Here is a 72,089-nt window from a genome sequence, read left to right as displayed (position 1 = left end):
GAATTAGAATTGTTGGAATAATATGCGAACAGGTAATTTCTTCCAGCTCCTTGCTTGCATATATATATAATTAGAATTCATTAAATTTGCATTGATTTTGACAGCTGCCCTTGGGATCATCCTAAGTGCTGCATGGGAATGTCTTCGCTTACAACACGTCAGTGGAACAAATGCTCAAAGTTTGCTTTGTTCAGTCCTGGTATTTAATGGGTTGTGATCAATAAGCATACGGTGCTCACTTACAAGTGAGGAAAATTGCTATAGCAATTCTTGGTCAACATTTCCCACCATTTCCACTTTTGTTTTAGCAGACTTCAGGCCTGGGCAGTCCATAGACTTTTATCCTCCGGACCAGGCACTATACTTGAGTCAGCATGTGGGTTATAAGGCTAATTTGGTTCTCTGAGGGTTAAGGTGGTGTTGAGCCTTCGTTTGCTTTTCTTTCTAATAGATAGGATGGTCAAGTTAATTAAAAAAAAAAATCAAATGGGAATAGACAAGATAGTTTAGTGACAAGTGTTCATGAATGTCCTTGAAAAGAGAAATTGTGCGTCAGTGTATTTAGAGGCTGCTGTTACCTCTGCCAGTTTTAAATAATCAGTTTAGCTTTGTAAGGAACAATCTTGTTTCATTCTTTTCCATCCCCCCTTTCAGCAAAAACAGACATCAAATAAAAAACCAAAACTTTTGTGTCTTACTTCACTTTAATCTCTCACGTAGAAGGATATATCAGAATGCAGATAAACACTGTGTAGAACGTATGTTGATAGCATTTCTGCAATCATATTAATTGGGCAATTAAAAATGCAAAAGATTTAACTTCTCATCACCACTTGACTTGTTAAACTTCTCTATCTTGATAATACCAGTCTGAATGTAGCATGCATTTGACTTTCAAAATGTACGATTAGCATTTTCACATGACAAACTGTAACATATTCCCCCATTGTTATTGTAATTGAGTTTTTCCTTGCACTTAACCTCCTCTGATTCTCTGTTATATTCTTCTGCATCATTGACTATAAGTTCAAAGGGTTAAACTGTTACTTTCATGCACTCCTGCCCACAAATACAAAGCTTCAGCTATCAAATTTGACCCAAACTGCAGTATTTTGGTGCAATGGTACCGAATACAATAATACACATTTTAGAATAGTAGCAAAATCCTCTACTACTAGAAACCAATTTGTATTTATTTATTTACTGTTGGAGTATCCTGAATTTTCTTTTCTTCTCCTTCATAATTGTGTGGTCTACTTAATACTGTTTTACTTGAGTACTTAAGTAGTAGCAAAGGATTCATGTGTAATATGGTATTAATGAAAAGCACACTTACTTGTAAAACGGGGCACCTGGCCTACATGGATGTGGGTGTTAGGTAGAATTAAGGTTACAATTTTCCCCTTAGCATTAGAATGAAGCATAGCTCTAGAAAGAAACAGCCTGTAGAGGAATTGTCTGTAATTGCATTCGAAAAGGTTTTGAAGGCCTCCTAGGCACTTCTTGTTCTCTCTCGCTTGCTTTTTATAAGACTACCTGAGGTGTTTTTCCAGAACAAAAATGCCCAGTTGGATCCTCAGTACATGGATCACACTGTAACAGTGAGGAGATCTTTTTCCTAAATACTCTGAATCCTGAATGACTGAGGCATCTAATTTATTTCAGTGCTCCACTGCTACGCCAGTTTGAGACAGTCAGACAGGCCTCTGTCTGCATAAAGAAAAAGCATACAACTGTAAAGCAGGTTTATAAGGCAGTTAATATGTTCCCATTAATTCTCACAAGAATTCCTTTGAAGGCTTTTCCTGAGCTGTCTGAAATCCTTTTTCTGTGGGGCCCACCCTGTCTCACATTTCCAACTGGTAGAATCTCAACACTTGACTTCCTCAGCCACTAACTGGAGCTGAGGCCAGGTCTAGGCTGAGAGTTTTGCCTTTTCTCACTTGGTGCTTGTATCTTGATACAGTGCTCATGTATTCAGTATTCTCTCTTTTCATTTTAGGAAGAGCATGGCCTTCAATTCAATTGCACTGCCACAGAAGTTTCACTGTTAGGTTTGAGTAGACTGAAATCAAACAATTTGTAGTTCATGTTTTCTGTTGCCATTTTGCACTCAGTTACCCATGCAAAATAACTCTAAATGTCTTTCCATGGTGAACTTGCAGTAAATTATTTGCCAATAGACAAGCACAGAAAGCCTCAGAGTTAAAATAAATTTCCATTTCTCTCCTAATGACATGAGGTGGAGCACATGTTTCTGTTATATCACATCCTGAACCAGTGCAATAAGGTCAAACACAAATAATCTTTCCAGGCTTATGTCTCTCCTCCAGGTCTCTAATTTATCTGCACACGTGCCAAAAGGTCCAGTTACCATTTGGATGGTAGCACTTGGATAGCATGAACATGAAACTTCAACCCTGCTGATCTCTGTGCTATAACTGCCTTGGTCTTAAAATGATATATGGACTTCATTCACACTCCCATGACCAGATGACATTGCTAAGATGGAAAAATATAAGAAAAGATGGGGAGAGTGGAATTACTGAAGATGGTCCAGTGCATGCCAGGGTGCATAGTGTGGTTGCTGCACAGCATAAGGAGTGGCTAACATTTTCCAGTACTCCTAGAAAAGCCAGATTTATTCCACACACAAAGTTTTACACACAGAAGCTCCCTCTCAGGCAGAATGCCTTTGACCACACTTTCTCACTTTTGCCTGCAGGAACAAAGGGGAACCACAACTCTACTTGTTTCCTAAAAAATGAAAATTTTGATTCCTTGTAAACAATGCCATATTGTGTACAGAGCATGTCTTCTATACAGAAGTAGTGAGACAGCAAATTCTGATTTTCACAACTTCTGGGAGAAACAGCAGCACAAACAACACCTAAGGTGTGAGGTAACACACTTCTCAGGCTTGCGATGCCAGAAGGCTGTTCTATTTTTCTTTTGATCAAGACATTGTAGTTTCATTTGTTAGGTGCTCGATTAGTTGTTAAAACTGGTGGTGTCCAGCTGCTATAATTCAGTACCCAATGCAGCTGAACCACAGCTGGAAGTATTCTGGGATTATCTGTACTGACTCTCTCTCACAGAAGCTAGTTAAGCTCAAAATGGTTTATGCCACTAGAGCAGGACAAACTGGTTTCCATGTCATGTGTATCTTTTAACTGTGTATGGGTGATGGTCAGGAAAGGCAATGGAGAATCAAAAGCTCCTCTCCAGGCACAAGAAAGTTCCTGCATTTATTCATAATGGTGACAGATTTGCAACTTTTTTGATATAGTCACAGTTACAGAAAACAATTCTGCAAGATAAATGGTGCTCTACACCGATGGCCTGAGAGGCAAGACTGAGTCTATATTTGTTCTTAGTGTGTTTTTTTTTTTGTCCTGGTTTGTTTTTCTTAAAATGAAGCTGCACTACAACTCGTCCCTGAAACACACACACACGTGTATTTTATTTATATATATATATATATATTTTTAAGTGTAATTATTGATGAAAAATTTTCACTCTTTATTTTGGTCTTATTTTTAAGATCATGAAGAACTCTGTGGCACCAGTTATGGATCTTTTTGTCTAAATGGAGGCATTTGCTATATGATTCCTACTGTACCCAGTCCATTCTGCAGGTCAGTGAAACTAAAATTTGTGTGTTTAAATACTGGACAGTAGCTGTCTCAAAACTGTTTCTCCATTTTGCTGCTTTAAGAATGCACTGTTAAACCACTGAATGAAAGAAAATAACTGTTACTGATGGCTGTCTGAAACTCAGTAGTTCACACTCACATAACTTACCAAGCCCACAGAGATGACAGTAAGGAAAACCAAACGAATATACCTGGGGTATATTTATTTGATGGATGCAACAGCACTCAGTTATGTATGCATTCAGGATGACTTCTCTATTTAGAGCCACGTTTCCTCCCTTCATTACAATACAGAAGGGAACAAAACACCCTTTTCTGAATGGAGAATAAAGTGTAAGTCAAGGTATTTGGAGTGGCAAATTACCTTCCCAGTTTTTCTTCCAGGTGAATTATACTGCAAAAATTCTGATCATGCCAAAATGATCTGACATGAAGAAAAATAGGAGGCAGAAAAAAGAATATTACTTTTTAAGGCAAAAAAACCCCATGAATGTAAGCCAAGCCTTACCATGTTCTCTGAATCACAAGGAGATGCTCAAAGGGCAGATTTGCAGCAACAGCCAAAGACCACTTGGTGAAGAAACATCTAGGCAAATGTAAAACAAAGTAAATATAGATATCTGTTAGTTTATTGGGCCATTCTTCCCTTCAGAGTCCATCTCCTGCTTTTGCATTCGTTGACTGCAGTCCTGCTTTTGGATTCCCTGTGTAAATACAGACCTATCCCTTTATTTTCTTTTTCACCAATACATAAAATGATGCCGTATTAAAATTTAATTGCCATGGTTCTGCATTTACTAATTCTGATTTATTGTTCATGGAGCTAAATTATGGTTAATTTTATAGGTTTACATAACATAACAGACATTCAGACACCTACTGCCCATAGCTGTGGATGCCACCTCTTTCCTCCCTGTGGCAGCTTCTGCTCCCTCTTCAGTCTTGAGTTATAAGTAACAGTAATCGGGTGAAACAGAAGAAGGAAACAAAATGTTTTCTAACGTGCCTAATTCAAGCATTTCTTCTGTTTTGTGGGGGACAGCTCAATCTAAACAAGCTCGGGCATTGCAAGCTCACCTGGTAGACGAGAAGCGAAAAGGAATTCTGTAGTAAATGCTAATTAAAACACAAGCACAGCATATCACTGCCATGTCTACTGTCCAGTGTCATACAATGAATCCAATCCAGAGACAAGGATAAAGCACAAGAGTGATGTAACTATAGCTGATAAGCCTCACCAACTTCTGTGATGTAAAACACATACTGCATGCATACACAAAGTAAAACATGCCTTTCGGGTACCTTGATTGATGCGTGTTTTTTCCTGGAAGGAATCCCTTATTATTGATATTTAAATGCTTATGTGCAAAGAAAGTAGGCTGAACAGCATTAGCTATATGGTTTCAAAGCGCTCAGTCTTGGCTGTTGGTGGACTGCATAATAAGGAAGGCATATTTGATGAAGTAACTGTAGATAAGAAGTAACAAATATTCAGAAGTCATTCTTCAGGAGTGCAAGCACAAGGAGCTTCAGCATAGATAACTTCCACTTTAAAAAAGCTCCAAATGAAGTCATTTGTAATTCACGTGCTAGATTTTGTAATCTGCTGAAGCAGAAAAGTGCCATCTTAAGAACATTTCTATTACACTCAGGCAATCTTATTGCATTTAAATTATCAAGTATTTTTCCTCTGTACCTACTGGTTGATTATGAAGTTATAAGGGTTTAAATAGAAGCATTCTATTTAAGCATGTCCTCATTCTAAGCATGTCCCTTAATCAGTTAGAGAAAGCTAATTATAGATGAGAAAGGTTTTGTTTACACACAGATATCTTAGTAATCAGCAGTGATGTGAATAGAAACGACAGAAAAAAACGCATCGCTATTCAGCAGAATTCAGAAAAATATTCTGCACCCTGGAATTTCAGGACTGTCAGCATCACAGAACCACAGCATCACACAGTTGCTCCGAGTTTCTCTGATACAGATTTCTTGCAGAGCCCGCTGACAGTTCCAGGTGTTCTCAGTTGATCTCTCCCACCAACACAAAAACAGCAGCAGCTTTTTAGACTCAGACTGCTTCGTGGTTAGCACAGTGTTGATTAAAAGAGCCAAATGGAATAAGAACGGACCAGCAAACTGTCAAAATACCTTAAAACACATTTGCCTTGGCAAGTTATTCATCTAGACAAATGCATTGAGCTAAACATAGTCCAGCTTACCTGACGTGATGTCACTGGAAGTAATTTGACAACATAAATGGGAAAACTGCATCGTTCTTTAGAAAGACGTTTCCTTGCATCCTAGCAAACTGTTCACTTTTGGATATTTCAGTTCTTTATGCTGAAATATCCATTCGGAATTAGATATATATACATTGTAGAGATGTCATATAAATAAAACAGTAGTTGACCTTCTTTTCCTCCCACAGCACAACACTGCAGATTTTAAATACAGCTGATTATGTTAAAACATGAGCTTGCTCAGCTGCCATCTTCCTTTGTTCCTTTTCTAACACTGAGTTAATGACCTCAGCATCAAAAGGCACATCTGTCACCATATGCAAGATAAGCTTCAAACCTGGGAATGCTCAGCCATACTAAATAAACAAATACACAGCAGAACAGAGAAGGCTGTGAAAGCAGATGCCTCAGGTGTATCACAAAATGCTGGGCTGAAAGATGTTTGCCTCAGCACCTGATGTGCAGCTGTCCCATCATCATTAATTAAAGCAGTGCAGAATTAAGATTTCATTGTGAGGTGAAGTTCTGCTGTTTCCACGTTGTCTTACACAGGACATCCCTGAGAACTTCTTTCTCATTTCAGAGAAGATACAGGTTGTTGTTGCTGGTTTGTTTGTTTGTTTCCCCCCCCAACTCAACATTTTCAGAGCAGAACACACAGTTAATGTATCCTTTAGGATGTATGACTTTACAAGCCATCAGGATATTTCTGTACACCTCATCCTTGTCTGGTTCTTCCTTAAGTGGGACCTTCATCCACTGTTGAATGTCCCCACGTGTGATATACGTGCTGTGCCACCAATCCTCAGAATTTACACCTTGCTGAAGACTATTGGGCTTTGCTTCTTTCCCTGCCTTCAAAACCATGCTTCTGCATTTTGAAAACAACTGTTTTGAAAAAACTGTCCTGTCAGTATTTTCCAAGCTTGTTTTTTGCTTGCAAGCTACAAACAGAAGTTAGAATACACACCAAAAGTATAACCAAAAAGTTAATTATTACATTTTTAATGAGACATAAAAATAGAAATAACTACATTATCTCATGAGCTTGAGACATATTAGTGATAAGGCTCACCAGATATCATGCAAAGCACATCACATTTGGCATGCTAAGGGAAAATAATCAATTCTTTCCACTTATTTCCAGTAGTAGCATGAGATTTATTTTACTCTCTATGGATACGAATGCAGCTTCGAAATAGCAGTTTGGAAAATCCTGTGGATACAGAATTTTTTTTTTAAAGCCATTTAAAAACTTCCAGGTAACTTTGCCATTGCCTATTGACCCAGGCTTTGAAGTCTTTTTCATATTTACTAGATGCCCTTGTAGTGTATGAATTAGTTAAAGAGCTCTACAGACCAAAGATTACAGTGATTTTGAAGCTGTCAGCTGCACAACTTTGATTACATTGGCACACAGCTCATTTTTCAGATATCTTTTACCACTTAGAGCTTTTTGTACATGCAAGCAATTTTTCTATCAGGTAACACGCAGTTTTTTCCTCACTAAAAGAAGACTAAAGGAAAATTAAAATCAACACTCGTTGCATAATAATAAGCAATGAGAAGTCTGTGAGTGCATCTGAATCAAATCTTACTTCCAATGTTTAATCTGTCAGATATTGCTTGTGCTACCCACCTTAGAGTCTGGAAGGAAACCCTGCCTTCTCACTTAAAACAGGCAGCCAGTGTGTCTGCAAATTAGACTGCAGTAATGCCTCGTGTTACTGGAAACTGCTGTGCTTATTTTCTTATTGATGCTTTCTGATCCGATCTCTAACTGTAATTTAGACCTGCTAGTCATGTCCTGTCATCTAATTCAACGCAGTCTATTTCCTTCCACCTTTTATTGACGCTGCTGTGGGTAGTTCTGACTGGAGTATTTTGTCAGTGTTTCGTCTCCAGCGCAGCTGCTATATTGAGTTCATATATAAGAGCTGCTCATCTGATCTGACGAGAGGTGCAGGCGCGTACGTGGGTGTGTGTTGGCATCAAGGAAAGCAGAAGCCTGGATGCTCTCTGAAAGAGGAGTGTCTAGTCTCGACTGTTCTCAAACATCAGAGGGCTGCCGTCTTTCAAATCTGATTGCATTACAAATTTTCATTTCTTAGAGAAGATTTTTTTTTTCCCCATTTAAAAAAAATCAACTTTGGAATGCTACGCAGGACCATTTAGAGCCAACAGACAAATGTTGTTGTGCAACAGCAACACCCAGCCAGGTAATTGTTCTAACCTCCTCACGTTGTGTATAGCCCAGAAGCAGGCTTCTGTGTCTTTTGTACTCGTTCATTCAAGCACCTGCCATATTTAACAACTCTAAATACGTCACGCTTAACTTTTGGTCTGTTTTTAGGCATCCATTATAAACAAGGTCAACCTGGAGCTGTTACTGACTTTTGAAGTTGTGTCTATTAAACCTGACTGCTTCTAAAAGACACTATATAGATACCCATGAGCCCAGATTTTGTTCCTAAACCACATGCTTGTTAGAGGCTACTTTTCTGTCTTGTTTGCAGCCACTAAGTGTGCTCCATTGCACACTGCCAAGCAGATACTATTGATTTGCCAAGACAAGTGAAATGTTTCTAAAATTTGCATCCAGGAAGAATTAATACAGTTAGCATCCAGGATATTTAAGTTTTGTACCTGCTTTTCTTTAGTGTAGATATTTTTCCCTTTGCTATAATGTTTCTCCTTAGAATCCTAGGCCTCGTGACTCTTTTCCTCTTGAAGACTTAGGGCTGCCTTAAAGATCTGGTTCTGCCTTCTATTTAGGAGAAAGTTGCTACAGTCTCAATGACCTGTTTGCAACTCTGCCACTGCATTCCTTTTTTTCCTTTTCCCCATGTTTATCTTTAAGCAGAGCATGAATATGGTTTCCATGGGTGATTTATCCTTAGCTCCATCTACTGAATCTCAACAGTTCTCCAACCCTGTGATTTTAACCTAATCCTATCTATGCAACTTCCTTTGGCTAGAAGGACCAACTTTATTTCTTCCTGCTTCATTTTTCCTTGGGACCACTGATGTAGCTCCCTTTACACACATTCTCTAGAACTTTTCCATAAGCCTCAGTTTACACCAAAGCCTATTTATTTGTTCTCCATGTATCATTTTAGCCTAGCATTATCTGACAGTTTTCACTGGTATTCAAGAATGCTGCTATGAATATTATATTCCCTTCTCTATTCCTGTTATTTTATTCAGTTCTACAAAGCATTTCTCTCTCACTTGCTACAGAACAATGCCCTACTCAAGCTGCATTTCTATTCTTCAGTTACGCTACAGATTCTCAGGAAAAGGCTCCTGAAATGCTGCTATACTTTCAATAAATACCTGGAGCATCATCTCAAGCAATCAGAGCAGTCTGCCTATCTTTCCTTCTCCCAGCAGCTGAGTGCAATAATTCTGAGAAGTCTCACATTGTCCTTAGTAAATGGTGACTGTTTGATCAGTGGCAAAAGAAATGCTAGTAGTTCTTCATGTAATTGTTTAGACCTGTACTGAAGACCTTTAGTACTGAACTAGTAGTCCATAAGTCACAGAAAATTGGTGCTGGGAGCCATACCAAGTGAGCGTGGTGATATGCTGACAGCAATCTATTTGTTGGATTTAGATATGCTTGACATTTTTCCTTCTTGGCTGTTCCTTCCCCCTTAACCCCTTTTTAATCTCTTATCTGAAATACCTTGCAGCTGCCAGTGGCAATTCAGATCACTAAAGACGTTACGGAGCTCAGCCCGTTTTCCTCAGATAGAGCCTGAAGTTGCCCATGTCACAGATTATTATGACTTCAGTGCCAGAAATAGCAAGAAGCGAGACCTTCAGTAATAGAAGCAGAGAGGAGCACAAACACACACAAAGATACAGACAGAACGTAGTCACTAAATAATACGCTTTCCATTTTCTGTGATGCAGTAAATTCCTTAAGAAAATTTTGCAGAATAAATGCTAAAAACAAGAAAAATGAAGAATAGTTTATCTTCAGCCTACATCATTTTGATCCATATGAATTACTAAGCCACTTAGCAAGTTTGTTTTAATAACAAAATACCATTTTATAATTAGTTTGGTTCTAGATTTTGTAAGTACAGTACAGCATGCAAAGCCTTTCAAAATAAGGTAGGCCTAAGGTCAGCTACCAGTTGGCACCCAACCAGACAAGTTTAAGTTCTACACTGCGGTGTACCAAGGAAGCTGCATGCTGTTTAATCCCTCAGCTTTACAGTAAATCCAGACTGGACTGGAAACAGACTGTAAATTAAATATGTCATGTGGAGTGCAAATCAAATTTCACTTTCATGTTTTCAGAATATTTATTGACGTTACTTGAATTAGGTCGCATGGTATTAAATGGTAGCAGCTTTTAAGTTACCTGCTTTATTTAATGGTTTATTGCAGTTTTAGTCTTGAGACATCTCATAATTTTAGATGCCTTTCCCCCCCCCCACGACATTTCTTTTTTAAACCAAACATAATAAGAAGAAATCAAAATGGAGAATACTGAAGAGCGATAGCAATCTCTTAAACAACACAGCTCTATCAGATACTTCCTTTGCTCTGTTCTTTGACATACCCCTGTACTTGTCCTTGTAATATCTGAGCCATTGCTGCTGCCACCACAGCTCATGGGTTTACAGCACAGCCTGGCCTGGCAGAGGGCTCAGCTGTCATCCAGGGGTAAGCTCAGAGGTAGGTCAGAATCTCCTTTGGGTGACAAATTATTGCTCATTCTCAGAGAGATACAAACATGTTGGAAGCTTCATTAAATCATAATCAGCACCTTGTGGCACCATCTATACTTATCTCCAGTGTTTCCTTTGTAGTCTTCCTTGGTAGATATGCTTACTTTTTGTACATAAAACCCATTTTGGCCGACTTGGCCTACCATGCCCAACATGCAACAAGAACTTGCTTGGTATGCTAATTCTTCCCCTCATAGCTAATGACAAGCAGTAAGGCATCTTCAATGTCTCTGTTGCAGTTCCTGACCTACACTTAGCCATCCCTATATGAATGCCTTTACAGAAGCTGCTGTCTTGTCCTCAGAGCTCTCTTTCAACCTACACACCTGGAAGCATTCACAGCAGCCTAGCTGCTTCAGTTCATTCCCAGTCATCATCTCTCACAGTAGCTCTGGCAATGACTAGCCCAGCTCGTAAAAGCAGTGCAATAAAAAATAAGTGTTATTAAAAATACTATTAATCATATTAACTCTACTAATAACAATGTTATTACTACTACTACTAAAACAGACCATAAGAAACCCCACACAATTCCCCCATGCAACCCATCATGTTTAGCCCTAGACCGTGGTCATATTTTGGTTTGTGTCTCTGGTTATGTTTCTGTTTCTGCTGCTTACAGACATCAGGCTACTGGAGGCACTGATTCTAATTGCTCTGTCAGGAGGCTGTTCTGGGAGCTCTAAGGGTTTTGCTGTTGTGCTTCTTCCAGACATCTTCCAAAAGTGGCAGGCCAAGCTTCAGCCTTGCTTAAGTCAGTCTTCTCTATCTTCATGTTACATACAGACACCACTACCCTCCCAAGCTGCCATCTAATGCCTGCTCGTTTCTATACCCAATGAAAGATAAATACAAGATCCATATTTTAAGGCTATACTTCATTTCTTCATCCCTGCAAACTACCCAAGAACAATCAGATGCAACAGGATTGTCTACAACATTGTTATCACAAAGGAGGCATCCATCTTATGGATGGGATTTCTTTTTTCTCAGATGCATTACTTACCAGCAAGGAAGGAAGCTCTGTTTGAATCTTCTCAATAAACACCAGATTTTCAGATTGGGTGGGGCTGTTCTTCAAACAGAGGAGGTTTGATGTGTTCCTTTCATTCCTAATAATGTCTCAATAACGAGGCAGAAGGAAGTCCCAGAGCACTTGTTCAGGCTGTAGTCATTTCGTTAAGACCAGCCTAATTTCTGCGTAATAAATAGTTTAAGCTAGTTCCTTGCAGCTCTTCAGAAGCCTTGTTCCCTAGAGTGCCTAAGCTAACTGCCTGGGTGTGCAAACAAGCCTTGTCTGAAAGAAACGTAAGTGTTCAAGATGTTTTTCTGCACTGTGCAAAACTTTCTGCTTCTTCTGTAGCTTCTGATGTATTGTGAATCCTCTCTTTGGAAGAAGTTTTCAGAAGGTCACTACGTGAAATAAGCATAGGAGGGAAACCTTCAATTCAGTCTCTCATTCACTGAGCACAAATCATTCTCTGGAACAAATTATTTCACTGAAATAAACTACCTTTGCAATTTAAGTGTCTTAGCTCTTCAGGTGAATTCCCAAGGAGTTCTTCAACAAAGAATAGTAACAAGTTACACAAAAGGAAGAAAAGAAAGCATGATTACTATGTGCAAGATAAGATCTTGTGGGATAACTCAGTTAGCACTAAGAAGCTGGGTTTAATTTAATCTACCTATAAAAGAGGCAGATTTAACTGCGTGATATATTGTTAATCCAATAAACATATTGAGAAATACATAATTTAACAATTTCATGGAACAACTGTATGAATCAGGATAGAAATGTAATGCCCAGCATGCCTAATTCCCTTTATTCCAGAAATACGAGGCAGGTGGAAATGCCCTGAGAAAGTGTGCTATGAAAGGAATATAAACTTCTCCCCACTCTCACCCCACTTAAGACAAAAGACTTTTCATGCTAGATGACACATAGTGCTCTAATTTGTATACAACTTGGCTTCCCAGGTGTATTGAGAATTACACAGGAGCACGCTGTGAAGAAGTTCTGTTGCCCAGCATCAAGTCTCAAACCAAAGGTGACCTGTTTGCAGTTCTCTTGGCTTCACTTCTCCTTCTCGGAGTTCTTTTAATTGGAACATTCTACTTCCTTTGCAGGTAAAAGTGCTGAAGCTATTTAATCAAGTAGAAATTGCTTCTGGTAATCATGTATTAATTATTTGAATATAAAAGTATGTAATGCATTATCCATAAGGTTTGTGTGGTTATTTAGCATAATTAATGTGGATGTCTCAGCTTGCTGCCTATAATGTTTTACTTCTTTCTAAATGTCTTTTCTAAGCTATTACTTCTAGTCGCTTTCTAAAAGCAACTATCAGACCAGTTCTGGAGAGATTGCACATTACACCTGGAGTTACCATTAATATTTTAAAATATTAGTAACCCCTTATGTTGTCCAAAGCTTAAGAAGTAGAGGTGACTTACCAAAGTGTAAAGCCAAAGTAACTGGTGCCTTTATACAGCTCTATTTGTGCAAACAAGTCGATCTCTTACATCCTCCCTTGTTTTTGAGGTACAATATATATTTATGCCTTTACAGGACAACTTAGTAGGCCCTATAATTATTAGCCATCACACACGTGAAGCCTCTTGGTCGCTTCTATGCTGCATTTCTCTCTGGTTATGATGTCCTTCTTGCAGTTCTGTTCCTCACTTTTCCATAATCAGACTGTTCTGATCAGTGCCTTTCAACAAGCAACTTTTGAAGAGCCAGTCTAGTTTCACCTCAGCTGCCATAATAGAAACCTACCAAGTGCCATTTTCCTATACCTGAGTACACTGAGAAAAGATTCAGGGTATTTGATAAAACAGTATTAAAAAAAGTTTCTGTAGAGGATACCCCTCCCTTCCCTTGGACATTTAAATTAAATTATTCCTGTCTTATCAGCAGTGCAGCCCTGTATTAGTAGTTAGCAAAAAAATATTTACAAATTATTACCAAGTAACTAGAATAGAACAGAGCTTTAAATAACTTTAAAAATTCATACAAGTCACAGAATCATTGGAGTTGGAAGAAACCCCCAAAGGTCATCCAGTCCAACTCCCCTGCACAGAACAGCTACACCTACAGCTCGATCAGGTGCTCAGAGCATGCTCCAGCCCGACCTTGCATGTCTCCAAGGGGCATCCACCACCCTCCCTGGGCAGCCTGTGCCAGTGGCTCACCAAATCTGTTTGGGCGAGCAAGCTCATCCTTATCTTCTTTGCTGATACCTGGTCTTTGATGAAAGCAGTGGTTTTCATCCATGAGCTAGGTTTTAGTTTCTTTCTCCTCTCAAGAAAGCCAGAAAGGGAGAACATGGAGCACTTGGTACTCCTTGAACACTGCTTTTCTCACTGTCTCAACAACTTTCTGAGTTAGGTGGGTATTTCAACCTAGAAAAGCAGTCCAGCGTTCCAGAAGCCAAAGATACTGTCAAGTTTCTCTTCTTTGTTAGAATGTTGTCCATCACGTGCCATCAGCAATACAAGAGGCAAGAGGAGCCCAGTAGAGAATGCAGGACAGGGCTCCCTGGGCAGTCCCAAAGCACCCACAGCTGTTCCCAGCTCACTCTGGCAAGCAGAAGCCTTAACCTCACCTCAGGCCCGTGATGGTGCATTGAATAATGAACTGAAAAACAAAGCTGACTGCAGCCATGTGTGCATGTGTTTGGACCACCACCCACAACCAGTGTTCATCAAACATGGTGCTGTTCAAATACCACCACTTATCCACGTGCAGAAGCCAGCAGACCTCTAGCTGGTGTTATCATTCTGGATCCAACTGAGAGCAATTTGCAGTGAGGCACTAATTGCTCCCTGTGTTGGTAGCTGTGGCAAAAGAGGCAGGAGCCCAGCTCTCCTGTGGTGATGCACTGAGGCTGTGTGTGATCTCTGCTAATGTAGCAGTGTTGCTCTTGAGACAGAAAACGCTTGCTGAAAATCTCTGGGAGATGAAAAGCATCTCCATTGAGAAATACCCCCCAGATATGAAGCTCTAAGATAAACTTTCCCTTATGAAGCCAGTATGACATCTCTTCTTTGGTGTGATCTTAGAAGCATGGCTTTATGTAACATAAATAACACACTGTCCCATATAACTCTTTCTACAGAGGCAAAAAAGAAAAATAAAGTCTTCAGAGAGCATAAAATTCAGAAACGAATCCATTATAGAGGCTTTTTCCTCTCGCATACAGTAAAATTAGGGGAGGCTGGAGCCAATTTACTAAGTTTTATGGTCAAAGACCAAATACCAAAGTAAAGAAGCTTCGCATAACAGCAATTACAGGTCTGCACAGCTCCTCTTTCACATAGTTGGAAGTTGAACCTCAAAAACTGCCTTTCTTTACAGAAATCAGTTTACTTAGGCAGAACAAGCAGTAGAGCCTCTCAGAGAAACAACAGCAACTCAGTCTGATGACTTAGTTAGCTGCCCATGGATCTAGCTTTCATACCAGACGTCTTGGGAAATCTCAAAATCATGATTAACTTCTCTACAGAAGGCTGATACAGGACAAGTCTGCAGTTGTGTTCTGAGGAAAACAGGAAAGCATTCAAAATCCCTGCTCTTACGTTGTTCCTCAGGTAACAAAAGGCACGTTTGGCTACAAGCAGTTCACAGGTCAGCAGAGATCCATCTGGCCCTTCCTTCTCCAGAAACATATTGTAGGAGAAATAATCACAGAATTGCAGGGGCTGGAAGGGACCTCTAGAGGTCATCTAGTCCAACCCCCTGGCAAAGCTGGCTCCCTAGACCATGTTGCACAGGTGGGTGTCCAAGCAGATCTGATTACGTAGCTGGTTAGCATGTATTGCACATGAAACAGATCTATAACGAGAAAAATATGCAAAGGCCAGAGTGCCACACTTAGAGGGGTAGAGAAAACCCCATGGAATACTAGAATAACTGTGATTTATTTACATAAGATATTATAAGAACACATTAAAATGCCAAATTAGCTATATGATAAGCTAATATTGATGAATGGGAACTCCGCCAGCCAAAACCACAGGTCTAGGAATAAAGCCATCTGAGCTATCCAAGGCAGCAGATTTTGTGGAGGAGTTGTACCTCCACAGGACACAAACTGGACAGAAAGGAGAACAGCTCATGACTCTTCTGAAGAGAGCAGATGTCTGATTACTATTAAAAGAAAGAGGGAAAGAGAAAGCAAGGAAAAGCTCTATCTAAAGGATGTGCTTCTCCTCAAACGTAGAAAACATCACACCATTGAAATTTCCCTTCCAAATGCTAAGAGAGGTAAAGATAAATTAAACAATTTTGTGTTATCTTCTCACTGTTTAATAAAATCCTGACAAATCAGACTGAAACAGGAACATTAACTTCAGGAGAAAAGCCCCGTAGGTCCAAGTGCTCTGTCCTGCCTCTGATCTCTGTTGCTCTCCCTCAAATACATGCTTCTCAGAAATGTTGGATGTTAATTAGGAAGTAATTGCAGAAGAGCTATGTTGCTCTTTTTTTTTTCTAGTGGAAGTATCACACAATTCATGTTTATTTTCTCTGGTAACTTTTCATTCTGTGTTGTTTTTTCTCCATTTTTTTTCTCCTATGGTCAGGAAAGCCACCATTGCAAGGACAGGTTCCTCAGAGTGTGGTGCCCACCTGGTGGAGACTACAAGCAGCAATGGCTGCAACAGTGAGTGCATTTAAAATGAAGCGATGAAAGCAGGGAAAGAAGATTTATTTAGTGAAAAGCTTCTGCTTTGTTTGCTTTTCAGAAATAATAACGGAGTAAAGCATTAGAGTGGAAGAATGGTGAGAAAATGATGTGCAGAGCAACCCTAACAGCTGCAGAGGTTGATATGGTAAGGGGGTTAAGAAAAGAAAGCACCCTAATAGGAGGCCTGCTTTTATCTTAGAGAAGACTGCAATTAATAAATGAAGAAAATCTGCTGCATTCAGGAGAGTTTCTGTGTATTTTTATAGGTGCATCAGATTATTCAGAAATCACTATAACCTACTTTTGAATTTTGTGAGATTTTCCATGACAAGCTACTGGTTTTAGTAATGCACAGATAAGGTATGAGATAGATAGGTAGATAGATAGGTAAATAGATAGATAGGTAGATTGATTTCTGTATGAGAAGTATAACATAATTATCCTTCTCTGCAAGAGAACATGAGGCAACCATTGGATTTTTCAGCATGAGGTTATGCTGTGAACCTTTGTCCTGGAGAAGCTGAGGACTGCCTCGATTCAGAAGCTTCAAAACTCGTAGCCGTGTTACACGTCCAGGACTTGGCCTGCTTCAGAATACAGAACACTTCACAATACACTTACAGTATTAATTATTACTTTCCTCAAGGCAATAGTTGGGCTTTTATTAACAGAGGGTGAGGTACCACTACTGGTGTATAGGTCAGCTTCCTGATGCAAGATTTTAATTCAAAGAAAATACTGGGAGAACAGATTGGTAATGGTTAGAAGTTTAGTTCATAGAGTATTTACCCTTTGTTTGGTATATGTCTCTAATACTAAGCAAGGCACCTTCCTTGATATTTTTGTGTTGCCTTCTAAAAATCTCACTAACGAGGAATCCCAGCTTCTATTTTACAGAGGACAGTCAGGAATTTTATTCATCGTGTCCATCCCTCAAACAAAGCAATATGCAGCCAGATGTCTTGGTTAGACAAGAGCTGCCCTCTGTAACAACACCTTTGTTTTATCCCCATCACCAATATCTGAATCACTCTCTGGTTCCTTACAGGGTTATGTGGCTCGGGCAAAGAGAAGCCAAGTGACATGGTCTGTCTCTCCCCTGATGACACAAAGAGAATGGCTGGGTACTGAGAGGCATGGAAGACATGAATTGAACAGTCCTACTTTCATCTTGTTTCTAGCGCTGGAGGTTGTGACTAAGACAAAAACCAACATGCATTCATACAGCAGCACATCACCTAGCAGCTCACTACGTGGCATCGACCATGCTGTACTGAAGAAAAAGCTTGAGAACATTTCTGGAAGTGAAAGGGAAGAAAATGCAGAATGCAGATTTCTCATCTCTGAAATAAGGGAAAAAAAGGTGTCTAGAAACGAAGGTGGAAAGGAAGATGTGAATCAGAGTCAATTCCTGGGGTGTCTACTGCATGCTCTGGCATCAGAAAAGATAGCGTATATTTTACACACACGTAGATGCAAACACAGCAAGACAAAGAAGGAAAGACAAAGTGTTACAGTGTATGCAGTAAGAAGTCAAGGAGAAAATAATAATATAACAGCAAATAGTAAACAGAGAAAAATGTATTACTTTCTGAGGACTCATGTGAAAGAAGCTGGAGTACGAGTGAAAGCTCAGCATCTGCAGGAAAACATCCAATCAACCAGAGATCCTGAACCAGAAACGTTCCAGTTGTATAAAGCATAGCTTCCTCCTCAAATTAACCAGCTTACATGCTGGTTTTGGGACCCCAAACCCTTGTCAGTTACCCAGGAGGACACTGTTAATACTGTTTTAAAGACTAGGAAAGAACAAAGTGATTTTTCATCGCATGCGGACACGCCACTGTTAGATTCACAGTTCAGGAGATGTGCAACAATCCTGACAGCTGCATCAGAATCAGAGTTAGCTGAAATACTCTGCACAGTCTCTGTGGAATTGAGTCAGAGAAGACTGCTGTCAGGCAACCTCTGTGCATTACTGATCACAAGACATTCAGACTGACTAACAGTAACATCCAGCACGCTGTTTTCACCGAAGAAGAAAAGGCTTATGGTCATCTGAAATGGAAACTGAGGGAGGAAATCTTGCTACAAGATGTGGAAAACGAATGGACTGAAGTTGTACTCTGTAAACGGTTAAAGCCCTCTCAGCTTTCTAGACAGACGTGGAATAATTCTCCAGTATTACCACTCACATTTGCATTATCTGGGAAACAATTTGTACAAAAAGTGAGAATGAATAAATCAAATGGGTGTTTAAATGCAAACAACTCCATCTATGAAACAATGTTATCTCTGAATGAAATCTTATTAGCGGTCAACACTGCTTCACATCCATTGCAACTGAGAATGTTTCAGCTTCTAAAATTAATTATTTCCATTCATTAGCTTGGTGAATTTGCCTTTCAGGTCACAAGGAGAGGAGGCTATAAATTCATTTTAAGCTGGTCAAACACCACAGGAAGCACATAGCCCACATTACCTCTGATTTAATAAACTTGCACAATGCTGTCAAGCAGTGCTTGTTTAAAAATTAAGTCGTCCTGTGAGCAAGAAAGCTACAGAAAACACTGGTTCCAATCAGATACTGTTCTTGGAGCCAATGGACTGCAGAAAAGGGTTGTGTGGGGTTGTGTGCCCATCTGCAAGGGATGGGCAAGGAGGTCCCTTCTCTGCTTCACTCTGTTTTTGAGAAATATAACATCTCCTATCTTTGAAATTACTCCTCCATCACTTTAAATGTGATCACACTACTGATACAAAAACTGAGAGGAGTGCGGATTAGTTTGGGTAGCACTTTCCCCTGTAGTATGGCCACCTCCAAACACAGCAATATTGATGAAGATATATCTGCTGAGTTTGGAAAAAGCCTTAGAACTGAACTGTGTGAGATTCTCTGGCAGGGTTATTTAGGTAGCTGGGATGCACACATTCACTGTCTGATGATATGGGATAATCGAAGGAATCCCAACATAAACCATCTGCTTTTTCTTTTTTTTTCTCTAAGAAGGGCAATGCAGGTTTTTCGTTACTGTATGTAACATTACCCATCTGTGCTTAGCCAGAGTCTGGTTTGGGTGTTTTGTTTATTTATTGCCCTTTTTAACCTGTTCAGTGTAATCTGTGCTCTGACACCAGGGAGCACTTTAGCAAAGTACCAAATGCACACTCTCTCAGGTACTTAACAGGCTGCAGCTCCGTTCTGTTTGGTACTCCAAAAAGGCTTTCACCAATAATGACTCCTATAGCTAGCCAAGGCTGTGTGAAAGAAGCTTGCAGATGTAAAACCTGCAATAATACCAAGACACTGCTGTTTTCATTCTCCAAACAAACACTAAAACCAGTTTCTAATGCTAAATTCACCTCTATTTCATATACGTGTTTTCAGTGTAATTAGAAGAGAATGCATTTAACTTACCTATTTCTGTACAGGCTTCCTCTGGGCTATATAGCTGTAGCTGACCATCCACTGGCACTTTATTAGCAGGGCTCTGTAATATGAGCTTATGCTGTAGCTCCTATTCTTTTCTCCATCACTGCATTCCCTGCTGTCTCAAACTACTTATAGCCCTTTCTGCCAGCTCTGGAGTTCCTGTTTTGAGGGAATTTGTGTTCACTCTCACTTGTCACACTGACAACAAAGATGAGCTTATTTTAAAAAAGCTGTTGCTAACTCCTGGAGCTGTGAAAAGTTACCCTGAAAAGGTGACATTAATCACTCTGAAACATCTATGTGCTACCTGCTGATCTCAGTGATGCTCTAGCTGTGAAATGTAACAGTGAAAATTTATACATTGGTTTTTTAAACATAAATCCTACAGATTTGGGAATAAAATTTTTGCTCTTAAACTATCAAAGGACTTCAACACCTTTTCCAAGTAGCTGTTAATGATTCTAACGTAAGTATCCAGGTCATATAATTTCCAAATAATCCAAACAGTTTCCAATTTTCTGATGTCTCTGTATGTTACCTGTGTAGAAAAGCACCCTTCCTTGTTATGAACTGCTGCTAGGTGTGCCAGCATCACTACGAGCCACCTGCAATGTCCGAACCTCCATTTTTTAAGCTCTCCATAATATAATCTTGAAAAATAATCGGCTGTCAGGGACAAATAATTATTTTCTTAATGTTTTCAGCGTGCTCAGGTAGACTTTTAATTCAATCAGAATCATATGTAACCACTTGGCTTTATTAAAATGGAGTTTGAGGCTCAATGCTCTCACCAGCCTTCCCTACTCATGCTGAAAGTCAGAGTTTGGCTGTATCGCTTACATCTCTGTGTTTACTGCCGGCTGCCAAGGGGGCATGATTCAGGCTGAGTCATTCCTCTGTTAAAGTAAGGCTCGTTCCAATATTAACCTGGGCCCAAACAAACCTTCTGACACTGCCAGTAACAAGAATCAAGTTCACCCTCTTTGCAGTTTTCTGCAGTTTTTAACCGAAACTGCTTTCCAACAGCACAGTTGGGACAATTTAGCATAATTTGGCTTCTCTCTATCAAGCTATGCTTGCTTCCTTACAACTGTACTACAGAAAAACTACAGAAAAACCCATAGTAAGAGAATTTTTGCAGCAGGAATTTCAAAATAAAAATTCTAGTTCATAGTTTGATGCTTTTTTTGTATTGCTGTTTGGTGGTGCAAATGAGAGGTTATGTATCATGCCACTTGCCTTGTGTCACATTTTTTACACCCTCAGCTCACTTACTTAATTGAAATATGCGTTAAGTGGAAATGAGCAATGCTTCATAGCACATATTCAAAACATGGGGAAAAATAATGCCTTTTACCTTCAGTCAGCAAAATCCCCACTGCTCCCTGCAGACCTTTGGAAGGTTCTCCTTTTTTCTTCACCAAAACAAACTCCTGTTGTAGTCCCGTAAGCTTTACATACTCTTGCAGGAAACTACCACCACCGCTGTAACCGTGCAGGTAATTATCATCAGAGAGGTCCTTCTGTCTTGTCATATGCTGTGTGAGAGGCACTGCTATCCACATGTGACCCAATTACCAAATATTCATGTAACCTTGTCCACTTTTGGGGTGACAGAGGTCTGAATGACTGCACTGCAGCTCTTTGTAGCAGCTCAGAATGTGCCCTGTCCTGGGACTGACGAGCCACACAGGTGGCACACGATACCTGCTAAGCAAATATCATTGGTCTCACTCAGGAGTTTTGTCACGGCTTAAGAGTAAACGACAATTTGGAGGCAAAAGGAATCTGGATACCAAAACACTTTAATCAAATACGTAGCAATATTATGTACCACACCACTGCCCTGGCACACAGGAGAGATGGCACAGTCCAAGGGAGGCAGCGCAGCAATGCCGGCAGGGCAGCGCACAGTTCTGGTGTCCTCTGGGCTCTTCCCCCTTCCCCAGTGGTGGAGATGATCCCAGATCCCCACCAGAGCCTTCTTCACGCTGTGGTTGCCTGCAGCCCTCACAAGCACCTTTAGAGCTGAGACCATCTCCCAGAAATGAGCTCCTTTAAACTGCACTCATTTTGTGCTTCGTCGTGCCTTGGCTGAGGCTCATGAGCTGCTTCTTTGGGCACTTCTGGATGTGCCTGCACTCCTGATCCAGATGTGTGGTTGATTATAATTCCTTTACTTCCATTGCAGCAAGTAGTCGGTTGAAGTTGACAGGCTTACATCAGCAGCTGTGCTGGTGACTACACCAAACTCATGGAGCTCGTGGTAACTACTACAGAAGTCCTGTCTGTATTACAGAAACTGTCAAATATGCGGTGCTAGATGGTGGGAAAGGCCAAGCGTGACGTTCCTGTTATACTGAAAAGATAAAACACATCTCCCTGTCCTCCACTTCAATTCAAGCACACTGATTTGCCAACTTTTTCTTCCAAATGCAGTAACTAAAGCTGTTCCAAGTCACACCCACAGTTACTGATCTCCTGTCCCTGGCAAGAAGGCCACATGGGGTTCACATCTTCTGTCTCTGAGTTAAGAAGCATCACCACCAACAGAGCCATGGGAAAGCACGGCCTGTGCTCTGCACCCAGTGACAGCAGCTCTGCTCTCAGGACAGGCAAACCTCTCTCTGCTCACGAGGCCTCTGCCAGTGCCAAACAGCATGCAGACATTGACTGCAAGTGGCCGAGTGAAGCCTTGGCTCTTACCTGGACAGCAAAAGACACACTGTTGTACAATATACAGCCAAGCATTTTCCTCTTCCTAAACTGAGAACAGGGCAGATGCTCAATGAGGGATTTCAAAGCGTGATGAAACAGTCCAAAACAAATCCTACTTTCTTGTCATTCTGTTGCCAAGTAAAGTAAAAGGGAAGAAGGAATTTATAAGCGAGCAGATGTATTATGAGCTATGCTGAGAATATGATGAAACTACCTATGTGAACTGTGAAACACTACCTTCAGCTGCAGCACCCAAAGTAGATGACTGATGTAAAAGCTTCAGCTCACAAAACATGCAATAGCCCAAGTTGTTGGGCTTGAGACAAAACAAACATCACCAGATCTTGTGTGGCCCAGAATTTCTTATTAAAAACAAAAAATTTCTTAAAGATACCAGGGAGAGTCTTTTTTTTTTTTTTTTTGTACTGTGAATTTAAAAGTTTGTAACAGGGAAGATCGTGCTACAGGAGAATCTAAAACGCTAAGCAGTCCACTCTGATTGTGTAAACGTTTGTACACAAAGGCTAAGAGTGCTGGTAGACACAACGTATCAGGTGTTGTTCTAAATCAAATATTTAAGATGACTGAAACGTAGTTCAAGATAATGAATTGAGTTGAGCTTCACAGCTGAGAGCACCTCACCAGATCGGAGCTTTTTTCTCTGAGAACGGAAGGCCAGGTGCAATTACATAACGTTGTCTTTATTTAATGAGCACTTTCTTGTTTGGTTGGTTTTTTTTCCTAAAGATTTCTTTGAGTTTTACACGGTAAAAGATTCAGTTCTGTAAACAGGCCTCAGGTCTGGGCAGGCTGTGCATCACTCTTAAACCCACGGAACGGTGGATTTCCTGCACCAGTATTTCAGCACACACCAGTAGTTCTTCTGGACTATTTTGCACACATAAATAGAGCACAAAATATTGTTTCTGCACGGTGATTGCTTGGCCTCTGACTGCCACTTGTGCAAACTGTTCTCATTTTAGAAAAAAGAAAGGCTTTCTTCAACTGCAGAACTCCATTCAGTGTCATTTCCCTGCAATTTCAGCACGTGCAGGAGGCTACACAAAAGGCAAGGCTTCCTCATAGCTATTACATTCAACTGTTCCAACTACAGGATTGGATAATGCTAGGAAAATGGTGTTTATGCTCTGGGAAGTGCTCTGACTGCAGGATGCTGGCTCTTCAGGACGAAGCAGCTCACCGATGCACTGCAAACACACTCACGCCTGGTTTGCTTTAGTTGAACCAAGATGAATGAGAGTCATAACAGTAGTGTAACCATGAAGCAGGTCGTCCTTTACATCGTTACATTCTCTCAGTACGAAATTCCCAGTAACTATCCGGTCACATCCTATTTCCCCGTGTCCAAAAAAGCCAAAGAGGGGAACATTTGGAAAAAACTTCCTAAAGGCATCCGCCTCCATGTTCTGTTTGGTTTTGTAATGCCGATACCCTCGGCCAACGCACGCAAACATGAAGCCGATGGTGTTACACTCGGGGATGTTTGCTGCCTTGAGGCGCTGCATGGCGGCTTCCGCTGTCCTCTCATCAGCGACGTCCTGGTCTAACAGAACTGTGGCACTCTGGATCTGGGGCCCGCTGAAAGCCAGCCCCACCACCCCGCAGGCATCGCTGGGCTGGGCGTTATTACTGAAAGGCAACAGGCCTCCGTTAGAGAGCAGCCCAGCGCGACCAGGCCTGAACTGCTCTGCTGCAGCACAAGCGGGCTGCCAAACAGACCAGCATCCTGGGGGTTTTGAAAGCCACCGTAGTTAAAAACTAAACACACTCTTCCAGATTTCCTTTTTCCCCTCTTTTTCCAGCAACCTTTCCTGATGAAAACCTTTCACATCCATCACCCAGGATTAATCATAAGCCTGTCTTTCAAACACTTGCCAAATTCAGCAGTTGGTGCATATCACAGCTCTGCAATTCCAGCTGAACCGTAAGTTAAACTTAACCAAAGATAAGCAGCAGTTCATGTATGAAACCAGGGCAGCAGTCTAGAAGCTGTTCCCGACTTCAGATCCCTGTTGCTATGGGTCTGTGCTCGTTGGTTGGCCAGATTCACATTGGTTTCAGTGGTTACCTATTCTTGTTATCTTAGTAATAGTTTAATAGATACAGCTCTCTGATCTGGAATAATGGTGCAGATGGCACAAATCAGATGCAAAAAAAAAACAAACCCAAAAAACAACTCCTATCACTACGGAGTCCAGACCAACACCGTACGAGAGGAGCCTGCAGCCATGTCTGCAGCACGCTCCCCAGCACAGGATGCTCCTGGATGCACTAGCAAATCAGCAGAGCACTTGGAGCAAGGAAGCCCCTGCAGGGCTCTTGGTGGAAGGATTGGGGCTCAGTGGGTCAGATCCAGCCCAGCCCTTGGAGTGCAACATCCTTGTGGAGCTACTTGTGCTCACAGGGCACAGCTGAGGTTGCATATTCAGCTCTGTAATGTGCCCCAAAACAAGACTGACATAAAACCAGAACAGTCACACAAATGGTCTCTGCTATTTGAGTGATAATTTACCTGAAAGCCAGAGAGCAAGCACATAAATAAACAAATGTAGGGTTTCTGAAGCTGAAAGTTCTCACTTGTTCTCCTAGCTGGGTTTCCAGAACCCAGTGTGTAACACTCATACAAAGCTTCCAGCTTTTCCTGCTGGATCAGTGGAACTGCTGGAACAGTGCAGCAGTTGGGTTTTGTTCTTTTAAACAAAATGTACCACTTTACAACTCTTTGATTGGCATATGGCATAGTTAAAATGTTACAGCTTCTGCAACGTATTTCCCCTGTTAAATCTCTTTCACAATTTACCTTGAAAAATATACCTACTTCTCAGAGATCAGCGATGTAAAGCTCTCCACTTGTCCCCCAGCTAGGATGATACTTTTTTCATTCAAAGGATTGACTATTTGATGAAGAAAACGAGTGGCTCCAGACTTCCAGGAGTTGTAGCCAAACAAAAGAACCACACGAAGATCTGGGTTATTCTTCAGGCCTACAAAAACAAGAACTTCAGTCCCCTTATTTTGACTTCCCCCGAAGCCTAAGAGTTCTACATACACTCTTCACTCCCTCCTTAAATAACACCTAATGCCTCCAGCATGGACTTTCTGTTGCTGCAAGTGAAAAACAAGGCACAAGGCAGCCATGTATTCATGAGTAGATTGTATCTGCTTCCTCCTGCTTTCAGCTTCTTTCCCAGAGCATTTGAGTGGCACAGTCTCAATTATCTTCTTACAGATTCGAACTGAGCACACACGTTATTCAAGAACCACAATGGAGTAAACAGCTTTGCTTGAAAAATTAAGAACTACTAAAATGTGTGCATCAGCCTGTTGCTTATCCCAAGAAAGAAACTTCCAAGTTCCAGGAAGACTCACAGAAAGGCTCACTTGCTCTCAGATGACTCCTCATAAATGCAAGGTGAGGAATGTAAACTGTGTTAAAATAGATGGTTTTCTTTACACCTTTCTTTTTACAACACCTGACTTAGCATCTGAAAACAAAGTTACTTTATAGAAGAAAAGCAGAAGCTCCTTCCCACTCCTTTCTAAACAGAGGTGGCCAGAATAACTCCCAATGGCACAAAACTCATTTACTGTTACTTTTAAACAATTCCTGGCTTGCTTCAAACCTAACAGCTTCCTCTTAGCAGCTCTGCTTGCAACACAAATGAAGAAGTTTGAGACAAACTCAGGTTAACAACCTCAGTACTCCTGATGATGGGTAGAAAGAGATGGGTGGTTACCAGAGCAGCCCTGCAAAGCCTCAATGCTCTGTTAACACACCACAGAAGCTGCTGCTCCCACACGCAGTTTCACACTGGAGTCTCAAAGAGCAGCAAAACACTTGAAAAAGCCCAGGTCAAAGGGAGAACAAGGACGCACCTGCTGCGGCAAATTTGTTTTCGTCAATGACTCTGTTCTTTACTTCTTTAGGAAAATGGAAGGTTTGGATTTTAACCCCATCAATTTTGGGAAACAAAAGAGCAAATCCAGCTTCACCATCTTCAATTTCTTGAGGCTGATTGCTGCTTGAACCCATAGGGGTAACTACAATGACACACAAACACAAAGATTAGTGATTCTGACGCTTTTGTCTGCAACTCAGGCTAAAAGAGGCAGAGCAGCATATGCAGTATAGACAGAATGCATGACAGCTCCTTCCCATCACAACACACCTAATTGATAACCAGTGTGAATTTTTTTTGCTGCTGTTGTGAAAGATGAAACGCATAAGATTTCCACTGTCCAGAAACAATGCTAAAGTCACTTTGCATGAGACACAGATATATACAGAAATCTTCCTTACTCTAAATGCAACGACTCAAACAGCCTTCTGTAGGCACAGAATCAATGTTTATGGCTCTTAGTGCCTGCACACAGGTGTTCATGGAGCCCCATGCTCCTTCATGCTTTAGACCTGCTCTTATTGGTCATGGCTGCAGTGACAGAGACTGGAAGCAAACGCTCAGCAAACACCTGGAAAACGTTATAACATCTAAAAGCTTCTGCTGAGCTGCACGGCACGAGTTATGCCCTGAAATCACAGAAACGAGCAGAAAGGTTTCCTCTTTGTTTACTGTGGGATGAGAACTGAAGGTGAGAGGGAAGGCACAAGCACACCAACAGCAGGGAGCGCAGCACACAAAGGAGGCTCCTACCTACGATCCCCGGGGTGAGCAGTCCAAGGACCTGACATCGCTTTGGCAACAGTTTCTCAATCGCAACGGCTGTTTCTTTACTGTTTCTTTTTCTGGCTATTGAAAAGGAAACAAAAACGGCAAAGAGAAGCGGACCTGACAGACAGAAACCGGCAGCCAATCCCTTCTCACCCCACGGCCGTTACCGACACAAGAGCCCCGCGCCGCCAACAGCTCGGGGTAAAGCGCCTCGCTTCTACGTGCCGCAGCCGTGTTTTTACATTCAGACTCGCAGCGCTCCGCCCAGCGGTCCCTCCCCTGCCCGCAGCCCCGACGGTTCCGCGCCCCGCGGGTACCTTTCTTGTGCTCATGGCACTCCTCGTGCCCGCTGAACGTCTCCGCGTCGGCGATGTAGAGCACGGTCTGGGGCAGGACGTGCACCCTCTGCAAGAAGACGCGAGACGCGGGCGCGCTGGTAACGCCGGCCCGGTACCGGCACCGCCCCGCACCGCGAGGCGCGAACCGGGACCATGGGGGCGAGGGGGGGGGGGGGGGGGGGGGGGGGAAGCGGCCCCGCAGCGCACGCGGACCCACCTCGAGCTCTCGCGCCAAGGCCTGCACCAACGCGTGTCCGCCGGGCGGGCCGGGCTCCAGCGCCGACACCCAAGCGAGGCGCTGCCGCGTGCGCAGTATCCGCCGCGCGCACTCCCTCCACAGCCGGCACACGCTGCAACACAGCCGGCCCGCCCCGCCCACGTTACCTCAGAAACGGCGTCGACGTCCGCCCGCCGCCCCCCCGGCTCCCCTCAGCGCTTACCAGGCGGCGCGCAGCAGCGCCTTCGTGGGCAGGAAGCCGAGCACGCGCTCCACCACCTCGGCCAGGTTGCCGAGAACGAGGCCGCCCTTCCCCGGCGCCTCCATGGCCGCAGAGCCGCGCCCTTCCCCGCCGCCGACACCGCCCGGCGCCGACGCGCTTCCGGTTCCGGCGGCGGCACTTCCGCTCCCGGCACTTCCGCCCGCATCCCTTCCGGCCCCGCCCCGGAAGCGGCACGGCACAGCGATTCTCAAAACGGCCTTTATTCAACTTGATGCAAGTTTACAAATCGCGGCGCGCCCGCCGGGCGAGAGGGGGGGAAGCGGCGGCGGCGGCGGCCTCGGGCCCGGGGCGGCGGCTGCAGGCACAGCCGGGCCGCGGGGGCACAGCCGGAAGGGCTCAGCGAGGCCCTCGGCCCCGCGCCGGGATTGCCGCGGGAGGCGCCGTCCGTCCTCCGCTGCGGCGCTGCTCGGCCTCGGGCTGCCCGCGGAGCTTCTACGGAAAAGAATTCACTCCCGGAGTCCGCCTCGCTTTGTGCCAATCGCTCGCTGTATCAGTTCGTTAGTTTACAAATGATTGCAACAACCCGTTAATAAAATGGAACGCCTATAAAGGTTTTGTTGTGGTTTTTTTTTAGTAATTTAAATATCTTCGAGCCTCAGCAGAGGGAGCCGCCGGCAGCAGCGGAGCACGGCGGAGCTGACGGGCTGCAGCGGCACCGCCTGCACTGCTCAGAGAGGAGGAGGGCAAAACCATCTGACCGTGAGCATCTCTTCCAAAAAATAGTTCGTATTCTCATCCAGCCATGAAAATGTTTAATGACTTAACATACATGTGCTTTTCCTATATCATTAATTTGGAAATACTACAAACGCTGTCATTTTAGACCAGAAAAACTACCGTGATTTGCAAGGTCTGACATTTCCTATAACAGTATTAAACAACATATTAAACCTCCTGACTTCAAATGAAACGACACAACTCAAGTCTTGGCGCTCTGCATCCTGCGAAAGGTGAGAAGTGTGACCAACTCCTGCTGAACGCTCCTGGGGAACGCAGCAGCCCACTGCAGCATTACACTTCCAAATTAAAAAAGAGAGAAGGGAGGGAGTGGCCCAAATATGCTTAATCCATGAAGAACAAATACAGCAAAGGCCCAGACTGCTCAGTCCAAGATGCCTAAGAAGAGCGGAATGGTAAGGCTGCAACTTATACTCGACGTGTCAGTTGACAGATTATCCACTAACTTATCTAATAGCTAAAGTCTTCAGTACGGCTGTTATAGGGGCACTCATAGCTCGAGTCTCTGTGTTGGAAAACGTTAAAAAGAGCTCTTTTGTTGGCATTGGTCCAGATATACAACAGTCCTCGGTATTAACCGTCTTCTTTTGGAGGAGTGTACCAGCCTATGGAGAACAGAGAAACGCATTAGGCACTGCCCTGGCTCTGCTCAGAGGAGCTTACCAGCTGCCTTCTGAATGGGTGGCAGAAATGTCAGGTGAGTAACTCTGGCTCCTGACAGCATTTGGCATGTTGAATCATATCGGATCAAGTGTACATGGCCTTTTCTGACCGCCTCCAGATCTCCAACCTCAAGTCTCCCAGCCACTACAGAAAAAAATTCCTCTTGGTTTTAGTACAGTGAGCAGAGGCCCTGCTTATACTGTCCTAGAGAACTGGTAGCAGCAGTAAGCTAACAAAGATACCTTTTGCAGCAGCAATAAATGCTGTGAACATTTTGTGTACAGTTCCTGTTGCAGCAGCAAACACTGCAGTTGTGGCCAGCATGCAGCTAGAAGTCAACAGCCATGCTGGCTTTTGTTGCAAACTAAAAAAGCAAGGGATTCAGTTAATGGCAAGATCAACACATCATGGAGTTGGAAAGCATCTTAAAATCTTCTGTGATCTTCTTCCTAGCAGTCCAGAAGGCACTGTTTGTTTTAGAAGTGGGAAAACCGAGGTGCTCATCACACCAAAATACACTCACGTCATGTTCACAGCAACACCAGTTCCCAAAGGACACTAATCTCTGAAGGCAGAGCTGGGACTAATTCCCTCATCAGGAGAGCAGGTCACCAACTCTGCTGACTGCTTTTGTACAGCACATTACTCACTCAAACCATCTAAAACCTCAGGTCATCTCTGGCCTGCCGTAACAAATGCAATTATACCTCAAGCACGTTAATATTTGCTTTAAGCAGCCACGAGAACATAACTGGCTTTAAACAGAAGAAAAAAAAATCCATCTCCCATTCCCCAGCCAGCGCACCTCACTTGGACTTCTATTTTTTGAAGTGGAAAGACAAGCCAGCAACCATCTTCACTGGTTACTATTTCTCAGCGCTTGCCACATGAAAACAAAGAGGCAAACAACCTGCCATCCAACCTTCACTAACACATACACTCCAATAGCTACAGTAACAACAAAGCTACTAGGACAGCTAGTTGAAAAGGAAGCTCAACTCCTTTTTGAAAAGCAATAGGAACATACAGAACATGTAAGCTGGAGAAGTTGCAAAGATGATTGGTCAAGTTACTTTAATTAGAAAGACTACAAGCCCTTAAAGATGAGAAGCAGAAACACCATCTCGCACCTTCCCAACCCAACCTAAGGCATTCCAGCACCTAGGTTTGGCAGTTTGATTGCTGCCAAATACCAAAATCCTAGGATGCTCTGCATACAAGAACAGAAATGCAAGGCATACATACCATTTTTCTCATGTATTTGTACTAGTGACTTATAGGACTGCTGTGCTCTTGCTAGGTTATATTGATTCTGAAAGGAAAAAAATCCAAACAACCCTTGAATCAGCACTTAAAACGCCAGCAAGCGAGTCAATTTCACTGACATATTTACACCTCTTCTGAAAACAGCATTTAGAACTCCAGAGCAAGTTGCAATCTGTTAGCAACATGCACACTTGAACTGAATAATGATTTAGATCAGTTTTGAAGGGCTCAAGTTCAGGAGTATTTGCATGGCAGTATTTTTCATCCTCTCAGGAAAACTGGCAGGCACTTAATCCAACGAAGGAGAACTTCTTAACATCAGCATACACAAACCTGGCAGCAAGGCTATCTGTAGCCCTTCTCACAGCCAGGATTCCCAAATCTTTCTGGTTTCCAATTCTGAATCCACCCTTCTCTTCCCCAGGTATACATCTACTTAAATGCCCTGCCCAGCCAACGCTTGCCCTCCTCAAATGTTTATCTTTCTTTAAAATCATAGTTAACAGCCAAGAAAATGATCACACATGCACCAGACACGTGTGACAGACAAATCAAAATGCAGATGTATTTGCAATGACAATTCTGTCATGAAACATCTCCTACACAAGTCAGCAAAGCAATGGAAGAAGCCTAACAACGATCTGTGCAATTGATACATGCAGTGCATTTACCTTATTGGCTCCAAACTGAACTCTGGCTTTTCCTTTGACTAAAGTGGCATTGATCTGCATGATGACTGATTCTATTGAATAGGCACTGCTCCAGCCCTGCAGGAGGAAGAAAATAAATGACATATACTTGCTTCTTGTGCTCATTTTGCAAATCTGCTTTGGAAGGCATGTTTTGTATGGAAATTATTCCACACAGGGAATCAAAGCTACTACCCTCAAGTGCCCTTCTACTGAAAAGTGCACCCTTCACTGTTAGTTGTGGCACTTCTGTAGTGAGAAGAAGAGTTGGCATTCACCTGTTTAGTAAGAAGTTCCATGCATAATGCACCTCCACCTAGGACGTATCTGGAAATAAACGTGAGAAGAAAATGATATTTGATATCAATTGGTAAGATACAAAACCATTCACAGCACAAATTCTCTCAGGCCAATTGGATTTTTCCACATACAACTGAGATGCCCTTCAGCCATAACCTACTATGGCAGCTAGTTAGCCATAGCGTAGGGAAGGTCAATTAGTGCAACGAGACAAAAGAAACTGCTTTCCTCGGCCACATACACAGTTAAAATCAGCAATGCAGCTATTCTGCACAATTGCTTACATAGTAGCCAGACCATGAAAGAGGAATGCTGCGTTTTGTCACCACACTATGGATGTGCTGATGCAGTTAAAATCCACACCACTTCTGTTAGGGATATCGACACAATTTCAAACAATGTCAGTGCAACTATTAACCAAGATTTAGTTGCAAACAAGCTAAAGCTAATCTTCACTTGCTCTTTTCCCTCTAAAACATATTTCAATTTCAATAACACTTCATCATGTCATGTGCTTATAGAATTCAGCAGTCATTCATATAGCATTCAGCATATAGTATTCAGCACAGAGTGCCTGGCTGTAACAAAACCTGACTGAGGAGGCTGAATTTACCACTCCTAAAAGGTGGTCTCTGCTATGATCAGTGCATTTGAACAATGTCCATTTATATGTAATTTATAAGGAAATAAAAAGAAGAGCAATTAAAACCAAATCAAAACCACCACCAGCTGTGAGAGTAGAGGCTGCACTGCAGGAGACACTGCACACAATGTTTCAACCAAGGTTTAGATAACTTGGAGCAAGTGCCAATTAAATACTTTAATACTTTCAGTTTAGCATTTGAGGAGTTTTTAGCCATAAGTTTACAGCAGTGTTACCAAAACAGACAAGAAAGACCCCTTCAAAGCAACAATGCAAAACCACTGCTATGTGGAACAACAGGAGAAGTAAGATTGTGTTAAAAATTTCAGAGATCAGCTCTCAAATACTACAGCTGATGGAGACTTCCAATGCTGGACCCAACTTCAGCAATTCTAAGCTTAAAATTCAAATTAAGGAATTGCATCAAGCTGGAAAAAGCACTCAGCTGTTTGCCCACTGTTTATGCTACTTGAGCAGCACATCTCCTTATCATGCTGAGCCTTTCACCAAACTCAAGGTCTATAGCAGTTCATGGCTGCTATTTTGGGAAAATATCTCTAAGTCCACCTGCTGGTCTCAAAATGTTCCCTGCAAACCCAGGCAACCAATCTCAAGTAATAATGTTTTGTCACAAAGTAAGAATTCTATAAAGCAACTGCAACTTACCCTCCTGTGAGCACAGGAGATACTACTCTCACAAAGGGAGGATCAAAAGGGAAGTTATCCTGAAATACATAAACAAAGAACAGGTTAAGAACTATGCTGTAACACTGTTTTTTTCCTAACCAGGAACTATTTCTGTAGCCTTATTTGGCAAATCAGATTTAAAGCAGTAACATTTTTCACTTCTGTAAAAAACACCTTTCCACAGTGCTGGCTCACAAGAAGCCTGTGGGAAGTTTTAGTGCCACACTGATAGCTACATATTTTTTTTTTTCCTCCTTAAATGTTACACTTTACTTTATTCTATCTTCACCCACGTAACAGCTGAGGGTACCTTAGTCAGTTTCTACAGTTGGCTACAAATCTAACCCCTGCATTTCTTCCCACAGACACATACCTTAAAAGAGAAGTTGAGTAAAATGTATTCCACGCCTTCTTTTTCTTTCAAGACCTGAAGATCACTATGCAGGGGGCTGTCAGGATCAACCCTATAAAAGGAGCAGGATGAATCCTGGATTAAGTTAGTATTTTCACTACCTGTAAACAGTAATCACTCTTAGCTCCTTCATGCATTTATAGATTACAAATGGTAATTTGAAATTAAACACAAGAAAACGTTTGCTCTCTTGAGCAAGAAACACTTTCCCATGAGATCTCCATGAAAGCTTGTTGCAGTTACACTCCCACCACTATCAAATGTTATTTGAACACGGATAGCAAATAAGCTTTTATTTGAAAATCAGTCATTTTAACTCTCTTCAGCTCACTGAAGATCTATGTCCCGTTAGAAGAAATGCGTTAAGAGAAAGGCTGCACTGATCTGCCTTCAGCACAGCTAGTGAGCCCTTCATGAGTACACGACTGCAGCGCTGTTAGATGTTACATGTAGATTAACCAGATGTTAAACGTGATCCGCATCTGCGAAAGCACTGAAGTCAGCAGTGTCTGCTCTCAGCAGAATTCCATCACTTGTTGCAAAATACTGGTGGCAAGCACTCTGGGTGTTAATTCAGACACTGCGGGATTAATCCAACCCGAGCACTGCCACCCCAGAAGTTTTGAAAGAGACTTGTCAAAAAAAAGGCTGTAAACAAGACAACAGATGTTGTTAAAGGGACTATGAGAGTCCAACCCTCTAATTCATATGAAGCCACAAACTCGAGAACCCATTTCAAATTACCTGAGCCCTACGTCTCTATCTCACAAATCAAAAGCTATTTCAGAGAAAAAAATATAAATCTTTCAGTGCTGAGCAACCCAGCAATTCCAGCCATAACCAGCACCAGACCAGTTCAGAATTACTTGTTCCAGTAACAATAACATTCTGCCTGCAAAAGAGTTCATCTCTGTGACATTTACACACAGGCCATTTGATTACCAACACTTTTTGCTGGAATGAATAAACACAATTCTTTATGCCTTCACAGAATGGATTGCCTTGGAAGAGAGAGCCCTTAAAGTCCACCCAGTTCCACCCCCAGCTATGGGCAGGGACACCTTCCACCACTATCACGTTAAGCAAAGCCCCATCCAGCCTGGCCTTCAGCACCTCCAGGGATGGGACACACAAAGCTTTCCTGCACAGCCTGTGTCAGGGCCTCATCTCCCTCTCCGTAAAGAATCCCTTCTCCACATCTAATCTGCATCTCCTCTCTTTCAGTTTAAAGCCATGCCCCGGATCTCTTTTCCTAGTCATTCTGGAAGTCATCTCTTGCATCCATTCCATTGCTTCTCCCTCCTCAGAAAACCAAACCTGCTCACAGTACTTGAGAAGAAATTTCATGCACTGCACATTATTTGGCTGTCTAAGCACTCCATCAAGAGGTCCTTCTGTAACAAGGGAATGATTTCTTTTCCTGCTAGTTTCAGCTTCAAAATGTTCATATGCTTTTGATGACACTAAGATGGAAATAAAACTCAGCAGCTGGTGACAAAGTCATAGAGATTTTACCACCAAGACAAGGCAACAATTCCTAGAGACACATCAGCTATTCTGCTGACCAAACTTAAGTCTTTGTATCTGTGCACCATGATGTAGCTGAACTAGAGGAGTTTTTCCCATCTCTTCTTCTTTTGCAGCCACCAAACCTGGTTTTCATAGGCTTTTCCTTCCTACAGGTAACCTTGTAGGATGATGGCAGATAATCCTGTTACTGGAACTAAATTCAATATAATGCCTTTAGAATTAAAGTATTACACTTTGGACACAGCAATATATGAGCAGTCACTTTCTTCTAAATTGGTTTGGAGATCATCCATACCCAGTATGAACAAGTGAAAAGCAGCATATTAGAAAAAACAATCATGTAATAAGTCATCATTATGTTACGCCTCAAGATTTCAGTCCTACGAGCCTGCTCAACTAATCCCACTAAAACAGTTCCTTCTTATCTCTTAAAGGAAACCAGCATTTGTATTTTCTTGAAATTAAAAACAAGTTCACCCAGACAAAACTTCTGGACAACTGATTTCACCATTTGACATTTCATATTTTGGAGCAGCTTTGGAAGAAAGGTGGAAAAGTAATAAAAGTTGTGGTAATACAGAGAGTTGGCTGTGCAAGGACTGAGGGGTTTTTTTTGCATTTTTTTGTTACCTACTTTTTTACTATAGTTCAATATCTGTATGCATTGCTATCTGGCCAAGCTGTAGCCACACACTATTTTACAGGTTCTGACTAGAGTTTCTCATTCCAAAGCAGATTTTGTGCAGCAATTTTAGTAGATTCTTCAGAAAAATGAAAGAAGTTTAAGAACTTACTTCAGAAGCTTAACATGCCATTCATACAAGCTGTCATTTACCAGTTCCACTGAATATATCCCTGTGGAAATATTAGATAGAATTAGCTATGCACTACAATTTTTAAAAGGCAAAATGTAGTATAAGCTCATTCTTTAAGTACAAATACTGTCAGTAGATGTAAGCAATGAGTAAGATACTGAGTCACATCTTTTCCTCAATAGTAGAAGCACTACTGAGCAGCCACAAAGGAAGAGTTCTTTCATTTCTATATGGAAAAGAAAAAAAAAAAAACACCTGCTCAAGTAAACATACTTCTCTGGCTCCAAAACCATTTCCCCTCAATCCGGTTTCCTTTCAAACTTTCCATAGCTGTAGGACTCCAGCTTGTTTAGAACCCAGTATATTTTAATCCTAGTACACGACCAACACGCTTTTTAAAAACACTTATCACACAGTTCAAGCATGCAGCATTATATTTCACAGGTTCTCTTAACAGCATTGGCAAATAGGGACAGCACCCCAGCCAGTGTATGGAGTGGAAACCCAAGAAGATGACATTGCACTGGATGAAGCACACTCCCAACAGCTGAACAGAGCAGTGAGAAAACATGAAAGATGCATCAAAAGAATGGCTGCCCTACTGCCACCCACAACTCATGTGCTGCTCCTCCAACTCTGCTGGTTACCATGGACTGGAACCACCCTGAAGGAGTAACCTGTGCTGGTCGTAAAGAGCTGCACTGTACCAAATCAGCAGCTGTAAAAGGGTTCTTTAAAGACGTGCACAGCTCAGGACAGATGTGAAGATGGTACTAAGAGAAAGATAAGCTACTTGGCCAACCTTTTAATCATCCAGATTAGGAGCTGAGTAGTATTTGTGTGTGCTCATGAACAGCAACAGTGACACAGTTGCTCACTGCTTTGATATAGGGGATTTTAAACAGCACTACCTACAGTTGAGTTTTGTTGTCATTATTTTGTTCTTAAATAGTCAAGATCTGTTATTTGCAACCAGCTCAGATACATTTTTTTTTTTTTTTTTTTTTTTTTTTCAGTTGAGGCAGTAAGAGGGAAAAAAATTACTCAAGATCAATTCATCTAACCTGATTAACTTCTACATACTGGTTTCTGATAGTTCCTCAAATAGAAGAAGGAAACAAGATGGATTCCCCTCACTTAGAGATGTTTGTTTATTCCACTAAGAGGCTATCCATATCCATAGAGGCAATCAAGTAAAAAAGCAAGCACAAAGACCCATGAAGCAAGCCAGAAGTGAGGAGACCAGAAAGTAATAAGAAGAACAGCCTCTCTGAAAGCAGGCCATTTCTTGCTTACAGCAACCTGACTAACTACAGATAAATCCCACACAATCTCTGGATAAAAGCAATTATATGAACAACAAAACCACTAAAGACATCAACAGAAATTATTTCACTTAATTATAAACAAAGTGTGCTTCCTTCTCCCTTCCCCATCCTCTCAAAATTATTTGATACCTTTAAGAGCTTTTTCTCTGTGAACTCACCAAATCCCCAATTTTGCATTTAGAAACAAGAGAATTCTTAGTTTGGAGGACTTATGACTCCTGTTATCCAAAAGATTAATGACACTGTCTGAAATACAGCTGAGTGTTTTAATTTGCTGGATTTATTTATTTGTTTTGCTAGCATTAGCTTATGAAAGCAGGGTTTTCTATTTGTCTTTAAGAGTAGTTTTCAACTAGACTTTCCAGGCAGGTCAGCAACTCTTGTTGACAGCAAGTCTGTAGTTCTATTTTCTTTTTCCCCTCTCCTCTACTGTCAGTCCTGAAAGCACATAATGTCAGAGACACTAAAGTGACATGTAAAGTAACTCCATGCAACTTAAAAGCAATCTTTGATTTTCTGGCTTACATTGAAAAAAACAGAAAAACAAAAAAGAAAATGGTGTGACGTTTCCTCACAATAGTCCCCTGAACCTGTAAGCATCACAGTGATAACTTTTATATGCACATAGCAAAGCAGTTTAAATTATGGGGAAAATGACCACAAAAACAAGCACTCAGAACCAAGATCACATCATCTAATCATGGCCCTGCTAAGATGGTGACAGCTATCTCACAACAGAACACAGAACAAGGCTATAAAAACAGGAGTTATGCACAAAAGAAGAAACTGACACTTAAATTCACAGGAGCCCCGCAACTAAGAGAAGCCATAAGGAAGGAATCCAGGTGTGCTTTAAAACAAATAGCATCATTTACTGAAAAAATTAATAAATGGATTAAGTAGGACGGTGATTGTGCTTTGAAACACCATCAGCTTTATAGTATCAACCTCCACTTCAGTTAGTTATTTCCAGTTTGCTCAGGGAAACAAATATTCTTATCAGGCACTTATTTATACAGGGAGATTTGAAGAGCAGGAGGAGTTGCACAACTTCAGGCAAACAAGACAGCTCCTTGACTGGGACACAGTGCAGTTACAAGATATTCTTACTTGGTTCTGTTCAGACTGCTAGAGAAGTGGTATGGAATTACACTGTTAGAGAAAAGAGTATGTCATTTAGCTACACAGATTTCTGCCAGAGAGGGCAGTAATGCCTCTTGCCATAAATAACGTCACAACCTCCTATAGAATAGAATATTAGAATTAAAGAAATAGTTGAAGTAGTGATTCAGAAACACCATGCAGGGTGTTTGAAGGATCCCTTGTACTGGTAATGTGTCAGTTTAGAAAGCTTCGGTAATTTCTTGAACCTGGGAATTCTCCCACTGGACTTCTACAGCTTCTAGAGATTCACACAGTGTTCAGTTGCAATCTTTGTAGACATTCCTAAGTCATGAACCAATGAGCTACTGAACTCATCATTCGGTGCATCAACTTTCTTTTCTTGCACTCATTCACAGCCAGGCTAGATGGGGCCCTGAGCAACTTGATATGTTGGGAGGCAACCCCATCCACAGCACAGGGGCTGGAACTAGATGATCTTTAGAGGCCCTGTCCAAACAAAGCCATTCTGTGACTACAGGGGCTCCTGGCTGCCCCTCCAGCAGTATCTATGCTATTAAGGGCCATACAGTTTTTCCACAGTCAGACTTCTTATACACCATCCTTCTTGTGCCCCTAAAAGCAACCTCTGAAGACCACACACAGGCAGTAAAGTATCCCCCATGATTTAGCGAAGAACCATTTCTAGGCTCTTCCTAACCCTTTTAATCCATTCTCTACTGGATAGACAGTGATTAGGTTTACTGGCAAGCTGTTGTGATCAAACCTGACAGTATTAGGCTACATTAGATCAACAGGAGGTTACTACTGTGTTTAGAGCTCGGACATTTTACCACCATGGTACCTTAGCGCCTAAAGCTGTTTATATAAGAAGTGAACATCACTGATCAAAACAGAGGCCTACTACCTCTTCAAATCTGTCCTTACATGTACACATTAAAGAACTACGTACACATTTGGTGGCATTTTAATGGTTAGGGAAGCAAATCAGACAAATAGAAGATAAAGGATTCAAGTTTAGGCTGACTTTCTAATCTAGCATTCCTCCTGTTCTCATCCTGCTCTGCACCAGATGCCTCTCATTCTTGGCTGCAGTGATGGAGCTGGCTATTGAACTGACCTACAGGATCACAACTTGATTGAAATGCATCTAAGTTCTGCTTACTGTACAATAATATGCAGATAATTCAATATGCAGTTTCCTTTGCTGAGCTAATTTAGACAAAGCCCGTATGTGGAGCAAAGAGAACAGCCAACCACCTACCTAAAAGCTAATCAATGCTTCTTATCCAAACAAACTTAAAAAGACAAAATTTTCTCTTCATTTGTATCCCTACTTCAAAGAACATATGGAGGTCAGGATCAGATAAACACCATCACAAAATAACAGAACTAACAGGAGCATAATTAAAATTAAACACTGTGTAATAACAAAGCCTTTTGATACTGAACACAAATTCCTACTCCTCAAAGCATACTGTGTGAGTGTCACCCGTTGGGACATGCTCACAGCTTTTGCCCTATACACCCGGAGAGCTGAATTTCAGATAGTTCTGAAAACTCCCCAACTCCCCCAGTAGACATCTTAAGATGTGCCTTGTAGCCATCTCACCCTAAGAGTACTCCCACAGTTACAGTCCTGTTGTTAATTGTGGTGTGAAGGTTTGCATAACAAAAAAGAACATATTAGAGGATATACATCCTGACTTCCTTTTACTTTATAAATGCATTGTTTTATACAGTAAGAATACATATAATGTATCTATGTAATTTTTTAATATCTATAGATATACACATACAAATACGGAACAAAAAAGATTAATAGGAAGTATTTGCTAGGGGAAATCGTTCAAAGAATCTGAAGTATTTTACCTGTTTTATAACTCTGTGATCTATATATATCCCTGAGTTCCTTCATAAGTCGATCTGAAGCCTGAACTGACCCAGAGACTGCCCCCTGAAACAAACAAGAGACTCATATGAGCAAAAAATAATATTGGCAAACAGCTTTATTTGCATAAGACATTGCTTTACTTCAGTGTTAATAACAATACATTGATTTCTTTACTAGTATTTGATTTTTAGAAGCTGAGTACTCTAGTCAGCAAAGAAACAAGACGCTCCCCTCAGAGCAGCACTTTCATAGAAATACAAACCATTACATGGTAGAGGTACTATAGTAAAAGCTTTTCATCAAGGTAAAATGACAGGTATATTTTTCCATAAAGAATTTAACCTCCTTGGCATTTTGATTTCCAAGACAGATCTACAATACACACAGAGTTTACTTCTGGCTTCATCTCATACACACTGAAGGAAGGCTAAAGTTAATCCTAATTAAAGCTTCTGCATTCCAGGTTTTACTGTTTTCTCAGAATTTTACTTTCATTTGGCATGAGAACAAGGTACAGGAGTTGGGAATTACCTACTACAGAACACCAGCTTTTGTAAGAAGTGTGAGAAGCTCAGAAAACGTACAATATTATTATTGCAGTAAAGAGAAAAGAAATCAACAGCTGTGCAGAGAAAAAGCAAAGCAAATTTTAACATACCAAATATTTTGTCATGACATGTCACATTTATGCAACCAGAGCAGAAATGCCCTCTGCTCTTTTAGAGCTCAGTTTAGAATTACTTGACATCCCACTGAGAATTAAGCATACGCCTTCTTTCCTCAGTCTTGCAACAGAAGATATGCCACTAAAGTAAAACCACCTTTCAGTGACCTGCATGCAAAACACAACAGGCTCTAAAATACGCCAGTAATTCCCAAATTAACAAACATCAGCTATCAGGTAACTCATGTCCTCTCATATCAACAACTGCTGGATTGCATACATTCTGCATGCATGCTGAACACTGAACTTCTGCGACCTCAGCATTAACCATTCTGTCTCAATTCCATCAGCTCTAAAGGGAGATTGTACTTCTTCCTCTCAAGAAATTCATGTGTTTATTTAGAAGAACACAGTGATCAGAAATACCTACGTTACTCTTTCTGTTTCAATTCCAAAGCTAATGGGAAAGCCTTTGACACTGAATCTTACATGCTACATAATTACTCTGCTTCTACATTTCGCCTAAATGACCACATCCAAGACTTCTGACATAAACGCCAAGGAAAAAAATAGCATTACAAGATTTAAAACATGGAAAAAGCCTCCAAACAAGGTAAAAAAAAAAGATATCAAACCCAACTCTATTGAGTTTTAAAGTTGCTTGTAAAGTGGCTTTCACTAGAAGTCAGTTTTCCAAAGGAACATTATTCCATGAGATCCATGCAATTCTCTGCTGCTGCCTGGACTTCAGGCACTTCCACTGGAAGACAGATTAATACATATGGATCATCAGCACTGTTTCATGTTTAAGGAAAAAAAAAAAAAAAAAACCAACAACAACAGAATAAAGTTCAGTTCAGTTTCTATATAAAGCCCTGAGTGACTAGTCTGTTTTCCTACTCCGAGTCCATTAAAAGAAATAAAGAGTTCCTAGCATTTTCTTTTGGATACAATGAACATCCACAGACAAATTATTTTTGGACAGAAGTTAGAATTATTTGTGGAAGAATCTGATCCTGCTAGAACCATTGGCCTTACATCTGAAATGTCATCCCTGTTTGCCCGGAATCAACAACTGTATGTACACCTTGCTTGTAGGATCAAATTATTTCTTAGTAAGGATTAATCATCAAGTACTCCTAATGGTAAAGCCAGTTAATTGGTACTAAGACCTCCATGTACTCCTTTGTTTTCGCTGCTCAGTAACATCAGATAATACGATCAGGTTCATACTGTAATCTGCAGACTGCTCTTTCAGGCTATTCATTTTCATGTTACACTCTAATTATGTAGACTGCCTCAATTCCACTAGTTTTTCTTAACGGGTAAGCATGAAGAATGTGTTTTGTAATTAAATATGCAAATAAAGCCAACTCCTTTCAACTGACTTCACAAAATCTGCATGAAGACAGGACTCGAGAGAAGCTCAGTTTGCTGAAGGCCCTGCATACACTGTAGAATCAGACAGAGAAGGAAGGGATTACTCTTCTTTAACTGGAAATGAATACAGTTCCATGATAAAACAGTGGATGTTTACATACAGGCTATTACTTGCAACTGCAGCCTTAGTGGATATGGTTACAGTCTGCACATATGTATTAGAGAGCCTCTCCTATACAGCAAATGAACACTGTTTATACACTTTATTTGCTGAAAAAGGAAGAATTACATTTAAAGAGATAATACAATGCAGCATTAACTACCACTTTACATAAAACGTCTGTGCTCTTTCACGCTCGTGTTATGGTACTGTCATGAACACGTCGAGTTCAAAGGAGCGCAACACAGGACTGCCAAGATTTGGGCTTTTCTCAGTGCAGAGCTGAGCAGTACCTTTGCCTCATCTGCTCTATTACTTTCTGAAAGAGAGAATTTGCTTAATCTCTTCACAGAATAACAGCTCCTAAACAAAAATAATGTAAAAGCAACTTAGATTGTCAAACACAACCTCTGAAATACTACTTTCCTCCCAGCATTTTTATTTCCATCAAATCAAGCTACTGAATTTCTGTATATAATGTTGGCAGTTCATGTAACCACATGAAACCTGTAAGCATCTTCTGTGCTGTAGTGATTTACAAAGCAAAACATAGCACACCTACGCACTCCTGAACTCCCACTGTAACTGCTGATAAACAGAACTGCTATTTAAAAAGAAGTTAAGTAGTCTCAGCAGACTGTCTCTAGCCACTGTGACCCTTTTTCCTAGGAGTGGCTTCCCACTGTGCTGCCCACTGCTTATACAGCAACATTGAAGTTAGTCTGGATCCTCTCAGGAATCCGTAGACCACAGATCAGCAATCCGTGACCAAGAGAAGGGAGTCTAACAAGCTTAACTGAAGAAGTTTAGCGTAAGAGCTTAATTTACATCCTCTGAACTGCCTTTGGAGGACACTGAAGAGGAAGCATAGGGAGATTCAGCGTTACACCTGATGGCAGCTAAATGCCACTGCTTTGAAACAAAGCCTTCGTTATCAGCGATGGAAAGCTTTGGCCCAAGCCAATACAGGTGTTATGTTTCACAGAAGCACTTCCAACCTTCATTGATATTTCAGTGACAACACACGCACTCATGAATAAAAATCATTCTAAAATAGATAAACAACTTCAGGAAAGCTGCAAATTCAGAACTGAGCACTCAGAAGCCAGCAGAGCTCACCTAACCGTGCAGAGATCACAGCAAACGCCACAGCTTTAGCTGCCTGCTGCACTACGTCTCTAATGATCGCTCCTGCAGCCTCAGCTTTCCTCCTTTGCACATTCTTTTATGGCCTTCCCACTCCTCCATAACACAACTACAGGCTGTCGCTTGAGTTATCCAAGGCAGCAGGCAGAAGTCACTGCAGTTTTAAAATACAGATACCAGATTGTCTGTCATCCCTCTGATCCAAGGGACATCGCCACACCTCACTACAGTACAGTAAACTGCCCCACCAAAACACTTCCAATAACTCGGCTGCAGTACCAAAAATTATTCGGTAAAACAGCAACAAAAGAAGGAAATTCACACAAAATAGTGAGATGAAGTCTAAAGTGACTCCAAAAGCACTGCAGAAGACGAGTTTCCTCCACCATCATTTGGTGCTCTCAGTATTTGCGGAGAAGTGTACACTGCATGGAGAGAGACCTCTGAAAAGCAAGCAGCAGCAAGTCATTACAGATGTGAGTTAATGACTCTAGTTCAGGGATTTCTTTTCATTCCCAGTAAGCAAGTAGTTTGTTCTTAGAGCTATCACAATGTTCAGAGAAGGATTAATTCTTGCTTCATCTTATATATATTTAGGGCTACTTCCTGATACAAACAAGAATAGGATTATAGATACTACCAAGGGAAAAAAGTCATTTGTAAAATAGACAGATAGACATTCTGAACTTGTATAAAAACCACAAACCCTAAAAACTTCTAAAACTGAGCTGTGAGCCACAGAATCCTGTTTTTAACCTGCTAGGAGCATGCAGAACTGGAACTGCATGCATTACTTTCCTATGGGAATCTTTAGTACAGTCACTGTCTGCAACCTTCACATCAGCCAAGGAGAGAGGAAAACCTACGGACTTGGGCCAAAAAAATATATGAAGAAATTTACAAGCCTTCTGGTTGCATTTGGCATTAGTCAGAGCTGTCCGTTAAGCTTTAATCATTCCCTCTTCCAAAAAAAGCACATAAATGGGATGGGTTTTGGTTTATTTCCCTCTACTGAGGAAATGAAGTATATCAAAAGAGCTGTAGTCAGTGTGGGAAAACAGACAATGTTCAGGCAGTTTATTTCTGTTGCAGAAAGTCATGCTAAGAAAACCCTTTAAGAAAGCTCATGGAAGAACTATGCAGATTTAAACTGCTTTACCTCAGGATGCTAAGCAAGATGCTGCTGCCTTACAGATTGGGTTCTATTAGAAGTTCCATGTTTCTGCAGTGCGAAAAGCACATCTTAGTGCTACTGGGTTAGTTCTTTCCTGGGTCAGCGGTGTAACTACACTTGTCAGCTCTTAAGCACTAAGAGTAAAGCTTCAGAAGTCCATTGAGAAATAATTTAACCAGAGCAGCTATTTCTGGTGACCCACAAAAATATCACGGTTCCCCAGCAGCAGTTTAATACACTGCTCCCTGTTCTCAGCTGACCTTATTTATGCACCACCATCAGCAAGAGTGTGCTGGCACGAGAATCAACTATTATGTAAGTAGAATCTGCTGTTGTCAAACAAAAGAAATCACTGGCATTCATTTCAGTCCTATTAGATGAGGAGGGGGAAAAAACTGAAAAGGAAAGGCAATGGTTGCTAAATGGGAAAGAGGAGACAGCAAAAGGAAACCTGCAGCTTTAGGGGGCTTTCCACACCAAGGAAGAATGCTAACACTAAAAATCTTTCTCAGTTTCACTGAAATTTAGGCAACATAAGCAGACAATGCCATTCAGGCTGCAAGTGGTCTCATTTCTTCATTTGTAAAGACAAATACGTCCAAGTAATAAATACAGAAAAATAGAAAATTTCAAAAGGTATTTGCTCAAAGTTTAATAAAACATATTAAGTTTAAACAGAAACAGTACGTGACCATATTGCTTATGGTTAGTTGTGTCTTAAAATCCTTCTGTATGGCAAGATCAGTTTGGTGTCATGCAAAGCAGCTCTTAAATACTGAATGTTCTGCAGAACATAGAATTATGTGCTGCTTGGGTTGGGGTTTTTTTTTTCAGTTCAGCAGTGGGACAGGAACAGAAGATCCACATTTGACTAACTCCAAAAGGAATATTGCTGTTTTATTTTCTCTGCAAAGCTGCAAACTGAATCTCTTCTCCAAGTTAAAGCATCAGTAGCATAGGAAAGATTTCTTCCTCTCTTATGTGGAGTTATTTAGTGCCAGTAGTTCACAGGAAAAAACAGACAAGATTCTGCTAACTCAGAGAGATCTAGTAGACTGGCTCAGCTGCCACTGAACACTTAGAATGTGTATAGTTTCTGCTACAAATGAAAAGAACTTTACAACAGTAGTTCCCTTGAGTCTAATTTTTGAGAACAGTTTTAGATAAAATTTACTGGAAAAATAACAAAGTTTAAGAAGCAGAACTGACAAAGCTAGTTACTCAGGAGAAAAAAAAAAATAATAATCAGGCGTTCCCTACGTACCAATCCTAAATCCTATTCCTTCCCTAAACACATACAGGCCCACAGCTTACACCTGACTGCTACTCACATTCTCAACTATTACTTGAAGAGAAACAGCACATCCAGTGCCTGGACAAGATCTACACATCTCCTAACTTGCCAAATAGCATTAAAAAAGATACATATGGAAGAGCTCAAACAGCGGAGGGCACCACTTCAAGCATATTCATTAAAGTGACTTCAAAAAAACCCTACAGAACCCTTACCTTTAGTTGAAATTGGTCATGAGCAGAAGTATTGAGTTTCATGTCTTTTATACATAATAAGCCTCTGTGAAACACAATTTTCACTTTTTGGAAGCCAGCCTAAGTAACAAATGTTGTATGACATCACTCTTTCTTATGTGCATCTTTGAGCTCAAAGCTTCCCTTGAGCTCAGCGTTAACGAGCTGGTGTTAATGGTGTTTCTCAGCCTATCGACAGTAACTTAAAATCCATACAAGTCACTGTTCACAGTTCTATGTCCTCAGGATCACTGCCATGATAAAGCTTGCTTTATTTATGATAAAAGAACTTTCAGCACTTTCCCAGAAACTTTCAAGATCTCATCTGCAAGGAGAATTACTGTTCATAACAATAAGCACCAAGCAAGAAACATAAGGGCAGCCAAATAGATGCCTCTGGAAATTGGATGTGCAGTTAAATACCGTTAACAAGTGTGAAATAGGGATTCATATATAATAGCTGACACTCCTGAAAAGACAGAAGCTGCTTCTTTCTCCAAAAGGCCAATGCCACCCTAATCCAGTTTGACATCAGAAGTTACACTAGCATTCTCACAGACTGGACAAGAGTGCTTTGAAGCAGTTTTTCTACCTTTGTGGAATGCTTAACTAACTTCATACGTCAAAGATTTTGATAAAAGATGAGTCCAGATTTTTGTCCTATGTGTGCTAGAAGTTGTCTGTATGTTAATTTATCTTTAAGTGTGTAGCAGCAGGCTTTATTTCCTGAAAATCATTTCTGTTTTAAGGCCAGGAAGACAGAAAAGAAAAAAATACTTAATTAACTCACATTTAAGTGATCTTGCCTTTGATTTTTTCTGATTTTTTCTAAGATTGCAAGGTTCTCTTTTTCAATGCCTTCATCCTCGGATTTCTTCCCATCAACTGGTTCCTCCTCCTTCATATCATAGTGATCCAGATCTTCAATGTCCTACAGGGCAGAGAAAGGTTCCTTGTTAACAGCTATGCTCCTCTTTAAGGGCACTTACGGGTTCAGTCAGTACACTGCACAGCACTACATATCAGTGACTGCAGCGATTGCTGGATGCCATTTCTGTTTTGCTTTGACCCAATTCATTCAGCCAACAGTATTCAAGGGAAGCATAAGGAACCCTTACAATACAAATGAGAGCCAGATTCACAACCTGCCTGTGATTATAAAAACAAGCACAATTAAACCTCTATGAGAAATGAAGATTTCCCACAGAAATAGTAAATTAGCCTATTGAAGTGGATAGGTAGGTAGAAACTAAGTCCATTCCAAAAGCATACAAACTTAGCTATCTCCAAGATGCTTACAAAAACAGACTGTTTTTCATTTTAGAATCCTAGCTATTTTACGCTTCTGGCACAGGGTGATGAACACACCTGGCAGGGCTACAGCAGCCCTCCAAGAAAGCTAAATAGCAGAAAACAACTTGTTTTTTATTCGAAGTGAACATTCTGGCTGATGATTAGATGGAGCAGCTTGGGAAATGCAAGACAAGACAATTTCATACCTCCAAGTATCCTGAGCACATGATCCAACATTTCAGTTCTGAAACAGTCCTAAATTTTTTAATAATCTTTTCTGTTGAAGTTTAGGGAGACAATATTTCACAGTTCTGGCTTAATAATTAGCCAGTCACCGCAGAGCACAATGCCAGTATTCCACTAGATTAGGATAACAATCTCATATGCATACATACTTCACCCATATCTTCCTCCTCCTCCTCCTCCGACGTAACTTCTTCTGTCGTTCCATTCTGCAATGTAACAGGGAGGTTACTGCATTAAATGCACACATTCCTTTCTTTCAAAAAATCAGGAAGTCTTCTAGCAAACAGTAAATATGAAAGTTACATTTATCAAGGTCTACGGAAGATTGAAGTTTAAATGGAAGGATACACAAAGATGCTTTCCTGGAACATGACAACGAAGAAATACTTGAATGAAACAAAAATAAATAGAACGCCACAAATTCACATTAAGTTCTAAATGGAAACTTAAAATTCAGGTAAAGACATCCTAGTTTTGAGACAGCAGTGACATACAATAAACAAGTGGATTATAACTCATGATGTCTTAAACCATGAAAATGAGATCACAGCTCTGACTGGAAAGCACACATACGCTAGAGCTCTATAAATTCATGGTTCTTGGCCACACTACCTGGAACTACTGCTACACCCACCAACATTATATAGCCACTGTTATTACATTATCTGATGACATACTAAAGCAGTACACTGGGTTGCTTTTTCAGAGCTTTCCATTTCAGGATACCACTTCAAGCTCAGGAAGTTTGAGCTGCAGAAATAGTTGGAAGCATTATATCCTTCTCCTCTATTTACCCTTTTTTTGACAAGTAAGGAATGCCCCTACTGTACACAATGCAAGGTACTGGATGGATCTTCTGTCTGACTTATCAAAGCCTCTTACTTAACTTGAAAATTATCCAAAATTTCCAGCTGTGAAACTCTTTCATTATTTAATTTTAGAGTTTCAGAGCATAAACAAGACTCTTCAATGAAGCTGCTTCCTAATGTTACAGACCTTGGAGTTGCACAGCCATGTGGGTGGCCAAGAGAGAAGAACTATAGCATTACTGTTTGGCAGAAAACCAAAAATCAAGCAAGTTATTTGCCATTATTATAGTATGGTCACCACAGGAAAACCATCTGTTACACTAAAAGAGTCTTTAGAAATTGTCATCTTAACACGTACAAGCAAAAGCAGACAAAAATCCTATTAAAAATACAAAAACAACATGCTCACTGTCAGCTACCAGTTCTGTTTTCAGCACAAAACATTTTAGTCAACCAGAACATTTAGCAGCCTTTCACAACTCTCAATTTGTCAAGTGCACAAGAAGTAAACAAGACACCTCAAGCAGATACTTTCTGCCCAAAGCAGCACACGGTCCTGATATCCTACATCTCTGCAAGAGGCTGAAAAGGCAGGAAAGCATCAGTAGCAAATCAATTCAAGTGCACGTTGTAAAATGTATACTCTTCATAAAGCAGCATACAGTGCTTTGTTGTATGAGGCTTCAAGGCAAGGCTGTATGTGGCACTGGGCAGCCTGGTCTTGTGGTTGGCAACCTGCTACATTGCATCACATCTAAGTTCTGGCTCACACAAAAGTTTTCAGCATGCCACTGTAATCTTTCTTAGAGTTGAAAAAATAATTCTTTGATTTCCATAAGGTGTCCTCAGGTTTAACTTGCCTGTCCAGCTGGTAACGGCTGATCTAACATTTCAACATCTGGATGCTGAGGAAGATTATACAATCTGCAGAGGTCACATATTAATCGCTTCAGCTGCTGGAGAAGCTATAAAAAAAAAGAAAACATGAAAGCATCTATTTAAACCAAGCCACAGAAGAACATATTTTGAAGTACTTTTGCAAGTTGGTATTAACTTTCAGTCAACCTACAGCATTTAAGTCTGCAAGTACTAGAATAAAGACACCTCTTTTTGTCTGCAGTTGTCATAATAAAAGCCACCACAATGGGATACCAAAGACACAGCAAGTTAAAGATGGCTTCTCTCTTTCTTCTCGCATCACGCTGAAAAAAAAAAAAAAGTGAGCAAAAGAAGTATCTGCTCTGGCAGTGTAGTTCATTGCAGGCACAGATCTCAGAGCCACAAATCACTTGGGAACAATCACAAGGCTGTATTCCTCAGGACATGCTGGTGCATTCCACTTTCCTAGTTTAAAGAGCAACGTTTTAAAAACAAAATCCAGCTAAACCCACACACCACATCCTGGATCCCTCTTCAGGGCACAGCAAGGCAGCTCCAGAAGCAAACCTAGAAACACTGGCACACAGTAATCACACAGCACTGCAGCAACTTGCAAGCTTCCAGACAGACCAATTCCTAATGCACTGCTACACAAAAGCACGAATTTCATCATAAACAGGGAGGCAGGAACGTGCAGCTGAGAGGAGGGATCCCCTTCCTTGGCAGAGGTCTGCAATTCAGGGTTAGCTCAATGCAACTGAAAAACTGCAGTTTAATTTCTAAAGCAAAATACTTGATACCAGTCTTCCTTCCTGCTACATTTTTCCCCTCAAAGGAATTCATTTCACACCCTTGCTCCTTCGGCCATGGATCACCGTAATCGTTATCCTTTATGCTTCGTTCATATGTATGAAAGAATTATAGAACAATTTGGGCCAGAAGGCACATCTGGGAGTCAACCCCATGCTCTAAGCAGTGCCTAGCATGATTTTGTATGCGTTAGTGGTAAACAAAGAGACATATCAAAAGGGGCAGCAGATTTCTGTCTCGTATTAATAATTTAAATGCATTTCCTGGCTAACTTAACATGCTTGGCTAACATGCAAGTATCGTAGGAGAGTTTTTACCACATCAAAATTTACCATGTCAAGTGAAAAGCTTCAACATGCACAGCCTGTCTAATGTCCATCTGAAGAGCATGCTTTTCAGTTTCCCAAACAGCTGATAATCAGAAGTCGTAAAGCAAACAGAAAGGGCAGAATAATATCAATGGACTTCAGAGATCTGATGAAATGCATTCAGCACATTTGCTCTGCTGAGCTCCTGGAAAGCTTAATGCCATTTCTCATTCAGCATTTTAACTGTTTTAACAGTAACCTTTATTATGAGTTTGAAGCAACATGAAACAACACACCTTTAGCTGAAGTTAAGTGAAAACTGGTTTATAGCTTTAAAAAGAAAAAAAAAAAAAGCAAAACACTAAGTTGATATAAATTAGCTTTGGCATTCATTTCTGCAGGCAGTTCCTTATCCTTTCTACCCTAGCACAGGAAGGGTGTGTGCAAGCTCCTCAAACTTCCTTGATGAGGGTGTAAAGGGTAAAGTTGGAAGGGAGAAAAAACACTCTATACCCACAAACTCAAGCCTTTTGACCCCAAAGTCTGATTTTGTAAAGTAACCTTCTCTATTTTGTCTTCATTTTGATATTACACGCTGTGGGGCTGATTCCTGAGAAGCCAGTGGGCCATCCACAGGTGCTACATCAACTCACCACTTTTTAAATGGGCAAGTACAATTCTGGTATCGGAAGCTGCTTTGTTACAACAAACATCAGTGGTCTGTGCCTGCATGCAATTCAGGGCAGCAAGTCCCACATATTTGTGACAAACATTTTCCACGTGCAATCTTGTATACAGGTAAGCTTTAGTCTGAAGCTAACAGTCACATCAGCTTCACATTGATCCCCTTCTGTAGAAAGGAGTTTCTGAAGAAAGGTGATTTGGCTGAGCTTTCCACTATTAAACCGCCCTGTGTCTCCTTAGGCAGAGGTCACCGACCAAAAACCTGTATTTAGCATTTCCTTAGCTCTTTTCTTGCTTCTATAGCTGATGTAGTTTCCACACAAAGAAAACACTACAAGTGCTATTTTCCCTCATTGAGTTCTGATGCATTTCTCTACTTATTCTCAGAAAGCCTGAAACTTTTTGGGGCTGAGACGTGACTACAGTGAAAAGCATTAAGTCATCTTCCTCTTTTTGTTTTAAGTCTTTTGGATTGCTTTTTACGTGCACTCTTCTAGAAGAGGAAACTCATGCTTGCAAAGACCCCAAAATAAACTCTAAACTGAACCCATTAATGTGAAAAAACTTGAACCAAAAAAAAAAAAAACCACCATGTAAAGCAACCAGAACTCACCAGAGTATTGCTCTTCTTAATATCTTCTAGACGTTCCAAGACTGAAGTCAGGTTTGGGTCATCTGATTCTACAAACCATATTGGTGATGAAGAGGGGTAAGATTCCTGTTTTTAAAAAATAACAACGAATGAACAAAAAAGTTCAAAGCTTTTAAAGCTCATTCACATCCAAACTTTGGCAGTGCAGTAACATCTCATCTTACCCTAAGCTGGGTAACATGGAAGAAAAGTAACACAGTAACTTGAGGCAACTCAAGAGAAGTCAAAGGAATTCCAGATAACTGGTTCTTCTAGTATTACACTGTTCTCATCTGGATCAAACAGTGGACTTTCAGAAAAGTTTAAAGTCCAGAGGGCAAGTAGAGCAGAAAGAAATAGCATAGAAATTCAGTAGAGATGATGATTATATATAAAAAAATATAGAATTACAACTAGAACATATCAGAGCATGGATATAGTTTTATTCTATTTTGTCACAAGAATACAGATTCCTCCAAGCAGTATCTATGACAGCAACAACACATGGAGGCTTAAGATCTCCTCTGGATTACTCAAACTGTTCAGCTCAAATAGCATCGACTCTCAGACCAGAGCAACACAGTTCAAACTTCCTGCCTTCAAGGCAGGCAAAAGACAATGCCAAAAATGCCTTTTTTTCCTTTGCACCATCAGGTAGCAAAGCACCATACCTTGCCATTGTTGAAGGTCATCTCAAACCACCATACGTACTACGCACACCAGTAGGTACTACACACACCAATGGATCCCTGCAGTTGTTTGGCAAGCACCAAAACGCGTCCTACTGACAGTGAGCGCAAGTGGGTTCATAGGACTAGCAATCCATCTCATTTTACACAAGCAGCCATGGTCAGAGCACACACAGCACAGAACAGATGTGGCCCACAACCACCTGCAATCCATGACAAGCAGCTTTTCTGTCACTAAACTGGCACAGCAGACAGCCTTTCAAGAAGTGCTAGCAAGACCCTCGTTGCTCCTTTCTCCGCCGGCAGGAGACCAGGGGCAAACCTAGAATAAGATGGTTGTTGTCTGCAGACCTTATCTGTCCCTAGTCTGGAGGGCCTATCAAATAATCTTCAAAAACTCTTACAGCAAATCTTTCCTCAGACAAGGACATGACTTGCAGCTCAGGTCTGACGAGCAAGAAACCCCACTGTGTGTTTTATCACACCACAGAGGCTACTTGAACACACTGATGCCTTCTCAATGAATGACAATCCTCCTCATTCCAAGTCCTGACACATGCAAGGAAACATAGCAGGACTTGATGCTGCCTGCCTTATGAATGTACGGCATATATAAATTACTGTAAGTCCCCAAAACACATTAAACATTCATTTTTAGCCTGCTTTAGCTTTTGAAACACAAACAGAAACCATGGTTTAATCTGACAGGCTTCTCTTAAGCACTCAAATATATCAGTACTCATATATATCAGAAAAGTCATAAGTCTAACTTCCAGCTCACTGCAACACTTTTTAACTCTGCAGATTTGCCATAGAGTATGTTCTTTTACCCTAATGTAAATGGCACCGAATTCTTCCTTCTTTAAGTAACACATATTTATGGAAAAGCTGAGCCTCGTGCAGCTCTGAGTCACTGTATTTTGAAATAGAGAATTCACACACAAACTTCAAACAAACATCCTGACCCTGAGATACAAACAGGCTGATGAGTTTGTAATACCAGCGTGCAACAAGAAATGGAGCTTGTGGTTTGTGAGGTCAAAGAACTGAGCTGCACTATAGCCAGTTTTGTTGAGAGTTAACTCAGCTGTTTCCTGTGTCTGCATCCTATAGAAAGGAGAGATGGATTTCATACTTATCATGTAAGAAACACAAGCTTCCCAAACATGAAGACATAACTCATGAGAACTAACCTAGAAAAACAATTCTTTTCTACTAGATACCTGCTGTTCAAAATACTAATTATTAATATTTCCCAGTGACTAAAAACAAGATTACTTTGGTCCTATGACTGCACAGCTGACCTTCAGCATCACTGCGTGTCAAGCTTAGCTGCACAAGCATCAACCACATTATTATCCATATTAAGTTGTTAAGCTCTTCTAGGCCACTGCTGTAACACGGCATTTTCCTGCTCTCTACAATTAAATGCAAAAATTCGTCACAACAGAGAAAGGCTAAACATTCAGATCTGGGCAGTTTTCTCAAGCTAATGCACGCTGTACAGCTTGCAAAGCTAATGCAATTGCTCAGGAAGCCATGACATGCTGGGATGACATCACACCTAGCGTGCACTGAGGCCTGAGGACAAAGGCTGGATGTTTACAGCCAAGCCAGATAGAATTACAATTCATGGGCTCATCACTTCTACAGAGTCTTTGTATCAACACCAGGACAGACTGGGAGCTTTGTCAACACCAACACTTCTGGTGCTTCTGTTGCAGAATACAGCAAAAGGATTGAGTCTCATAATAAATGCACCAAAAAACAAAAACAAAGAAAGAAAAGCTCCACATTCCTGCCACTGGAACAACTGGCATTACCATTAATTACCCAACAAGGCTGTTTTACTTGCACTGCTCGATAATCTTCACCTAGTTTCACAAACCCCCAGCAATACTGTCCTGACGTCAGCATGAGACTTCAGCTGCTTCTCTATTTCTACAACACTGCTTCGAGTGTGAAGTTACTAAATTAAAAAGCAAACCCCCAGCCCACAACCCTCCCCTGGCCAACCCAACCCCACAACACCTTGCTCACATCCCTGACACTGCCACAACCTGTGCACAACAGCTGCTACACCTAACACAGGAACACAACATGCCCACACATTTTATTACGATGAATGGTCAGAAAATTCACTTAAACCTACATCTTCAGCATCACGGCTTAAAATAACTGTTACTCACAGCCACTTCTTAATTTTCTTTGATTTTTTGATAACCTTTGATTGAGTGCTATTTTTTTTTCCTTCTTTGAAATCTCCTTAGTAAACTGACTAAATAAAAGCCAGCCAACTGGATTCCATTTCCTAAGCTTTGGCAAAATCTCTATCATTGACAGAAATCAGTACCATTCTTTTTACATCTTTTTAGAACTTAATTACAATTTTTCCCTGTGTTTTAATTAAGAGTTCTCTGGGAATCTCTTTTCTTACCAAGACATTCAGAAATCACCATTTATGAAGCAGCCCACAGGACACTGAACACACTGTGGTATTCTGACACTTCATTTTCACATTCAGGGAAAAAAATTGCACTTCTACATATGAAAGAATTCTAATTTCCTTAATAAACTAACAGAGCAGCAATGCTGTTTTACATAAAATAAGTATATGCAGTGGGAGGTTTAAAAGTCAAATTTAAGGAGGGTGTGGAGGGGCATGGTGAAGGGAGTAAAGCCCTTACCCACCTGCCTTTGATCAGCAGAACACCTGCACTTTGCTTTCTTTGTGGATTTGAAGACTGCACAGGACATACCATTACCTGCTGCATGGCTAAATGCACATCAACAGCAAGACACACTTTATTCACTGGAGTTCAGCCACAGAGAGATCCTTACCTACCCCAGAGCCACAGAAAGCAAGCTTCTGTTAGCTTTAATTTTCTTACAGTCTTCCTGAAGTCACAGACCAACATCTGTACCAAAGCATGAACTTTGAAAGGAACCTACATCAACTGACTAAAAAGCACACATCTTTTAAACACAGAAAATCACTGCAATACCACCTTGAAGTTCAGTGACTGCAGCCTATGCTGCCAGACAATCCCAGACAATACTGAGTGCTCTGCTCAGAGCTCCAGACACTGCGAAAGCTCAAACATCTTCACAGAGGCAGGTGACAGAATGCCACAGCCCTTATCCTATGCAGGTTCTGCTCACACGTTCATCACTCCATCACTGAATACCTTCAGAAGCACATCATAACACACTCATGGCTTTCCTCTCCAAAACATTCTCCAGAGAAGGACGCAAATGTAGCAGAGTGTGCTGCTTCAGAATTGTTTATGTTATTAAATACAGCCACAGCAGAGAAGTCAGCGTCGAAGGCACGTGCCTGGCAGAAGGGAAAGGCCATCACAAATTGCATCTCTGTGGAGGTACCTGTAACAATCACAAATTGTTCCAAGCAAAAATAAGCACAGCTTTCTGCACACACAAGTCCTGTTGACTGCAGAAGGCTACCAAAGAAAAACAGAGGAAGGGAGAAGGCAGTGAAGATCCCCAGGAAAGACTTCACTAAATGCTGCCTTCCGTCCAGCACATACAACAATCACTAAGCTTGTGACACAACCTAAGCTATGTCTGTGTTACATCCATGGCTCTATCTAGGCACACACACAGCTCACGCATACATCACTACCTTAGAAGAAGCCATAACACACACAAGCAAAGCAGCAAAGACAAAACTTTACTTTAAATGGTTACAAACATGAATGCAGATGTGGCATCACAGCTCATATGCTTCTTAGGAACAAGTCTTCGCACTTAGTCAGTTCTTCAAACTATTTTGTCTACTCAAGATGTCCCACCTGCTGATTCTCACATGTGGAACTGCACAATACCTTTGGAAAATGAGCCTTAGTGGACTGCTTTATCAGCTGCTTAACAACTCACCCCATAAAGGCAGCAGGCTGTATGCTGCCCAGCACGCCACATCCACACACAATTAAAATATCAACTGAAAGCATAAATGCAAAACGGTCATTTTTCTGATAAAAGCACAGTTACTTATCTTTATTTTGAATAAACATTTTACTCTTCAGGTCATCACCATAAGGCAATATGCCATCAATTCATCCACACAAATTCACAGCAAATGCTCTTAACGCTTCTGTAGGGACCCAAAGTCAAACGCAGCAGGTCTCTGCTCAGCCCTGAAGCTACACTACACGTGGTTTTGCTGACTGCACTGCACATGACAGCTGCTGAGGAGCAGTGTGAGATCTCCACAGATGGAAACTGCTGTTCAGGATCAACACAGAGAGTGAGCTAAGTAACATTCTTTTGCCAGTATCATTGACAGATGTATCCCTGTGTGCCTGTATTCTCACCTAACAGCTGCCAGGGAACGGGTGTTTGAGAGCTCACAGTCCCAGTGCATTATACAAGCATTCAAGCTGGTAATGGTTAACCCAATAAGAAGCTGGACACATGCACTGATGAGAAAGATGCTCTGACAATCTGATTCTGCAGTACTTTGCTTTCACCACTAGCAGAGTACCTTAAGTACCAAATTTCTGAAGGAATTTCAGTTACTGGTAACTATCAACTTAAAATCAAGAGTTGTTAATCACCTGTTTTTGAAACGATACCTCTTCTGAATGTATTTATAGGCACTATCAAGCCCAGTATGGCTTCTAATGAGGTTAGAAGCAGCATTTATAGCTAAGTTCCAACATGCCATGCTCTGCCCCTGCCTGACTCTTCCCAGCAGATGTGCTCTTGCCTTTAGCACTTTGGACATGCAAAGCCCAATGACACTTCTGCTGCCACCCAAAAACCCAGGCTTACCCTTCCTCCTCTCCAGTCTCTTTATCTTCAGAAGTGCAGGTCTTTCAAGCATTCAGTCAACCCACTCCGTACCACTGAAGGCATGGTGCCCTTTCCCCCTCACAACCAAGAGCCTTCCTCTTTCCTGCAGCCCCACACCAGGCTCCAACCTCTCACACCCGCTGGGACTGCTGCTAAGCCACCTACCTTCAGGTTACTTCATTTACAGTCACTTGTTCTCTTCTTTGAATGTGGATTTCCAGTATTGTGGAGTTCCACCAACATTAACCATTAAGAAGCTAAACAATTCACTCTTACCACAGACACTTCCTAGCTCAAAATTCAAGGAAACCCCTGACACCTTGAATATCACTGCAAAGGAACACTTCAATTTTCTTCCAACGCCACTATGCAAGTTCCAACAGAGCATATCTTCCCCCCTCTTTCTGAATACTCACCAAAGAAGCTATCAGAAAATCTGCAGTTGTGAAACACTCTCTCTCAGAGGGGTTAAAACTCAGAGCTCTGGGATGAAGGAGAATGCTAAACTTCAAGAAATTCTGTGCTTATTTCTCTGCAGTTACTTCAAACACCATTCAGAATGTCTTGCATGCATGAGATAATGAGAAAGGTAAAGCATGTAGAATCATGACTTTAATACCACGCTCAAAGACTACCGCTGGAAACAGGAAGCTGGCACCACATAGGCTAACAAGAACGCTTATTTCCAGCAAGGATCAGCTGGGAGCTGCTCTGTTCCCAGTAATTCCAACCACACTGAATGCTGGCTGACATGACATCTGAATGGTACACAGCATCTCCTTACTGTAAGCAGCCATTTAGTTTTCCAGCTGTCTTCTGGGAGCAGGTGACAGTCATTTCCACTTCTGCAGAGCTTACAGCTGGAGAAATACAGAACGTTTCTTAAATCGTAAACTATCAAGTCTATTAGAGATGATCTATTACCATTCATAATCCAAAATAAACAAACGAACTTGAGCCAGGAACTCAGGGTTTCATAACCTTTCAATATAGAGGCTATACAGAGGCAAACAACCTGACACTGCCCAGCAGCGGTTCACTCTGAAGCAAACCTGAAATAGCAGTTATTTCTGTTTATCAGCCTCTACAAACATCTGTTCCTATTCAGAAGTTTTGACCTTCTTTGTTGCTGCTTTTCAAATGATTCAAATACTATCCAGAGAATTTCTCCGCATTTCTATCTTCCATCCTCCCGATAGGAACTGATGTTACAAATGAGCTTTCACTCCAGTTAGACTGCTGGAGTCTGCTTCTCTCAGTTTAGTTGTCACTGTAGCAGATCAGACACTGGCATAAGCCCACTGGATCAATGCTGGCTCAGGAATTCCACACACAAGCATCCCTGAGCAGCAATGAAAGCCCAGACAGTGCTTGGCAAGCAGCTCCCCATCAGCAGTGCTGGCTTCAGCAGTCTTCCCCAGCATTCACTCATTCCTTTGCCCTCTGTTATGCTGTTACAGCTGTCTGTGCAGCCACACAGTGAACCAGACTGGGAAATTATCCAGATCAACAATGACCCAGTAAAGAATTTCCATGTGCCAGCCAGGTCCTTCACCCAGTAAAGTCAGTTCTGGCCACCTCACAATTTACATAGCCTTTGCTGTCTGCTGCCAGCAGGATTACCAAGCACACAGGACACAATCATACTTTGTTCTTCCTATCAGCTCTAATTTTTAACACTAATTTTTTTATATCGAGGGTACCAAACTATCAGTGAGCAGTATCCATGGTAGAATATAGACCAAATGCCCACAAATTTATTCTCATCCATGTCTCACGGGAAGAAGTTCCATTATGTGAGCACAAAAGATCAGCTCCATCGATAACTCCTGATGTCACAGCGTTCCACTGCAGACAGATTGCCATAAAGGATCTGGAACTGCAACTTTATTTTGAGAACAGGGCACACTTTACACACTGCTCCCTTTCTCACACTGCACTGACAGAAAGCTTTGACAGAAGAGTTGGAATTTTATCCCTTCCTCAATAAAAAAAAAGTAATGAGAAAAAACTAAAAAATAAATCAATCAATTCTAACAGCGCATCCTCTTCCTTCTTTCTGGTGGCATAAGAAGATTAACAGGTAATGCCAATTGTTAACACTTCAATTTTGACACTATCCACTAAGAAAAATCATAAAGCCACGACAGATGCCAACTGAAAATTGGTGGCAACACAAATCAAACAACCAACACAAACCATGAGATGACTCTTAAGAAGTGAATGAGTAACCCCAGTCAAAGTTGCAGCTTCTTTAAAGTTACAGAAAATCAGAAAACTCATGAAAATTACCAGGTATCTTTCTGTCTTGGACAAAAGCCTCTGAAACAGTGAACAAAGAAGCGTGCTGAGTAAAGAGAATATAATTCTTTTCCATAAAACTTCTTCCAATTATTGAAAGGCAGAGAGAGCTCCTGTGAGGACAACAAACAGTCCCAGTTCTGAAACAATTACATAAGTAATTCATGTAAGTAGCCTATTTGGAGTAAGTGCTATTTCTTAAAGCCTCAACATATGCTAGCACTGATATGTGAAGCCCACCACTGTGGCATTCTAGGATATTTTAGGCACACTTCACACCTTATACAGGGAAGAGTGCAACCGGCCTGCAAAGTCTGCAGTGCTGGCTGCAGCTTTTCACACATAGCACAGCTAAGCTGTAGCATCAGAGAGTTAAGTCCTACGTCTTCTAGAGATAAACCATTCCTCCTCCTCACAGTATTTCTTTTCCAATTACAGCCTTGGTACAGAAAGAGAAGAACACTCAGTCTTTGCATTTTGTTTTGATAAATAAGACTGGACAATTTCTAGTGTACAAGCATTATCTTTCCTAAGTTACTGGAGTGCCTTCCTTAGAACTCAAAGTATATCTAATTAATTCTAGTTAGAGAAATATGTGTTATCCAGGTAGAGTTGTGTATGCTTTTATTTAGTCCTTGTATCCACACGCTGCAAGACAAAGGTTTCAGCCGTGCCATGGAGTGCCTAGTCACGTTTAAAAACATAGCTGTGGTTTGAATTGGAAGCCTCGTTCATTATGCGGTTAGTTCTGCATACAAATAAATAACCTCCTTAAAAGTCTGTCAGCTGCCCAGGCATTAGCTAGGAGTGTGTTTAATATTGAAACCTCGTGCCTTTTAAGAATTATACGATGTTCTAGTATACTCACTTTCAGTACATAACTTGCCAAAAGCTTCAAAGGTGACATCTTTCCATCCATTCTTGATTAGAAGGGAAAATAAAGTTTTCTCCCCGCAATTGCAGTTATCTACACACAGGAACCTTTCCAAGTATCTTCCAACTCTGATTTTGCAGCAGGGTATTTTTCATTAAAGCAGGAGATTTTTCTTTCCAGCAGGGAAGCAAGTGTATAGCAGAGTCAGCCTGCTCACATGGACTGAAACTGCTGATGTGTGAAGGATATCATTACATGTCACAGCCCTGGATCTGTTTGGGTGCAAAATCCAATCCCACAGAGAGCTGGCACAAACCCTATTCCTACCTACAAGAGGTACTTTAAGGACTCAGAATTCCAGTGGAAGTTTTGTGTGCAACTGGAATGATACTATTGTTGAGGTTCTTCACAGCATATATTTAAAAAACAATATTCTTTTTCCGGGGGAAAAAAACCAAAAGTGTACTCCTTTGTTTTTTAGAGTCCAAAGCAACCTTGCTATTGAGCAGGGGGGAGAAAAAGCTAAAGATTGAACTGTACCACACCTTGGAATACTGTGACTTAAGTTTCATAAGGTACCAAACTGACACTGCAAATAGTAAAAACACTTACCTAAATGATCAGTAAGTAACACACTACTGTGAGTAAGGCCACTGATTTGATACTACCTCAAAAAATACAAGAATATATACTCTTGGCAAGGACACTAGCTTATTGAATTCAAATGGGATACTACTGCTATGTGAAAAGAGCCTGAAAAGGAAGAAGGAATAAAAAAAAAAAAAAAAAGGAAAAAAAACAACCAGAAATCAGACTCCAGAACAGAGACACCACTGCTGGCACAACAGAAAGGGAATGTGAAGGTGCACAGCCTGAACAAGTTCAATAATCAGACAGTTCTGAGGCACAAGAAGCAATGTTTCTGACAGATGACTCCACCCTACAGTGTCTCTTAAAATAATCAAATTAACCATTTAAATTCCAACACAGGTAGCAAACAGAAAGGAGGCAGATTTAGAAAATGTTTGTTTGTCACTTCATTAAGTAGCAGAGCTATGAAGCAAAACACATCTCCCTACACAGTCAAGCACTGCTCAGTAGCACAGGTAGAGCAGTCCCAGGGCGCTGCAGCAAATGCAACCGTGGCAGTTCCACAAACTCATACTGCAGACACTCAGAATATCATCTTAGAAATTCCAGGGCTGATTCCTAGTTGAGCTGTGGAATTCAGTCTAGGGCACTGGTGAAGGAGATCTATGCAGTTCCTAAGCAGATTCTCCCTCACCTCTCCAGGAGACTGTTTGCTCTGTCCTCTGCCTTCTCTCTCTAGATCCAAGAAAATAAAGGGATCCGTTGTGAGAACTGGAGCAACTGAGTAACCAAGTCTCTCTTCAGCCATGGTGCAGAAGCTGCTGGAAGCTCCCTTCCCTACCAGATTATTCTCTATCCACCAACTTCAGTGCCTGTACACACTGCTAGACAGCTTTCACTTCAGCTGAAATACTGACGTGCCTGAATAAAACCAACCAAAAAAAAGTAATTATTGAGTCTTGTGCTTCTCTCCCCCTTAACAGCATCCCTAACTGCCCGGATGCTCCAACCCATGTAAGCTCTTGGTGAGTACAAGAAATAGCCTCAAGAATTTCACCATTATTGTAGAGGTTAAACTTCTAGGAAGCAACAAACAACCAAAGTTACCTATGTGCACTGCGAAAGTAAACTGTCAAGGTAGCAGCATCTACTGCAGAGGGTGAGTGCCCTCCCCCAAGAAAACATTCACCAGTATCTTTATAGCCTTACCAGCTTTTTTTAGCACCATAATTTCAAGTTATAGCTCCCATGGTAACTTGATTCAGCTCTCCAGAAGCTCTGCAGATCAGTTGAAGCACAGCAAACTAGAGCTACACCTTTCCAGTTTACAGTACCTACAGAAATAAACCGGAGGCCAGCAGGAGCCTGGGCCAACAGATTCATTGGCTGGGGAGGAGGAGGAAGGAAAAACTTCATAGTGAGCTCTAACACCTCAGTCCAAAGCACAGGACACAAGTCCAGCAGTTATCGTTCTTTTTGACTCTCCCAGGAGCTTCTCACTTGCCTCCTGAGAGCCACCCCCTGCATCTGAAGCTGCCCTCTCCCACTTATTTTTAGCAGGTAAGTAAATAGCCACCCACCTCAAAGAGCCAAAAATTAATCAACACTGGAACAACCAAGCGGCTTGCAGGCAACTGTGAAACACAAGCTTCAAGAAGTTCAGGCACAACTTCTTTTTAAAGCAGAAGTCTTGCGTCTGTAGTTTGAAAAAATCTTTTCCTGATCTTTTTTGGAAGCAGATATCACAGTTCTGACAGCACACACAAAGTCTCCTGATTTCTAGGGCAAGTGACTGCAGTAGCCAACTGCAGTTGCAATTTCCTCAATAAGACACGACAAGGCCAGGAGTGACCTCAGCCTGTATCTCGCTGTATGGCTGGGGCACACCTCAAACCAAGGCTGTAAGCAAGAGGGCAGAGTTCTATGCGGAGCAAGAGAATTGCCTCTGAAAATACTTCGGGCAGAGAAGCGTCAGAAGCAGAAATGCACCACAGCACAAATCCAAGGCACCAAGCTCTTCAGGCCTCCCTCCTAGGCTTCCCTGTCAGCTGTCACCTGACAAGGAATAAGGCACTGAACTCGGCTGCCAGCTGAGGACACAGTTATCAGACCTTCCCCTTAGTTCTTAAGGAAGAGAGTTAGGAGAGTTGTGATCATGCTGTGGGGAAAAAACAGACAGGCTGCTCCCTAATGAAACACCTTCTATTACATAAATAATACTTGAGGAAAGCTGCACAATCACTTGTCTGATGCACTGTATCTAAACACAAGAACACTGACGTATTTGGCTGATTTTACTATTAAACGACATCTCAGGCTTTGCAAGCGTATGGGGTAAAGCAGGCAGATCACAGAACTGACTTCCCAGGCTGTCAGCTGTGAAACTATAACTCTCTTAACACGTCTCTTTCTATTTAATAAAGTAACTTCAAGACAAGCAAACATCCTGCCAAGACAGCCAGCCCCGCCTGGTCTGCACACACGTTTCTATCTTTTGAGCACTCAGATATTTGGACTAGCGCACAAGTTTCCACCCCACACTGCTTGGAAATTGCATACTTTTATAGGCAAAGGACAGAAGAGCTGTGGAGCTCACCTCCCTCAAACACACAGCGCGACTGCATGCTCACCCAGCCAAAACTTTTCAGTGTTTTGCTCCTAAGCTGAACGCTGATAGGGCGTTTAGGTCCGCTCACAGCTGCGACACGGAGACCTTCAGCACTTGTGCACGAGTCGGACACCGATCCACGCAAACCCTTCGGCAGATTTAGGCCCTATCCGTGAACTTTTAAAGACTTAGCGCACGGAACGTTTTATCTCGCATCCCTCCTGCTCGTTAAAAACAAACACCGAAGAAAAAGGAGAGAACGACAGAGCCCCTCACGTCTGACAGCGCTGCCGGCACAACTTAAACGCCGCCAGCGCAGCGAGGAGCCCCGACAGGGGACGGCCGCCGCGCCGCCAGCCCCCAACACACGGCAACGAAGACCCGCGGCCCCCGCCCGGCCCGGCAGCGACCGGCGCACCCGGCACGGCCCCGGCCGGCCGGCTCCCCCGCGCCCTTTGTTCCGGCCCGAGGCGGACCGCCCGCTCCCGAACTTTTGTTTGCGGGCCAGGGCAGCGCGCAGCCCGAGCGGCCCCGAGGCGGCGGAGGCCGGAACCCCCCACCCGACCCCCGCTCGTCCCGCGCCCCCCGGGACGGCGCCGAGCCCCCGGCCCGCACCGTGATGTTGCAGTGGATGGTGAGCGGCGGCGGCGGCGGAGGGCCGGAGCCCGGCGGCGGCGGCAGGAGCACGAACTGGCAGTGCAGCTCGTCCAGCTTCCAGGAGACGATGCGGAAGCGCTCGTGGTCCTTGTCGAAGATGGACTCGAGGAACTTCAGCTCGGCCTTGAGCCCTGACACCGACATCCTGGCCTCATCTCCGGGCCCGGGCCCGCGCCGCCTCGCCTCGGCCCGGCCCGGCCCCGGCCGCGCCTGCGGGGCGGAAGATGGCGGAGGGCGGGGGCCCGGGGCAGCCCCAGCGGCGGGGGACGGCGAGCGGCGGCCCTTCGCGCGGCCTCCCGCACCCCGCGCTCTCTCCGAAGGACGACGGCGCGGCTCGCTCCCCTGCCCGTTCCCCCTTCCCTTTCCTCCCGGCGGGCTGGGCCAGGCCGGGCCCGCCCCGCCCTGCCCCGCCCTCCCCGCGCTAGGCCGGCCCCGCGGCCCGGGCCGCACGCAGCAGGGCTGGCCGGGCCCGTCCCCGCTCCGCCCCGCCGCCGCCCCCGGGCTGTGCTCCGCCCCGCCCCCCGCTCCCCGCCATCACGTACCTGCGCTCCGCACCACGCGCGGTCCCACCGCCGCTGCGAGAAGTCAGCCCGTGTCCCGATGGATTGGTACGAACAGAACTCCGCGTCCAGCTGAAATGAGGCGATAAAGGCCAATTAAAAAAAACACAAACACGAGCGTTTCATTGAAGTTCCTCTGTAACAGTTCATATATTTCTATCTCTCCCCTCCCCCGAAGTCTGAGGGCAAAGTGGATGCTCACAACACTGAGGGACAGAGGCTGCTCCTAGCTCTGCTTCTTCAGGTCAAATCCGCTCTGTATCCTCCCTCCCTCCTCCAACACTTTCCATCACTGCTTTATCCATTGATAGTTGTGTGTTTGGGGATGAGGACTATCTCTCAAATGGCACAAAGGGATGGCTGCAATGAAGTCACACCACGGCAGAGAATTTTTGCTGTTTCCCAAGCAGCTTTTAGTTAATGTACTGCACACACACATGCACACACCTGATGTTTTTTCCTTTTCCTTTGCAAAAATTGATGTTTTATATAAAACTCCTTAACTCCAGAGGAACTGGCAGCACTACACAAACCGCAACCTGGATCTTTTCAAGTGGTGAGAGCTCCAATCTCAATCCAGAAAAACAGTCAAGCGCAGGCCCAGCTCCAAGCACCTGCATCTGTGGGCTTGACAGCTCCTGTCCTTCCCCATGGAGAACATGCTTTGCTACCACAGAGGCCAGGAAGGAGTGAGAGTAGCTAAAAGCTCTGCATGAAAAAGGCCAGGAAAACCGAGGAGAGTAGAAAGATACAGTTTTATTATTTCTTTTTCCCTCAAGTATCATTTGAAAGATGCCTATTGTAAAGTGAGTGCGACTCAGCTTTCCTAGAAGGGCTCAACTGCATTGGCTCTGACTGTGGAGCCTGCAAAGTGACAATGGAGCAAATAGGACAGCTGTCTGTCGAGGTAGCATCACAAAGAAGATTTAAATGTAAGGGCAAATAAGCCATAAATAAACAGCAGAAAATTACAAGTCTACCTATTGGAAAGGGAGAACCTGGAAGAGCCTTTCTGTGGGAACACTGGAGACAAAACCAAACCAACCAGCCCTTGTTATGTGTTACATGATGTGATGCATGAAACAGCACAGGAATGAATCTGGTGACTCAGCCCTATTTCACTCACACAATGGGATTTTGGCCTAGAATGCCTCACTACAGCAGAGAGGTAGGTAGGCTCAGCAAGTTCAAACGACTGTTTTGTCACACCCTTCCCAGAACTGTCTCTATTCCTACCTCCGGTCTCCCGTTCTCCCCGTCCACCTGCAAGGTTCCCACCCACCTGCCCTCCCTGTGTCTCTTGCTGCCTGTGACATCCAGGTTCTGGGCAGCTGCAGGGTGAGGACATGCCGGCTGGCTGGGAGGTGCCATGCCTGTGCTGGCTGCCCAGCTGGTGGAAGGCACCCAGCCATGCAAGCAGCATGGCGTCTCCCGGCCATCTGGCAGGCCAAACAAACTGCTACATTGGCCAAGCACAGCCTGCAAGCCATATGCTGTTTAAGTCTGGCAAAACATTCCCCTGTTCCTTCAGTCTGCCTTTTCATTGCAGGCTTCAAGAAGCAACATGCAGCTGCACAGCCACCACTCCCCGACATTCTGTTGCACTCCTCCATATTTAGTAGGCATTGTGCAATGCTGTGACACTGCATCTCTGCCTGTGAATTCATTTTGTTAAAGTCCTTGAGAACATGCACTGGGGATGCCTTGTTCTCTGCAACACAGAAACTGCTTCAGAGGTGTAGAGAGCTGTTCATCGTGTCTGACTCAGTCCTTCCTTTGGGGACTTGCCCAGGGCTTTGACATGAATGCTATGCTGGTCACAGGATGACTTAGGAAATCCTGACTTTCCCCGAAACCAAAATGAATGCACATGGGAAAAGACCTGACATTTCTAGGTAATAAAGGAAATAAATCTTGATAAAGAGCCTCGGGAGCACTGCATTAAATTCCAGTGATTACAGACACTCTCAAGTTCCCCTGATCGATACTGCCTGAAAGCACCATCATCTTCTGCCTTCTTTCCTATCTGTACATCTTTGACATCATGGGGACCTCCCTCTATTTATTACAGAACTAGATTTCCCCTTCCATGGGTCTGCAGTTCAACCAAACCTCTCTGTTAGGAAGAGGACATGCCTTCATAGTCCTCTGTTTCTTTTATTTCTTTATCTAGAACAAGTTTCTTAAGAGCCCTCAATTGAAACTGTCAGAAAACAGAAGATTCCTCATTGCTTTCTCAAACAGAACTGGCAAGAAAAAAAAGTTCAGACCAAAATGATTTTTTCCATTAGTATTTACTGCTAGTTCTGTCTCCAGCATATCAGCTAGTCACGTCCCTGGTGGGACAGAGAGCCAAGCAGCAATGGATGAAGAGGAGTCCAGGATGAGCTAATAAGAAGGAAACAAATGATGATGTAGGATGGATGAGCTTTGATGGAAGCATCAGAAGCTGTCTAGGACTGATAGAAAGGACCTTAAAAGAGCACAGATGGATCTCAGTGTATTTTAGTCCTATTGTTCTTGTGAATGCCTCTTTCAGGTGTGCTGTGATTCCAACTTAACCTCTGACTGAAGCATTTGCACACTCAGGTGAGTGTTTGTGCCTATCAGAGGCCTCTCTAAGAACAGCTTATGGTTCTGTGCTTGTGGGTTGGTTTTTTGTTTGTTTTATTTCTGTCTCTTACAGCTTAGCCCTTAGAAAGGGCCTTTATTTAATTCTGATCTCACTTATCTGAGATAAATAGCAAGCACCAAAGAAGGAAGTGGCATTTTAGAAGTAAGATCCTGATCTTTTGTAACCCCAAACCTTAGCAGAAGAAAGAAAAAAACAAAGTTAATGAGATGGGAGGGAAGTCTAAATTGTTTTTTAGTGATGGACAATCATAGAATGGCCTGATTGAAAAGGACCACAACGATCATCTAGCTTCAACCCCCTGCTACTGCAGGGTCACCAGCCACCAGACCAGGCTGCCCAGAGCCACATCCAGCCTGGGCATACAGTACGATTATATTAGGCAATTTGATAATAGTTGATCTTGGTGTTGAATAAGCAATTTTTTTCACAGGCAGCAGAAGAATGCAGGCCCAGAAAAGGTAAATAATAGTGGATGTCCTCATATGGAGAAAAATGAAGCAGGAAAGCTCAGCTGGAACTTCAGACAAGGCAGAAACAGTGAGTCAACAAGATCCGGCTTTTCCAAGATACAGTCCAAGCTGCCTCAGTTACTAAAGCCACACCTTCGTGTCAACTCCTGAGCTCTGAGCAACCAAGTCATAGCTTCAATAACAAAGTTGCTTTCAAAGTATTTTAGGAAAACAGTATGTCAGTGCATGAAAGTTAAAAACACTGCTGTACAATACGGCTTCAAGAAACACAGTAAGCAATGGAGCCAAGACTGCTTAGTTCCTCAAATACCTCCTTGAATTTTAAAGGCTGCAACAGCTGAAGAATATCCTTTTGAAACCAACCCACCCTAAAGCAACTTCAGGCAAACAGAGCCCAAATTTTGACAGGGGTAGGTGGCAAAGCGTGTCAGCAGACACTTATTTTACAGCCACAAGCTTTAATATTAAACAGACCCTAGCAATGTAACACAGCTTTACCCAGAATGGTCTCAGACTGCTGAAGTAATTTCCAGTCCCAATTCTGAGTCCATCCCTGTGGTTTTGACAGCTGAGTCCAATAGGTTCCTCCCCAGTGTGCTGCTTAGCCAGCAAAAAGCATTTGCAAACCTGTACAGAAAACAACAATAATCTTTCTGCAGATTTCTTCACTGTTTGCAGATTTGTCATTCTAGCTGTATTCATACACATACACAGCTAAGCAGTATGTATTTCAGAACATTCAAAAGTTAAATAACGTCTGCAAAACAAGTATGATTTTGTTCCATGTGAAAGTTTCAGGAATTGATTTATTGGCAAAAAGTACCTGAGGAAAGCAAAGCCATGTTAATCACAGTCTTGCAGTGCTGCAAATGGGCATTAGAACCCACTGTACAAGTATATCCAAAACCAAACTCTTGGCATGCAAGTATTTCAAAATGCACTGTGAGGGAATACAACTTGTGCTCTTTATGGCCCATGCAGCCTCTTAAAAGCAGGTTAAAAACACATTTATGAAGGCAGTAAGGAATCATGCAGCTATATCTGAAGCTTGCCATTTAATAAGAAAGCAGAATGAGCCATGAAAAAAAAAAAAAAAAAAAAAAAAAACAACTTGTTATCATGATTCCAAAACCTCATCTGGTTGAGAGGAGAGGTGGCTGCATGCAGCATCATTCAGAGTATAAGAACAGAACAACTTCCCTGGACTCCTTGGGACTCACAACCCTTCTCTGCAGTCCACACAGAGACATAAGCATTAAGGGGCTCAGCAAGCTTATCTTCCCTTGTCAGCACAGCAGCTTAAAAGGGATGGACAGAAGCAGAGGTCAGATGCCAGTCTCAGTCCTGCTGAATGCCTTTGGGAGGAGGGCAAGGCAGGTAAATGGGCAGATCGTCAGAGGACTAAAATTGCTAAGATGCAACCTTAAGAACAGTTAAAGATGCAACATTTCCCTTTCTTGTTCCTTATTTTGATAAGCAGGTTAATAGTTAAAACTATCAGTACTCAAAATATCAGGCCAGGGATCTGAGTTGGCAAGATACCCCAAGTCCCCAGGTCTCGAGCTTACACCACAGAAGCTTTGTTACGAATCCGGAACAGTCCCAACTGCACCACCTCTGGCCATATTCCAACCCTCACACCCTCCTTGCTGAAGGGGAGCATAGAAAGCACCATGGAGCTGTCAGTGTCCACACTTGGAGTGTTGTCCACTCCTGTGTGCTGGGAATGCTTACAGGGAACATGGAGGAGTGAAGCTTGCAGGGGGCTCTAGGCCTGGGGCCCCTGGAGAAGCACATCCATTTGAGCTCATTCTGAAGGTTTTTTTTCATAGAAAAGAATTAATGTGATTTCATAAGTTGCTCCCTAGTGCACCACATAAGCATTTTTTCTCACTATCACCACAACAGGGCAGGCCATGCTTCACCCAAGGTCATACACTATCCATTCAAATTAAAACATCGGTGAGCTAGGCTAGTGATTTTCAATCAGCCTTTGATTTGGAGGTCACAGGGGTCCATAAACAACAATTCAGGATGTGCAAAGTGCTGGTATTGGATCTTTTACATACTCTGCAAACAGTAACCCTTAAATATCCAACACACAAGAACTCGAGCTTGGTAGAGAGCACTAAAAAAAAATAGTGAAGTACACTTTTAATGACTGACCCTCTTAACTTCAAGGGAAAAAGGACAGATGAGAATTTTCTCTGTCATAAGACTGACAGTCTGACTCAGTCTCTGACATGCTATAAGAGAAGTTACGTGATTACTGAGAAAAAGTCACAGAAAACATCCCAGAAAGCAGCAGTCTCAGAATAAATCACAAGATGAAACACAGAGAAGAACAAACCCCGCAATTACAACTCTGTAAATCTGACTTTTCCATATACAAGTGTGATAAAAGTGTGCAAATCAGAATCATTCAATAAAAGAGACCTAGCAGAACCAACATATCTGGCTTTAAACAAAAGACTAAATCATAACAATCTGTAAAAATATACTAATTTACATTACTTTTGATATTAGAGTAACCACATTGCTTGACAACTGGCTTAATTGTGCAGAAGAAATCAAAACAGCAAGTTACTGAGCAGAGAAAGGTATTTTGCACGTTTAAAACAGATGATGGTTCTGCTGTGTCAGAGCTGTTCTTGAGGCTTTCATACTGGTCCAGCAGAGACAGACAAGTGACATTATCAGATGACAGAGAGGCATTTTGAATAACAGGAAATAATTCCAAGAGGTATGGAAAATTGTAAAAATCAGAAGTAAAAAAATAATGCCTTGATTTTTAGCCACAAGCCTAGTAAATGATGGTTTCCCATTGATTTATGATTTTATATCACCATTACACTCCATCTTGCTTGGGATCATGCTGTAAATCCCCTCACCCTTTCCCAGTTGGGCAGGGAGGAACCTGATGAGGTTTAATGAGGGCAAGTGTACAGTCTTGCACCTGGGGGGTAATAACTACATGCATCAGTACAGATTAGGGGAGGAACCTGCTGGAGAAGAGCTCTGCGGAGGACCTGGGGGTCCTGTTGGACAACTGGTTGGCCGTGAGCCAGCAGTGGCCAAGAAGGTCAGTGGTATCCTGGGGTGCATTAAAAAGAGCACGGCCAGCAGGTTGAGGGAGGTGATCCTCCCCTTTACTCTGCCCTGGTGAGACCACGTTTAGAATACTGTGTTCAGTTCACAGGTGCTCCCCAGTTCCAAAAAGACAGGGATCTCCCAGAAGGAGTCCAATGGAGGGCCACAAAGATGATACAGGGCCTGGAGCATCTCCCATATGAGGAAAGGATGAGGAGTAACGTGGGTCTGTCCAGCCTGGGGAAGACTGGGGGCGGAGGGAAGGAGTGAGGGGAATCTGATTAATGGTAATAAATACCTAAAGGGGCAAAGGGATGAGGCCATGCTCTTCTCAGTGGTGTGTAGTGATAGAACAAGGAGTAATGACCTAAACTTTGAACACAGAAGTTCCATACAAACTCGCAGAAGAACTTTATGGTAAGGGTGACGGAGCACTGGAACAGAGAGGTGGTGGGTGGTGAAGTCTCTTTCTATGGAGATATTCAAGACCAACCTGGATGCCAATCTGTAGGGAGCTGCTTTAGCAGGGGGGTTGGACTCAATGACCTCTTGAGTTCCCTTCCAACCCCTGCGATTCATGACGGTTTATTTAGCATTGATATCTAGAAAGGAAGCTGAACATTTAAGCGAGAAAAACAAAGCGGAAAGAAAACACGAGCTAAATGTCTCACCCAGCCTCACCACACCGCGTCAGTTCGTGGCGCAGCTGAGGCAGCCCTACCAGCTCTACCAGCCCCGGCAGCGCCGTGCCCGGCGGGACCCGTCCGCTCCTGTCGGTAACGCGGCGCAATGCAGCGAGCGCGCACTGCCACCCGGCGCCGAGCCGCTGTGCTGCACGGACGGATGGAAGCAGGCGTTCCCCGAAGGCGGTCCCACAGCGCCAGGCATTCGCCCTTACCTTCAGGAGGAGGCTATTAGTGATTTCTCTTCGCACAGTCATAGGAAGATGCACGGCTTCCCCTCCAGGCACGGAGAAAAGCTGGTAGT

General features: G+C 42.2%; 2 protein-coding genes across 3 annotated transcripts; both read right to left on the bottom strand.

Annotated features, from left to right (window-relative positions):
• Positions 1–23,705: 23,705 nt before the first annotated feature.
• Positions 23,706–28,058, bottom strand: FBXO22 (F-box protein 22; the record flags this gene model as incomplete). Its single annotated transcript, XM_079540617.1, has 7 exons — positions 23,706–24,135; positions 25,325–25,490; positions 26,383–26,547; positions 27,159–27,254; positions 27,494–27,581; positions 27,732–27,864; positions 27,955–28,058. The coding sequence occupies 7 exons, from the start codon at positions 28,056–28,058 to the stop codon at positions 23,706–23,708; spliced, it is 1,182 nt and encodes a 393-aa protein (XP_079396743.1).
• Positions 28,059–29,325: 1,267 nt separating this feature from the next.
• On the bottom strand, positions 29,326–64,491 carry UBE2Q2 (ubiquitin conjugating enzyme E2 Q2; the record flags this gene model as incomplete). Of its 2 annotated transcripts, XM_079540859.1 has the most annotated exons (13): positions 29,326–29,357; positions 30,661–30,727; positions 31,353–31,448; positions 31,649–31,697; positions 32,980–33,038; positions 33,374–33,464; positions 35,737–35,797; positions 40,080–40,164; positions 46,943–47,083; positions 47,841–47,897; positions 49,361–49,465; positions 51,795–51,899; positions 64,306–64,491. In XM_079540859.1, 13 exons carry the CDS (start codon positions 64,489–64,491, stop codon positions 29,326–29,328), a joined length of 1,134 nt encoding a protein of 377 aa, XP_079396985.1. The 2 variants fall into 2 exon arrangements, with proteins under 2 accessions (XP_079396985.1, XP_079396986.1); XM_079540860.1 differs by lacking the exon at positions 49,361–49,465.
• Between the last annotated feature and the right edge of the window lie 7,598 nt (positions 64,492–72,089).

The sequence above is a fragment of the Tetrao urogallus genome, assembly GCF_951394365.1.
Source record: "Tetrao urogallus genome assembly, chromosome: 11".
Classification (NCBI taxonomy): Eukaryota; Metazoa; Chordata; class Aves; order Galliformes; family Phasianidae; genus Tetrao; species Tetrao urogallus.
Note: the sequence above shows the minus strand (reverse complement) of the source record. Positions and strands in the feature narration are given on the sequence as shown.